The sequence below is a fragment of the Entelurus aequoreus genome, linkage group LG20 (assembly GCF_033978785.1).
Source record: "Entelurus aequoreus isolate RoL-2023_Sb linkage group LG20, RoL_Eaeq_v1.1, whole genome shotgun sequence".
Lineage (NCBI taxonomy): Eukaryota > Metazoa > Chordata > Actinopteri > Syngnathiformes > Syngnathidae > Entelurus > Entelurus aequoreus.
In genome coordinates, this window is record NC_084750.1 from 258684 (window position 1) to 324837 (window position 66154).

General features: G+C 38.7%; 5 protein-coding genes across 6 annotated transcripts in view; 2 read left to right on the plus strand and 3 right to left on the minus strand.

The window, feature by feature from the left end:
* Positions 1-1168, plus strand: part of LOC133635767 (zinc finger protein 391-like) — a 5525-nt gene extending 4357 nt beyond the window's left edge. The window contains exon 3 of the mRNA XM_062029044.1: positions 1-1168. This exon is cut by the window's left edge and continues 733 nt beyond it. Coding sequence (XP_061885028.1) covers positions 1-553 — 553 coding nt within the window. The 3' untranslated portion in view covers positions 554-1168.
* Positions 1169-10932: 9764 nt separating this feature from the next.
* On the minus strand, positions 10933-23626 carry LOC133635789 (gastrula zinc finger protein XlCGF8.2DB-like). Of its 2 annotated transcripts, XM_062029072.1 has the most exons (4): positions 23513-23558; positions 23099-23291; positions 19959-20079; positions 10933-14644 (listed from the first exon to the last, which is right to left on the minus strand). In XM_062029072.1, the coding sequence occupies exon 4, from the start codon at positions 14592-14594 to the stop codon at positions 13557-13559; it is 1038 nt and encodes a 345-aa protein (XP_061885056.1). In that variant the 5' UTR covers positions 14595-14644; positions 19959-20079; positions 23099-23291; positions 23513-23558; the 3' UTR covers positions 10933-13556. The 2 variants fall into 2 exon arrangements, with proteins under 2 accessions (XP_061885056.1, XP_061885055.1); XM_062029071.1 differs by having other exon boundaries at positions 23099-23626.
* A 3614-nt stretch (positions 23627-27240) lies between these two features.
* Positions 27241-37173, minus strand: LOC133635777 (zinc finger protein OZF-like). Its single transcript, XM_062029056.1, has 2 exons — positions 37023-37173; positions 27241-29128 (listed from the first exon to the last, which is right to left on the minus strand). Exon 2 carries the CDS (start codon positions 29079-29081, stop codon positions 27693-27695), a length of 1389 nt encoding a protein of 462 aa, XP_061885040.1. The 5' UTR covers positions 29082-29128; positions 37023-37173; the 3' UTR covers positions 27241-27692.
* Positions 37174-40439: 3266 nt separating this feature from the next.
* Positions 40440-48864, minus strand: LOC133635793 (zinc finger protein 239-like). Its single transcript, XM_062029079.1, has 2 exons — positions 48395-48864; positions 40440-42891 (listed from the first exon to the last, which is right to left on the minus strand). The coding sequence occupies exons 1-2, from the start codon at positions 48516-48518 to the stop codon at positions 42083-42085; spliced, it is 933 nt and encodes a 310-aa protein (XP_061885063.1). The 5' UTR covers positions 48519-48864; the 3' UTR covers positions 40440-42082.
* On the plus strand, positions 48830-57523 carry LOC133635771 (gastrula zinc finger protein 5-1-like). Its single transcript, XM_062029051.1, has 3 exons — positions 48830-49006; positions 51911-52154; positions 55785-57523. The coding sequence occupies exons 2-3, from the start codon at positions 51911-51913 to the stop codon at positions 57062-57064; spliced, it is 1524 nt and encodes a 507-aa protein (XP_061885035.1). The 5' UTR covers positions 48830-49006; the 3' UTR covers positions 57065-57523.
* The last annotated feature ends 8631 nt before the right edge of the window (positions 57524-66154 follow it).

Sequence of the window (66154 nt, forward strand, 5' to 3'; positions counted from 1 at the left end):
TCAAAGATTCTCTGGCAAAAGACATGTGAGGACACACATTGTAGAAAAAATGTTTAGTTGTTCAGTTTGTGGTAAAACTTTTGTCAGAAACATCGATTTGTCTAAGCACATGAGAACACACAGAGGGAAAAAACTATTCCGTTGTTCAATTTGTGGTAAAAGATTAGCTGACAAATGTAGCATGCATATGCACATGAGAACACACACGGGCGAAAAACCTTTCAGTTGTACAGTGTGTGGGAAAAGATTCCCTAACAGAAGTAACACTCAAAAACACATGAGAAGACACACGGGAGAACAACCTTTCAGCTGTTCAATTTGTGGTAAAAGATTCTCTGACAGAAGTAATATTCAAGCACACATGAGAACACACACAGGAGAAAAACCTTTCAGCTGTTCAGTGTGCGGTAAAAGATTCTCTGTCAATAGTAGCATGCAAATACACATGAGAACGCACTCAGGAGAAAAACCTTTCAGCTGTTCAGTTTGTGCTAAAAAATTCTCTGTCAAATGTAGCATGCAAAGACACATGACAATACACACAGGACAATAACTGTTCCTTTTTGGACCCAGTAGTTATTAAAGGTCTATTGCAGGGCTTCTCTAAAGTCCAGACTTCGGTCCAGATTAGCCAGTCAGGACTCAGCCAGCCCACCTTATGCCATGAATTACAAAACACTCAAGTTTCTGTGAAGCGCTTGTTCACAGTAAATCAATAGATGATTTTTCATTTTAAGTTAAATTGTTTTAAGATACAATTCACAGTGATTTGTAACTTGCCTAAAGTAAAATATTTCAAGTAAAAAATGTAGCAAGTCTACTGCCGGCTTGCTTATGTTACCATTAGTGGTTAAACATAACATTTTTAAATGTCCATACTTTTCACAATAACTTATTATATTGAATAAAAACCACAGTCCAACAGAAGTAGCTTACTATTTACAGTCATGTTGTTGTAATGATAGAATTTATAAACAATGATAGCACATTTTACATTGACCTGATGTTTTATTTTAGCAAGTGGCTCAGAATGCATCTTAAAGTCTGTTGAAAAAACACGTTTTCAATCTTTTGATCGACCATAATAATGTAATGAATGTAAATTTTTTAAAAATACCTCAAGTTAAGAGATAGACCGTTGAACAGGACTGGCTCATTACTTTGTGTTTTATTTAGTGTGCTGTTTAACTTTGTTCCTGCATAGCTTTACCAATGCCTCGGGTGCATTCCCCAGCTGCACTATAGCTTTTGCTTTGTTATTAAATATACAAGCCACACTCACCTGAGCCTGACATGCAAATGCAACAAGAGCGAGCAACAGCGGGACGTAAGTATGCTGACAGAAAACTTCCAATTCAACAGCAGTATACTGTATACTCGTCTGACAAATAGGTCAGAAGCCTGAAAAATGCATACAGAAACTCCACGCCCTCTTAGGCCTTTCCCCAACACAGCTTATTGCGGTCTTGCCCCTCATAATTGTGTTGGCGTGAGGCTAAAGCAAGACCAGTTGTACCGGAGGGGGGTAGCTGGAGGAACACAGTTGCAGCGATTATCTTTTCATTTTGTTTCCATCTATGGAGGCTGAAAAAACCAAATCTCATCTTTCTCTTAATGAAAATGGGCATGGTTGTTGTTTAACGTCGTTGTCGTTTTTGTAGCTTCTCATGTCAGATATGATGTTGTCCTATCTGGCGGTGGAGTGGCATTGCTACTCGGCCTTTTGGCTAAGGCCCTGTCTACATTACTCCTTAAACGAATAATTATTTAGCCTAAGCCCCGCGTCAGCCACACTAACCCATCGTTTAAGGTCCCCCGTCTTGGATAATTTTTTCCACGGGCAAAAACGCTATGTATTTCTTGAATGTCCGGCACTTAGCTTTGTATGGACTCATCGATCGTTTACAAACTGAGTTCGGAGAGGAAGTGACGCCAGAAAGACCGCACCCCACACAGGACGTGACGTCAGAAAGAACGCGCCACAGCCAGCTTCATAACAAGCGGTATCGTAACTCGGAGGTAACCACTGAACAGATGGAGGCGAGTCATCCAGACACGCCCGTGTTTCTCCTTCTTGTACATGTACAGACGCTTGTGGAAATCACACATGAATGCCCCAAGAGAAGGAAACTCAGACGGCAACATAGCAGTTGAACGGCAGCTTGGTGGGATATGTTTGTCAACGAGTGTGTTGTGCCACAGAAACGGCAAGAGAACTTTCAAATGTCCAGGTCAGCTGTGACTACTTAGCGAAAAACTTGGTCCATTTCTTGAAGGGGAGACAACGAGAAATGTACTAATATACAGTATATATTAGTACAGGCCAAAAGTTTGGACACACCTTATATGTATACTGTATATTAGGGGTGTGGGAAAAAATCGAATTCAATTCGAATCGTGATTCTCACGTTGTGCGATTCAGAATCGATTCTCTTCTTTTTTTTTTCAATCGAATTTTTATTTATTATTTATAACAAACATTTTAGAATTGTTTATTTTTATTTTTTATTTTTATTAATCAATCCAACAAAACAACCTCTGGGAGGTTGGTTTGTGACCGCACATCACAATATATAATGTGTGTATATATATATATATATATATATATGTATGTATTGTCAAGAAAAATAGAAACCCTCACCTAAATTAGATTAACTATAGACCTAAGATAGGCTATATTTCCCCCCTAGTAATTGCGAACAGCACGGCAGAGACACAAGGCCTAGAACGAACCCGTATAATCAATAGAATGTAAATTATATTTAATCAATGTATTTAATCAATGTATTTAATCAAGAAGGAAGTTTGTCAATGATCATGTGAACTAAAGCAGTAATGGTGTCAGGGAAAAGGTTTAAGACAAATGGAGATAAGATTAGGGAAAGTCAGAAGAGAGACATATAGGCCCATGAGTAGAAACTCACACATAGCCACCCCTGGACCCATAGAAGTTCCCTAGCAAACAGGGCTGTCAAGGCAGAATGGAGGGACAGGGCTAGCAGTCGAAGTAAAAGTTGAAGATAAGTTCGAGATAAATGAGAGGGCGAGTAGAATGCTATAGCAAGCAATACATTCCTAGTTCAAAATAACCCTCACGACAGTACTAATTAGCCGGGTGGGGACGGAGTGATATACTGGCACTTAATTGTACAGTTGGAAGAAGGGAGGAACGGGGAGAAGGGTCATCCAGGTGAATCTGGAATAGACTGGTTGGTGCGTAGCTAATAAGTATACGGTAGCCAAAAAGGGGAGAGTCGAGAATGAACTAAGAATCGACCGATGAATTGTAGAATATAGTATGACTCAGTATAGCCCCATAGGAGTAAGAGGTGGATTGGTTGGAGAGAAAACCACCCCCCATAACCGAGGGTATATAGGAGTGTAAAGAACATTATTTCAGGGGATTCCTTACGTGCGCGTAGCATCGAATGGGCAATCGAGAGGTCTCTTTGCAACTTGGACTGGAACAAAGAACTTTGCCCAAAAACTCTCCAAGAAGAACACGATTCGACAAAGCGAGAGACGTCGCTCCATTCCGATCTCCCCCTGTGACCAAACGAGAGGACCAGGACCTCCTGTCCTACCAGAGGAACCAGGGTGTTGGCCCCGCGAGCCCCCAAGGCTCGCACAGGACCGACTCCACTGCTCCTGCTGGCCTCCCTCTCCGGCCGGCACAGCAGAAGCCCGACGACGGATCACTCGGCCGGGTGACACGTCAAGGTTTGCCCTAATTCAAGAGACTCTTTTCAGCCACTTTCGACCCAACCCCGGCCCCCCTCCAGGGGGACCTCTCAAAGTAAGACCCAATTCGAACTTTCATTTGAACTGAATTAGACACCCTTTGATGATTTATTTGTTACTTTTTATATCTTTTTATATTTCAACTTCTCATGATTTTTGTGAAAGGATTCATTAACGCTGTGCAATGCTTGCGCCATTGAACCCGCATTAAGGGGCATTATATCAAGATTCATGAAGAACCTGCATTAAAAAACATTATACCAAGAAGCCAAATTTGCATCCTTTCAACCTTTCACCTACCGACACGTCCTCGACGATAAACCATAGGATCACAGTGTGTACAACACCTAGCTCTCAAGGGTCACTCTAATGGAGTCCACTAACGATTATGTCCTGTAGGCTGTTCATTTCCAACGCCCTCAAATCCAAACCTAGTCAGTAACAAAAGCCAAGATTCATAGAGGCAAGCTACCATTAAAGCAGCGGGAATTGTGTGTATTAACCTCGACCTTGGAAAGAGAGGCTTCTCTACCGAGTGTACCACAAGGGGAAGCGGGACAGACGCTGAATCAACACAGGGTAGTAGAACTAGGCGCATTGCCTCGCCATCCAGCAGAGTGGCGCCTACGTCGGTGGAGCAGCGCGGAGGACCCCGTCTGCACCGAGAAGGACAGGACCCGTGGTACGGAGTGCTGGAGTTAGACGACTCGCAGGAAGGAGCTTGTAAGTCAAATAACGGGAATCTAACAGTATGTATGTATGTGTGTATATATATATATATATATATATGTTTATATATATGTATGTATGTATATATATATATATATATATGTATTTATTTATATATATGTATGTATATATATAAATATATGTTTATATTTATATATATATATATATATATATATATATATATATATATATATATATATATATATATATATATATATATATATATATATATATATATATATATATATATATATATATATATGTATATATATATATATATATACATATATATATATATATATATATATATATATATATATATATATATATATATATATATATATGTATATAATTTATTTATATTTATACATCAGGGCTGTCAAACGATTAAAATAATTTTCCGCGATCAGTTAACTCAAAGTGAATCGCAGATGGGTATAATTTTTCATCATTAATAAGTGTACCGAAGACAGATCATTCGTGACAATGTTTTAACCTTCTCTATTAAATAATAAAATGTAATATTGAGCCTGCTAATCATTCTGAAATTGACAACTCGACCAGAACATATTATAAAAATAATTTACAGATTATTTCAGCCAGCTGGAACGCTACAATACATTATATTACATTATTTTGTTAGGTTTGGTGGCTAACAGGAAGCTGTACATTAAGGAGAAACCCTAAATGTAGTTTAACTAGATGTAAAGCTTAGCGCTTCTATTTTGAAGTGTGCGATTGGTTTGAGAAAGTGTCATGACAAGCTTTAATGTTGGATCAACTATTATTTATTAGCCTTTATTTAACCAGGTAAAATCCCATTGAGATCAAAGATCTCTTTTCCAAGGGAGACCTGGCCAAGAGGGCAGCAGCAAGGTTACATTAAAAACAGTAAACAAATACATAAAACATCACATTTACGACATTAAAACTTGCTCACATAACACATGTGCATACAGACAAGGTAGACTGCAGTCCTTTCACAGAAGCTTTAAGCTCATTCAACGTAACAAGGGTTTAAAGTTTAATATTCGATTGTAGGTTATTCCAAGCCTTGGCTGCTGAAAACCTAAATGCTTTCTTGCCGAGTTCAGTTCTTACTTTGGGTACGACAAATTGCAGAACATTCATTGAACGAAGATTGTGACTTCCTTGTTTCTTTGTTAAAAGACAAGACAGATAAGATGGAGTGATACCCAGAATGGTTTTGTAGATGAAAACATACCAATGATTGAGGCGTCGAGCACTTAAAGATGTCCAGTTAACCATTGAGTATAATACGCAATGGTGAGTAAGGGGAGCGCAGTTGGTGATAAATCTCAGTGCACCGTGGTACACACTATCCAGCTTGTGGAGACAACCAGCAGTAGCATTCATGTACAACACATCTCCATAGTCAATAACAGGTAAGAAGGTTGTTTCCACCAATTTCTGTTTCACAGTAAAAGAAAAACAAGACTTGTTTCTATAATAAAATCAAAGTAAAAGTTTCAGTTTTTTTACAACATACTGAATGTGCTCCTTAAAACTCAAGTGGTCATCAATTAAAAATCCTAAATATTTAAAAGCACATACTAACATAATTTGTTGCCCATTTCTTGTTAAAATGTTCTCACACAGTGCTGATCTTACAGTTTTTGATGTGGTAAAGAACATACACTTTGTTTTCTCTGCATTTAAAACCAGTTGAAGATAGCAAAGTTGTTCTTGTACTCTGTCAAATGCATGTTGTAGATATTTAAAGGCCTCAGCAGGAGTGGGTGCTGTACAGTATATGACAGTATCATCAGCATAGAAATGGAAAGTTGAGTTCGGAATATTCTGTCCAAGATTATTTATGTAAATAGTGAATAATAATGGGCCCAACACAGAACCTTGAGGGACACCCTTTTTCACTTGCAGTACATCCGAGGAGGAACCTTCTATCTGAACAGCCTGAGTTCTACTTGTGAGGTAATTTGCAAACCATCCAACTGCTTGCTGAGAAAAACCAATAGCTGAAAGACGTTTGATTAAAATGACATGATCAACAGTATCAAATGCCTTTGAAAAGTCAATAAAGAGGGACAGACAGCACTGCTTCTTGTCAAGAGCTTCAGTTACATCATTTATAAACTTCATAGCAGCAGTAACAGTACTGTGATTTCTGCGAAAACCTGACTGAAATGGTGACAGAATAAAGTTGGTGTCCAAAAAGTCTTTTATCTGTTCACTGATAAGGGATTCAAGCACTTTTGCCAGAACAGAGAGTTTAGAGATCGGTCTGTAATTATTTAGATTACTAGGGTCACCTCCTTTTAATAGGGGGATTACAAGGGCAGATTTCCAATTCAAAGGGATTTCATTTGAAATTAGTGTAAGGTTAAAAATGTGAGTCAGTGGTTCAGCTATAATTTCAGCTGCCAACTTGAAAAAGAGCGGCTCCAACTTATGAGCCAGCTGGCTTTCTAGGTTTAAGTTGCTTTAGAGCCCTCATGACCTCTGTTGTGGTAAAGGGCGTAAAGTTAAAAACCCGGGTATTTTCAACGGTTCTTTCCGGAGTTAGCGGAACTTCAGTAGAGTTGGCAGAATTGTAGAGAAAACCAGAGGAAATAAAATGATTATTAAAATGACTACCCATTTCTCTTCTGTCACTTACTCTGACACCATCAACAAGTATACTAGGTGGGAGATTGACTGAATTACAGCAGCCGGACAAAGATTTGATGATTTTCCATTGTTTGAGGTTTGCTGTTGTTGTGGAGAAATAAAATTCTGATTTGACTTTCCTTTCTGTTTGCAATAAAAAAAAAAAGTCTTCTTTCGACATCCTGCCGACTGTCTTTCATTTCTGTTGAACTTTTATGTCATCGTACTTACTAAATCAGTCACAGTAACAATCTACTATAAATGTTATGTTATCACTGCAACTTAACTGCAAACCTGAACACTGAAGTGAAGCACCACCCACATCGAGAATGACGCGCTCAGCAGATGTTTGCTGCAGGGATGTCACCTCTTCTCACGGCGAAAAATAGTTGGATCTTTGTTTTTGTATCACCTCAATCGTAGGTTACTAGTTTACTAGTTCACCATTACATCAGTGAAGAAAACCCAGGATAGAACAGTGGTTAAGACTGCTGCCTCTGAGTCTGTAGTACTGAGTTCAAAACCTTGACTTTTAAAGTTGAGGAATTTGTTTTACCTCTATCATATATCACTGATTGCATTTGTAAATAAACAAATCATGAATCAACAAGATTCTGGATAGTTTAATAGTCAACCCTGTGGGCTCCCCAGAATCCCAACTCAGCAAGACCCATGATAGCATAGTGGTTAAGACTGCTGCATCTCAGTCAGTAGTGGTGGGTTCAAATCTCTTACTTTGAAAGTTTAGTTGCTTTGTTTTACCTCTAGAATAGTTCACTGATTGCATTTGTATATGAACAAAAATGAAGACATAACAAGACCCTGGATAGCATGGTGGTTAAGACTGCTACCTCTCAGTCACTCGGATGAGGTTCAAATCCATGACTAGGAAAAGCTATGTTTTTGTTTCACCTCTATCATAGTCCACTAAATGCATTTGTATATGAGCGAAAATCAGCTTATGACGGGACCCAGAATAGCTCAATGGTCAACACTGTGGGCTCCCAATACAGGGGTACTTGGTTCAAACCCCAGACAAGTAATCATTAATTTGGCTGAATGTCGTCAAAACGACATAAATCGAGTAATGTTATGTGCTCGTTGCTTGAATAACATAGAGTTAAAAAATTAAGTCAATGCTAAAGATAATAATAATTGTCAAATAGTCATTGAATACACCTCAGGGGTTACCTGTGTGTGTGTGTGTGTGTGTGTGTGTGTGTGTGTGTGTGCGTGTGTGTATGAGTGTGAGCGTGTGAGTGTAATTCCTGAGGTGGGGGGAATAGCAGTAAAACTTAATAATAGAGAGCGTTGACCAATGAGCTCTCCTGGGTACGATTAAAAAAAAAAAAAAGTTAATTGGAACAGTTAAAAAAATAATTAAATTAATTAATATGTTTTCATTACATGTGGAGGTGAAATATATCTTCTGACACCTCCAATCAAAGTAGTTGCAAGTCAATTTACTGGATTTGAACCAAACACCCTTTATTCCAAGTCAACAGTCTTGCCCACTGCGCTATCCTGGGATTGGGAAATCTTGTATCCGGCTTGTATAGAAAGCTAATCAGAGACTTGTTGCTGGGTAAACTACACTTTGAACCAGTGGAATAAAACTCTGTCAACCCGACTGGTATTGAACCCAGGACTGTTTAATCCTATTCAAGAGTCTTAACCACTGGGCCATCCTGACACTGGTAAGCCATTCTTTCCGGCTCATATAAAAAGCTAATCAGAGACTTAAGGTGGAACAAAATACTACTAACTTACCTGGGATTGAACCCAACACCCTTAATTCCAAGTCAACAGTCTTACCCACTGTGCTAACCTGGGTTGTGAGAAAGTTTGTATCCGGCTTGTATAAAAAGGCTAATCAGGGACTCTTTCCTGGGTAAATTACACAAGAAGTGGACCAAAATTCTGTTAACCCGACTGGTATCGAACTCAGGACTGTTTATTGCATGTCAAGAATCTTAACCACTGGGCCATCCTGGGTCTTGTGAAGATTTTTTTCTGGCTCATATAGAAAGGTAATCGAGACTTGTTGCTGGGTAAACTACACTATAAACCAGTGGTATAAAATGCTGTCAAACCGTCTGGTATTGAACACAGGACTCTTTAATCCTAATCAAGATTCTTAACCACCGGGCCATCCTAGCACTGGTAAACCATTCTTTCCCGCTCATATAAAAAGCAAATCAGAGACTTAAGGTGGAACAAAAGACTACCAATTTACCTGGGATTGAACCCAGCACCCTTCATTCCAAGGCAACAGTCTTACCCACTGAGCTATCCTGGGTCATGTGAAATCTTGTATCCGGCTTGTATAGAAGGCTAATCAGGGACTCGTTGACAACTCGACCAGAACATATTATAAAATAGTTTACAGATTATTTCAGCCAGCCGGAACGCTACAATACATTATATTACATTATTTTGTTACGTTTGGTGGCTAACAGGAAGTCGTACATTAAGGGGAAACCCTAAATGTAGTTTAACTAGATGTAAAGCCTAGCGCTTCCATTTTGAAGTGTGCGATTGGTTTGAGAAAGTGTCATGACAAGTTTTAATGTTGGATCAACTGTTTGCAATAAAAAAAAAGTCTCCTTTCGACATCCTGCCGACTGTCTTTCATTTCTGTTGAACTTTTATATCATCTTACTTACTAAATCAGTCACAGTAACAATCTACTATAAATGTTATGTTATCACTGCAACTTAACTGCAAACCTGAACACTGAAGTGAAGCACCACACACATCGAGAATGACGCGCTCAGCAGATGTTTGCTGCAGGCATGTCACCTCTTCTCACGGCGAAAAATAGTTGGATCTTTGTTTTTGTATCACCTCAATCGTAGGTTACTAGTTTACTAGTTCACCATTACATCAGTGAAGAAACCCCAGGATAGAACAGTGGTTAAGACTGCTGTCTCTGAGTCCGTAGTACTGAGTTCAAATCCTTGACTTTTAAAGTTGAAGATCTTGTTTTACCTCTATCATATATCACTGATTGCATTTGTAAATAAACAAAAATCATGAATCAACAAGATTCTGTGGGCTCCCCAGAATCCCAACTCAGCAAGACTCATGATAGCATAGTGGTTAAGACTGTTGGGTAAATAAGTAAATAATTACAAACACACTGAAATTATTTGTTTTCTCATGTGCGTTGTGTTAAAATTGTGTAGCTAAACAACTAATAAAAACATGGAAAATACTTTCTTTTGTTTCTGACACTAAAATCACTTGAGACTCAGGCCAGTGAGTAAAAAATAGGGCTTGGAAAATTAGCAAAGCCCCTGTACGGACAAGCCAGCAGTGATTAAAATATTCCTAAAAGACAAATTAGAACTTTATGAACCTCTGATGTAAAGTGAGTAACATTTTTTTGTATACATGTCGTCCTATCACAACTAAGCCTTATGTCTAACCTTAAAGGGGAATTGCACTTTTTTTTGTCAGAGTCGGAGTGAAGTTGGTAGAGTGGCTGTGCCAGCAATCGGAGTGTTGCTGGTTACTGGGGTTCAATTCCCACCTTCTACCTTCCTAGTCATGTCCGTTGTGTCCTTGGGCAAGACACTTCACCCTTTGCCTCTGATGGCTGCTGGTTAGCGCCTTGCATGTCAGCTCCCGCCATCAGTGTGTGAATGTGTGTGTGAATGGGTAAATGTGGAAATACTGTCAAAGCGCTTTGAGTACCTTGAAGGTAGAAAAGCGCTATACAAGTACAACCCATTTATTATTTGTTGTCTTATCCTCATTTCACGTGTTATTACACCTCTGAATGCAAATACATTTTCAATGAGCCACTCAACAAATAGGTATTGTGGGTAGTTTATTGTATTTAACAATCAAGCACTGATATGTAAAAAACAAAGTGTCCTGGCTCAAAGTAGTCCACAGGTAAATATGTTGCATTTAAGTTAAATGTGCAAGTAAAACAAAGAGCACAGGCAATATGTTGTTATAAAAGAAATATGAAAAACAAGAAAAAGCTAAAATAATCTCAATTAAAGTTTAATTTGGCTTGTTTGTTCACTAAAGGTCTCATCAGAAAGCCCAACGTCTGCCTTTTTTTTTTTTTTTTTTTTAGCAAATTTGCTGATGAGGTCTCCCTTTTCCCACTTGACCCCCACTCATGGACAACAACCACATTCACCAAGAATAGCTCTGATCTTTGCATTGCTGCACTCTCGTCACCATCTCCATGTAATGCTCCATTGTTAATCTGTTAAATGCTTACACTCGGTTATTTATGGGGATTTTGGGGTTTAGGAACATGCGGCACTTTACATCAATGTATGAAGTGTTAATGCTCTTAACTTGACAATGACAATAAATTGAATTGAAAGTCCAATTGTCGGTTTAGCTGACTCGCAATTGTATGTCTTGCAAGGCTTTCCCTTTCTGCACCTGCAACAGTCACAGGTAAAACTATCCCAAATTTTAAAGTCTTTTTTACTTTGTTGTTGTCAGCTATTACGGTCTCATATTTATACTGCTATGAAAACAAACAACACATATTTGAGTAATTTACTTTTTGTGTTTCAATCATTCAAATGTCCCACTATGACCACATTGAACACATCATGATGACATAACCGGCCTTAGTAATCTGACGAAGGTCATTATTAGAACTTAAATGCATCATAATACAAGTCAATGCAGCCGCCGAATGGGTGCACACTGGAGCACAGTACGACAGTGATTTGTGTGAAACAAAAAGTCACACCGTTGCTTTACAATAAACTACAGACTTGTTTTTTTAATTTTTTTAAGAAGTGGCGACTTGTCCTGAGTGTAGCGCGGCCAGATGACACCTAACGCCTGTCAAAGGTAATGTTACAGACATATTAAATGAATGAGCAAGTTGTTTCAACCCTCGGTAGTTGTGCTGCCAACAAAAAGCTTTAATGTTCTGTCCTGCTCTTACACATTAAATGTTTATTGTATGTAACATGCATATTTTGTACTGTTTACTCTCACCTTTTCAGTCAAAATTGTGGCAATTTTTAAATAAAAGTCCACAATGTTGCAGTGTTTCCCACACATTCATTTATTTGTGGCGGCCCGCCACGAAAGAATTACGTCCGCCACAAATTTAAAAAAATATATATATATTTTTTTGTCCTGTCCAGCTTCTCAGGCAAATCATATAGTTGATGTAGATGCCCATATAGGCTGTTCAGATATACTTTACAAAAGAGAAGTGTAGGATACTTCGCTTGTTGCCTTATTTGTATTTGACCACTACTGTTTTCAGTTTATTTGTTACTGACTGTGGCAGGACACCTCTGCCTCTGTTTCACTTTATGTTGCTGGTAAATAATATGGTTGTAGTAGTAGGCTAAAGTTACATTATTTAGTATGCACTAATTAAAGGGGCAGAGCTTTAAGAGACATTTTAGCTTTTATATTTTATAAGATATATTTTTTGTAAGAACCACAATTAATATATTTCAGTGAATAACTTATTGTTCAAATCTGTATATAAATATGTACATAAAGTGTTGTAATTATATTGTAAAATGGATGGATGAAAGAATGGATGGACGTTTAAAACAAAACTGTTATTATTAATTAGTAAGTATACATTTTTTGAGCCTTTTTAGAGAAAATCATATCATTGTAGTAAATTATGCAAATTACTCGATTATGTCTGTCGTAGTCTCACCCACCATTGTCAACTGTATATGAAGTCAGACTTATCTTCATTGAGTGCACGCAGATACGCACATTGGCTGACTTTAATTTATAAGGCTCTTTTAGGTTTAATACCTCCATACTTGTGTACTCTGTTACAAAGAAAAAGCAGCTCTTACGCATTACGTTCTAACAATTTGTATGTTTTAACTGTTCCTCATGTACGGACTGAATTTGGCAAAAGAGCTTTTGGCATTGCTGCCCCTATGGCATGGAATGAATTGCAGACGAAACTGAAACTTACAGAACTACTTCCATTTGGAGCCTTCCGTTCTGTCCTGAGGGACAAACAGCGAGAGACGTTTGCACAGTGCCTGTGTTTTTAAAGATGTAAATCTCTGTTGTTTTACACTTCTCTTATGTATTTTAAAATGTATGTCTTAATGTATTTATTTTGAAACTGCTCTGTGACATGTGCTGTTGACCTCTTGGCCAGGTCACCCTTGTGAAAGAGATCTTGATCTCAATGGGTTTTCTTATCTGGTTAAATAAAGGTTCTAATGTCATGTGACCACGCCCATAGCCACGCCCCCACCGCCACAGGTATCTTTGCAGTTTATGGGAAACACTGTGTTGTATATTAATGCATGTACTTGACTGAAAAAGCACTATACTTAATGCATCTAAACATGTAAGAAGCATATTTACAAGATTGTGTTACACACAACAATAATGTCACACATGTTATATGTGCTAATGTTGCTAGAATGTAAAAGTTATAAAAGTTCTGGCAGTTGATTTAAAACCCTGCAGCTTCATTTGCTGCTGCTGTTCTCACCAGCACACTTGTGTTTCTTACACTGGTACTTATAAGAGAATCTTTCATCACACACACTGCAACTCAACACTTTCTCACCTGTGTGTGTTCTCATGTGTACTTTTAAATTCTGTCTTTCTACAAACGTTTTACCGCAGATTGAACAGGTAAATGATTTTTCTCCAGCGTGTATTTTCAGGTGTATTTTAAAATACTGTCGTCGCAAAAAATCTTTACCGCAGAATGAACAAGAAAATGATTTTTCTCCATTGTGCGTTTGCATGTGTTGTTTCAAACCACTTTTTAGTGCGAAACCTTTACCGCATTCTGAGCAGGAAAAAGGTTTTTCTCCAGTGTGTATTCTCATGTGTTGTTTCATACAACTTTTTCGTGCAAAACTTTTACCGCATTCGGAGCAGGAAAAAGGTTTTTCTCCAGTGTGTATTCTCTGGTGTATTTTCAAATGATGGCTGTGAGTAAAATTTTTACCGCAGATTGAGCAGGAAAAAGGTTTTTCTCCAGTGTGTGTTCTCATGTGTTTTTTCAGATGACAACGGTAATCATAAGTTTTGTCACAGTGAGAACATTTAAAGCGTGTGTTGTCAGTGTGACATGTCTTATCAGCTTTAGAGTCGTCATCATCAGTGTCAGGAGAGTGTGACGTTGTGTCGTCACTATCTGATAGTGGAGCTAAGAGCTTGTCTGCTTGTGATCCTCCACAGTGGTCTCCATCAGCTTCTGTTGTCATGTGTTGAGTTGAGCTGCTGCTTGGAGACTCCACCTCTCTCTTGTCCTCACTTTCACCTTTGACCTCATCATCTTCACTCTTCACAATCACACCAGTCAATGGCATCTTGGTGACAGCAACCTCCTCCAGTCCTTCAAGATGCTCTCCCTCCTGACTGATGCCGTGTGCCTCATCTTCCTCTTTAAAGTAGAGGTTCAATGGGTCCCCCACTTCCTTTTTAAGGTGAGGGGTCTGCGGGGCCTGGTCTTCCTCTTTGAAGTGGTATGGTTGTGGCTCTTCCTGCTCCATCCTAAAGCTCCACTCCTGTTGCTCAGGTAGAAGATGTTCTTCACAGACGTCTGCAGGCCACAAGAAGACAAACACATGTTTTAGAACAGTCAGATTTGCTCAGTTTGCCCTGCACCAGCGTAGGTTGTGATAATGTCTCTAAATGATCTCATCAGTCACCGCGTTGATATTCAAGATGTCATAACCATACTATACATGAGGGAATAACAGAAGCAAGGTGTTATTTACTTGACGTCACATCCGGCTCGTTAACTATGCAAGCCTCGTAGTGTTGGGCCAGCGAGCCTCCTGTCATTGGCTGTATTTTGCCTTTCTTGGAGAAAAATGCCTTATGCTTGTGTTGTTTTAGGCTGTTGGATCCGTTCAAAACACAAAAGAGATAAACATTTCTTCAGAGTTCCTTGAGAGGTAACCAAGAAGGGTGAAAGAGTGCAATATTTGATGAAAAGACGAGAAAAGCGGCACGCACTCCAATCGAAGAAGGCAGAGCCAAAGAATGCACGAGTTTGCAGTGATCACTTTATTAAAGTTTTTTTTTTTTATATATATACAGTTGTGCTTATACCTTTCCATACCTTGGGAGAATGTAAAAAATGTATACCTTTGGGAAAAATGTAAACCTACTGTCAGGTTCAAACATCGATGACATCTATTAAACAAGACAAGAAGCAAGGAAATAAACAGAGACAGAATTACATTTACCTCAATTTGAGGAGAGATGCGTACACCTGTACCCTTGTACAGTCTCATCACGGCCTAACGGAAAAAGGTTCACGTCTCCTCTTTAATTGGATATTCCCTGTTTACTAAGGGTGTAACGGTACATGTATTTGTATTGAACCATTTCGGTACGGGGGTTTCGGTTCGGTTCGGAGGTGTACCGAACAAGTTTCCACACGGACATATTAAGTAACGTACCGCACATTGTGTAAACAATGCACACCGAGGCACAACACACGGCATGCTAGCAGCGACCGGGCTAGGACAACATGCAAAAGCCAGAGCTGGAAGACCATCCTGCCTTGTTAAGATCTCCCGTTTGGGAACACTTTGGCTGTGCGGTGCGATACAACAATGGAGGACGAGAGGTGGACAAAACGAAAGCGGTTTGCCGACATTGTTCGCGTCGCTTCAACGAAGATAAATACGTGCGTCGTGCATACACCGCATTCAAGCAGCCTCTCCTCGGCGAGTCAGACAGGGCTAAAGCAATAACAAATGCCGTTGGTGTAATTATAGCAGCAGATTCAAGATCAAGATTCAAGATGCTTTATTATTGTCCATTCTTTAACATGTACAAGACATAAGAACTGACATTTCATTTTCGGCACAGTCCCACTAAGAGCAGACATACGTTACAGGGGGACAAGACGGGACCGCCAACGGATCGCCACTTACAGCGCTCCTTAAAAAAGGTGGGAAAAAGGTGATATTTGGAAAGGGGGGAAGAGTACAAAAAATATCAGTCTAAGGCTGGAACCTCGGGAGGGGTCCAGACTGAGTCCAAGGAAAAAACCTCACATAGCATAGCACACATAAACATGATACATATAATCACAACAACTCACAACAGAGGGGGGGGGGGGGGGGGGGATTTTTGCGGGGCCCTGGAGGCCGGCCTGCTGCTATAAAGCGCTACTCAGTCGTCCATTACCCCGAAGAGGAATTAAGCAGAATTTAAGACCATATTGCATAAAAAACTAGATTTTGACCTACTTCTATGGTGGAAGAACAATGAGCCCACATATCCTCTTACTGCCAAGTTAGCCAGGCACTACCTCGCCACACCTGCTAGCTCCGTGCCCAGCGAAAGGGTATTTTCCACAGCTGTTGACATTGTAACTGCAAGCAGGTCTGCTCTTTCTGCAGACAATGTGGATAAACTGATTTTTCTGGCAAAAAACATGAAGATTGAATGAAAGTCACCAGAGTTAAAGGCTGGGGGGGGGGTGGAGTTAATCTGAGGCTGAGTTGACTTGAAACTGTTTAATGTTGCACTTTTTATATGTAGAAGAAAAGTTTTGTCATTTTATTTAATTTAAGCAACAACTGGAGGCAGTTTAATGTTGCACTTTATATGTAGGAAGGTTTTGTTAAGAAACCATTCTGAGCCTTACCTTATTTAGTTTTTCATTTTATATATGTTGACCACATTAACCCTGGCAGTCGACCCTGTGTGTTATATGTATGTTATTGTTATGCTTAGCATTCATGACTGCCTGCTGTTGCACTGATCAGCCTAGTGGTGGCTCACATCTATCTCATCCAGAGCTATTTTAAAGCAATGTAAAAAGGATAAAGCCATTGTTTACAAATTTGGTAAATAAATAACCAAAAAATGTATATACATATATTTTTTTTACTGTACCGAAAATAAACCAAACCGTGACCTCGAACCAAATTTTTTGTGTACCGTTACACCCTTACTGTTTACATAACAACATCTGTTTCTAAAGGAATGGGGGGGGGGGGGGGGGGGTATGTAAACAGCCATTGTTTTCGGTCACATTAATACAAAAGAAAAAGATGCCTCAGGCTTGGGCTGGTCCTGGATTGAGCTTGGGCAAGTCTTGGATCACAATAGATAACCCCCGTCTCCTCCCATTGTACAAAGCGGAATTTTCCAAGCCTTTGGCCTGGTTCAACAAAGACAACCTCTTGTCTGTTCATTGGGAACTTTGAGAACGGAAAGTTTTTTGATAATTTACATAAACATTTACAGACACCTACTTTTCAAAATCCAGAATCCTGGCTAGCATATGTTTGTAATAGTGACATAAGTTTGACTAATGGTAGTAACTTATGAAAATGACTCAGCAGGCAGTTTCTGGTTTTGTTTTCTCAATCTTTTCTTCTCTGCATGTTTGCTTCCCTCGCAATGCTGTTTCTATGATTATCAACCTTTGCCACCATAGTTGGTCAGTTTCTGCAAAGTGCAAAATTAATTCTAAAAGCAGGGGTCCTTTGACTTATTTTTCTTATCACAACTAATTCTAAAAATGACGTATTGCTGCAACCAATCGAGACACGAGCTATGTGGACATGGACACAATCGGATTAAAAGTCTAACCAAAATAAAAATGCTTCATGTAAACAGGCCATTCAGAATATTCTGACCCAATCACACACGTTCGGATCAACATTTTTTTCCAATCGAGACGGGTGGTTTATGCGGATAGTCATTCGGATTGTAGCGCATGAAAACACATCTTCCGAAGTTCAGGTTGAAATGATCCTTAGTGCGCATGTCTTTGAAGTCAGAATTACATTGGTGGTGGAGCGGGGACTACATTTAATAGTCTTGGAATGAAGCGATTGTCTTGCTGCTGTCTCTCCACATTCAACATGTGCAGAAGTAGCGTTATAAACTGTTGAGTTTGTTGATCTAAAACGAGACTAGCAAAACCAAAAGTATGTTCCGGATTGTCATGTGTCGATGTAACAAATAAAGAAGGGATCCAGTTGTCGTCTTAACCAGCTCTTTTATTCACTACATTACAGCTACTCCGAGTGAGACTGCTTGCCTCAGACACATACACAGAATTTTGTAACAAGAGACGCGCAGCAACTTTTACATAACACAACATGGAGGGCACAGAACAGCTTCATTTCAAAAAGAGAGGTAAAACAAAAGTAGTGAACAGAAGGAAAACAAAATAAATACTGTGATAATGTCGGACAAGCAGAAATGTTTGTTTACAGCAGAAGTATGCTTCTTCTTCAGCCGCACCTGCAGTGTGCAAACTCGTCCAAAGGATGGCGCCACAGCCCAATCGACGCCATTCCGTGTACAGTATGTGCTGCGCATGTTTAAGTATTCTAATTTAAGGTGTGATGCATTAAAAGGCACGTCATCATCGGATAATGTTTTTCAAGGTCCATGTAGACATTCTAATCCTAATTATGATCAGATTAAATAAACTTTGCCTATGTACACGTGGCTAGTGTTTCACTCTCTCTCGTATGGGGGATCAATATCTTTCTTCCACAAATTTTTTTTTTTTTTTAAATTGTGAGCTTGTTAGAGCAAGCAGTTCCACGAATCACGTATGTCAGACTAGATACCTATATACATACATATACAAATACATAATACTATACTATATCTTCTGCCTGGAGCCGCTGTGACATAGATTACCGCAATACCTCGTATATCACTCAAAAGCGCAAATTCCAACCATTGAAATACTTTGTATAGTTCAAGACTTACTGTCATTTGAAAACAGCATTGCACATAATAATGGCGGCAACAGTTTCAATGTTAGAGGGCCCAAACAATTATTTGGAAACGTCGGGCGGGTCTGACGTATGTGTTATGTCAAAACAAAATCAAAACATGATATTTACCAAGTCTGCACTCTTTATTAACACATTAAAAACGCAAGTACCTAGATTTTTTCAGCAACAGTGCAGCTGCCGTTTTTTTTTTGTCGTTTTATAGCGCGCAGTCTCTCTGTATTTCACTTTGGAGTGTTCCCGAACGTCAACGGAGCGCCCGACACGGACCAAAATATACGAAAGCAACCCGACTCCATTAACACACATTCTTTTAGCGGTTTTATACAGCATGATAGTACATGTAATATGTAATTATATTGATGTTAAATATAATGTACACATGATAGTACATGTAATATGCCATTTTATTGATGTTAAATATAAAGTACACATTATTGTACATGTAATATATCACCATATTGATGTTAAATACAAAGTACAGATGGTACATGTAATATATCACTATATTGATAAAAGATGCGTTATGATGACACCAAGTCAGCTTTTCTGCTTGGACACAATGTGAATGATACCAGTGAATGTTTTTATGTGAACAAAGATTGTTTTTAAACTACACTTGTGTGTCTCTCTATGCCCCCAACTGAATGTGTCATATTTAGTTTTGATAAATTGAATTTGCCTTATTTTTATTTTGCTAAATCCAAATTCATGCACATTTGTTGTTGTTTTTTAAATGCACATCTTTGTGTATTTGTGGCTGCTTTTCTTTTTTCAAAATACACATACTCCTTCAAAATGCACATTTTGTATATTGTGTATATCTGTATTTTAACTTTATTTTATCCTTTATATTTTTAATATAACTTTAAAAAAATCTGTTTTACAGTTAGCTTACACCATGGTTCAGAGAGGAACATTTTTATTTCCCTGCATGTCCAGCACATGTTGAAAATGGACAATAAAGATGACTGACTCAAACTAGAGTAAATATTGGAGTTTCTTTTGAGCAGCGAGAGATGTTGAAGAAGGAAAGGATTTAAAAACGGATGTTATGTGCACTTCATGTGGGTTAGTTCTTCATGTGTTGCCTACTTGTACTACTAGTAGTTACAGAACTTTACAAACCTTTACTTCTGACATGCGCTTGGAGAGTCTTTATGGCAAGCTGTGTCCCAACTGAGCAGGTCTTTGGTGATTGTGTCTGGCAGCCTGTGTCAGTAAAAGTCTGCTGGCTGGTTGTATCTCTCTGTGGAAACACATTCAACAATGCACTTAGTGAGCAATACTGCACTCCAATATCATTCACACACAAGCATTACTGCAACTGTTAGCTAACTAAATCAATGGCAAATAGAACGGAACGCTGACATTTTGTAGCTAATCACTGAGCAGAAAGGTGTAAATGCACATTAGGCCTATGCCGTTATTCAATAAGTCAATTAGCCAACAATAAATGAAATTGAAGACGCTAAGTTTCCCACGTGCATGCGTGTTAATGGGCTTCGAAAGAAGGATTTAGGATTCAGCAGCTGCGCGCGTTTGTGCCATAGTGCGGGGGTCAGCAACCCGTGGCTCTAGAGCCACATGTGGCTCTTTAGCGGCGCCCTGGTGGCTCCATGGAGCTTTTAAAAAAATGTATGGAAATGGAAAAGAAATGGGGTGAAAAATATGTTTTTTGTTGTAATATGGTTTGTGAAGGAGGACAAAAACGACACACACTTTCTTAATTGTTAGAAATCCCACTGTTTATATTAAACATGCTTCACTGATGAGAGTATTTGGTGAGTGCCATTTTGTCCTACTAATTTCAGCGGTCCTTGAACTCACCGTTGTGTGAACTGTGACTCAACAATTTGTTTACATGTACCACTTTTTTCCCGCCGCCGCCACAGAAAGACGTGTTTTATGCCACTCCTTTGTCTCATTTTGTCCACCAAACGTTTTATGCTGTGTGTGAATGCACAAAGGTGAGCTTAATTGATGTAGTAATTGACTTGTTGGAGTGGTAATCAGGCATATTTGGTCAGTGCGTGACTGCAAGCTAATCGATGCTAACATGCTATTTAGGCTAGCTGTATGTACATATTGCATCATTATGCCTCGTTTGTAGGTATATTTGAGCTCATTCAATTTCCTTTACTTATGTCCTCTGTGTATTTAATTTGCATGACACATTATCTGTATGTAATATTGGCTACATTTCAGATAGTTTGTGTGCCATGTTGTTCCAGATGACAGCAAACATTACCTAGCGTGCTAAATATTGTAATAAATCTATTAAAAGAAGACAGCCTGCCGTGTCCTTTAACTTGGACACACACACATCTATACCTTTGGCCATTAAAAGCCAGTAATTTCCAGGAGTTATCTCACTTTGCCTCTGATTTACTAATGGTTTCTAATGTTGTAAAAATGTGTGTGTGGGATGTTTATTATGAGCACGCTGTGAAATAAACTTTAAGAACTCAGCCAACACGCCTTGTCTGCATCTTCTATGATTAGACAAGACAACACATATATTTGGAAGGCCATTTTGAAGAAGGATATTTAAAGACAAATTCCATCTTGTGAGACGATGTCGGCCATCCCCGGAAGCTCGGATGGCAGTGTTTCCCACACATTTATTTATTTGTGGCGGCCCGCCACGAAAGAATTACGTCCGCCACAAATTTTAAATTTTTTTTTAAAAACATGTTGTTGTTTTTTTGTCCTGTCCAGTTTCTCAGGCAAATCATATAGTTGATATAGTTGATGTGGATGCCCATATAGGCTGTTCAGATTTACTTTACAAAATAGAAGTGTAGGATACTTCTCTTGTTGCCTTATTTGTATTTGACCACTACTGTTTTCTGTTTATTTGTTACTGACTGTGGCAGGACACCTCTGCCTCTGTTTCACTTTATGTTGCTGGTAAATAATATGGTTGTAGTAGTAGGCTAAAGTTAAATTATTTAGTATGCACGAATTAAAGGGGCAGAGCTTTAAGAGACATTTTAGCTTTTATATTTTATAAGATATATTTTTTGTAAGAACCACAATTAATAAATATATTTCAGTGAATAACTTATTGTTCAAATCTGTATATAAATATGTACATAAAGTGTTGTAATTATATTGTAAAATGGATGGATGGACGTTTAAAACAAAACTGTTATTATTAATTAGTAAGTATACATTTTTTGAGCCTTTTTAGAGAAAATCATATCATTGTAGTAAATTATGCAAATTACTCGATGATGTCATGTTGGCCACGCCCATAGCCACGCCCCCACCGCCACAGGTATCTTGACAGTTTATGGGAAACACTGAATGGGTTCTACTAATTGTGAGTTCAGATATTGTATTTATTTTTTCAGCTTTAATTTTGACAGTACTACATAAGATATGTTTTAATTGCTGATACGGGTTTAGTGATTTTTAAATGCGCCAGAAAATAACCCGTTTTGTACACTGTTGGTGGTGATTCAATGCCCAGTAGTGCGTAAATGGGTTCCTGTAAAGTATTTCTCCAGCAATGGTCATGTGGTGACATTGATTATGGTATTTTGAGAGGTAACCATTGAAGTGGGACATCACTGAAGGGCTAGGTGGGAAACGTACGGCCCGCCACTGACAGAACCAAATACAACCGCATTAGTGTGGGAAAATATTTCAGTTTAAACCTTTGGAACAAGGTGATACTATCAACACCGAGGAGCCAGTTTGCAGACACTATGAAATTCTCTTTACAATGAGATAAAAGACTGTAAAAATATATAAAGACAGAACAATAAGATCATATGGACAGCCTTAATGTTTACATTTTGCTTTATATTTATTATTTAACTTGTTTTTTGCCTGGTTTTGTATCATTCCGTGAGGTGTATATTACTTTTTTTTGTTCGGTTTGTACTTCATGAAGTTTTGCTCTTGTTGTGTTTTTTGTTTGTTTTCATTATATTTGGATGTATTTGTTTGGTTTCTATGCTATCCATTAAGTAAGACTACGTATTATGTTGAAGGGGGCAGGAAAATATAAGATTTTCCTCATCCTGTTCCTTCTCAGGCATTGGTGTGTAAATGTGTGTTTAGTTGCTGAGGTTTAATTGTCTATTGATCATAGATGCACATCAATGAAGGAGATAAATAAAAAATGAATGAATGAATGAGACAAACCAACACGCCTACAAGGTGAGTGCAAACAAAACAGCGCTAATTACACTACAAATCGCGCTAACATTGTTAAGATATAATTCACACATTTCTAACCTACTAGTATTACTTACCGTTTCATTGTCTCCTCCATTACCATCGGAAAATCCATCTTTATATTGGTGCAGGTTGGAGAAGCAGGAGTCTTCGAAGTGGTTTGCACACAGGAGGGGATACTTCTTCACAGTTGAAAGCACATTGCCACAAAAGCTAGCCAGGCACTTCTTACTTTTTCAGATGAGGCCGAAAGTTGTGTCGTGACTTGTTCTGGTTAAAAGAGCAGACAACTGAACATTTTTGCCCATTTCGGTTTCATCGTCGACATCACAGAGCTAGCAAGCTAAGCTAACTAGCAAAGGAAGCTAGCCCGGGAAAGCTTCAAAGTTCCCTTAGACAACCGAGCGTAGATTTTCACACGATATAATCATTATTACTAACGTGAAAATGAAGGCATTAACGCCGATTAAAATATCACACTGCCGTCTTACGTCCCTGGTATGTCCAAACTACTCTGCAGCTGACTTCTTCTTCTTCTTCTTTTTCTTCTTCTTCTTCTTCTTCTTCTTCTTCTTCTTCTTCTTCTTCTTCTTCTTCTTGTTTTACGGCGGTTGGCATCCACTTTAAAGGTGCATTACCGACACCTGCTGGTCCGGAGTGTGAGTCAGACAGTTGTTCTCAATCTAAATCCCCATTTCACAAAAAAAACTTGAAACAAACAAAAAATACATTACAATAATATTGATTATAAATAAAAAATATTAATAATAAAATAAATACCTATTTAACCTTTTATTCAAAAGGCAACTGTTGTGTTCCATTCCGTAGAACATCCTTTGCCCAGACTGCCTTTTCAATAAAAGGACCACAACTATGGAACTCTTTACCGGACACTTTGAAAAGTATACATGCACTTGTCACTTTCAAAAAACAAACAAAATTATGGCTAGTTGAGCAACAATCATGTTCCCATGTTTAGTTTTTACTCATTTTTACTAATTATTTTTTTATCTAGTCTGCACTTTGTCTGTGTTATTATTAGGGTCCGCATGTACCCTGTAAAAAGGACTCCCACAGGGAGTCCTTTGTACAGGGACAAAGGACCCTATTGAAATTGTAAGGTTTTATTATTATTATTATTATTCTTATTTTTCCGCAGCTTTGCACACTACTTTGCCCCCCTTAACATGCTTCAAAACTCACCAAATTTTTTACACAAGTCACAGGTGGATAAAATCCTCAGTGCTGAGCTCTGTAGAACTTGCACCTGGCTCGCTGACAACAAGCTATCCATACACTTGGGTAAAACAGAATCCATCCTGTTTGGGTCCCACATCAAACTTAAGAAAGTCAATGACTTCACCATAAAAGTAGGTGACATTGTTATCACCAGGAAAGATGAGGTCACCTACCTAGGTTCCATTCTAGAGGCTAACCTTTCCTGTGATAAAATGGCAACCAAGGTCATCAAAAAGGTTAACCAACGAACAAGATTTCTCTACAGAATTTCCTCTCTGGTCAACAAAAGCACCTTGAGGATTCTGGCGGGAACTCTCGTTCAACCCTTTTTCGATTACACATGCACCTCCTGGTACCCTAGCACCTCCAAAACCCTCAAATCTAAACTCCAAACATCTCAGAACAAGCTAGTCAGGTTACTTCTAGACCTCCACCCCAGATCCCACCTCACTCCTACCCACTTCTCTAAAGTGGGCTGGCTCAAGGTGGAGGACAGAGTTAAACAACTTGCACTGAGCCTAGTCTATAAAATCCGCTACACCTCCCTGATACCGAAGTACATGTCAAACTACTTCCTTAACGTAAATGACCGCCATAACCACAACACCAGGGGGTGCTCCACTAACCACGTTAAACCCAGATTCCGAACTAACAAAGGTCTTAACTCATTCTCTTTCTATGCCACATCAATGTGGAATGCGCTCCCAACAGGTATAAAAGAAAGGGCATCTCTATCCTCCTTCAAAACCGCAATAAAAGTTCACCTCCAGGCAGCTACAACCCTAAACTAACACCCTCCCCGGATTGCTAATAATCAAATGTAAACAATCAAATGCAGATACTTTTTCTTTTTCTTATGCCTTCTGATCTCTCTCTCCCTCTCTCTCTCTATGTCCACTACTTGATGTCCATATCCTCCCCCCCCACCCCCCTCCACACCCCTGATTGTAAATAATGTAAATAATTCAATGTGATTATCTTATGTGATGACTGTATTATGATGATAGTATATATGATAGTATATATCTGTATCATGAATCAATTTAAGTGGACCCCGACTTAAACAAGTTGAAAAACTTATTCGGGTGTTACCATTTAGTGGTCAATTGTACGGAATATGTACTTCACTGTGCAACCTACTAATAAAAGTCTCAATCAATCAATACACACATACAAACACGGGTACAGCACACTTTAGTCAAAAAAACCAAACCCCAAAAATCAAAATTGCGCTCTAGCGCCCCCTAGGAAAAACAACAACAAACTGCCTGTGGCTAGGAAGGTCGTAGAGACATGAAACAAAAACCTTTATGTAGGTCTCACTTAGACCTACAATTCATAATTTCACATCCTCGGGCAAAAACCAACAGGAAGTTGGCAATTTCCCATTTTAGACAAAAATGTACTAAAAACACTGCTTTTTACGTCTTTGACCTCTAATTTGACCCCCTTAAAATACTTCAAAACTCACCAAAATTCTCACACACATCAGGACTGGTGGAAATTGCGATCTAAAAAAAAAAAACGAACCCCAAAACTCAAAATTGTGCTCTACATAATTTTTTGAATTAAACAGAGAAAAAAACTGCTCCTCAGAGGAAAACTCAGACAAAACTGCTTGTAACTTCCTGTAGGAACGTCTTAGAGACATGAAACAAACACCTCTATGTAGGTCTTGCCTAGACTTACATTTCATAGATTGACATCCTTCAGCAAAAATCAACAGGAAGTTTGCTATTCCTCCTTCAAAACAACATTTTTGTTACAACCGGTCACCAAACATCAAACGTTATCTCCTCCGAGGGCGTTTGTCGTTTCGGCTTCAAACTGCTACAGGAGAGAGATTGAACCCTTCTGATTAAAAGTTGTGGACGGCGTTTTGATACGTGCTACCGTTTTGATTTTACGAGCCTTCAAAGACCCGCAGCACTAAAGTTGCTCCGCTGCTGTGATTTTACGCGCCTTCAAAGAAAACAACCACCGTGCCGCAACACCTAGGGCAAAGACACAGACACAACTTCCTCTAACTCCCAGTACGAATATCGTACAGACACGAAACAAAAACCTCTATGTAGGTCTCACTCAGGACTACCACTGGACAAAAGTATTGGGACACCTAGGACTAGCACCTGCCATAATGCGGACCCGACCAACGCTGCTTGCAGCTTTAATTATTATTGGCTTTTATCTAGTTTGCACTTTGTCTGTATTATTACTATTATCATTATTATCGACTCATTGTATTTTTTATTTTCCTATTTTAATGATGTTGGATCTGTGTTGTTGTTGTTGTTGTTAGGGACAAGTGTTGTAAATTAGCTTTGGCTACAAACACTATGATGCATACATTGGATAACTGTTTCAGATGTCTATGTTTTTGTATCTGTCCCTATTTCAAATAAACCTCTATAATAATAATACAAATTCTTCATCTTCATTACTGCTTGATTTAGCGCTCATCTTATTTTATCAACAGAGAACTTGATGGCTGGACATCAATAAACTGACACTAAACTTCAATAAAACAATACATCATTATTGAATGTTGTAAAATGTAAAACCCAAATGAAAAATACTATTGAAACAAATAAAGGTAATTACAATTTGAGGAGCTATTATAGACGATAAACTAAACCGAAAACTATATATAAATTTATAAGAAAATGTAAAAAAAAGACAGAATAGAATACATTCTCATCAAATATTAACTGCATTTATTGTACGCAAATTTTGTTCAAGCATACATTGCTTATTGCATAAAGGTGTGGGGACATATATATATAAAACAGTCACAAAACAATATTCATATTGCAAAAGAGAGTAATAAAGATAATATAATCGATTATCTAAACCTAACAAATGATTCATAAAGCCACACACATTAAAAGTAAATTATCTTGTATAAAACACAACTACTCAAATGACGTGGCCCAGAAGATGTGTCAGATGTGAACCAGTAAAAATGAACTAAGAGGGATTTATATGTACTCAAAAGCAAAGGTATGAACAAATGTAAAACAAATATGTATACCATGTAAAGGAGTTCATTTACAGTTAGAAATGAAAAATAGAACACACACAATACATTTAAGAACACTATTATGAATAATTATAAAAGTGAATTATGAATATATATATACCCATATTTGTTTTGTGCTATTTACTCTGTTTCGAATTGTTCTGTTCATTTAAAACAAAAGTACACAATGTTGTACTTTTAGCTGAACATAATCAATCATCTGAAATATGAATGGAACAAGCATATTAAGAAGTTTGTGTTACACACACACACACACACACACACACACACACACACACACACACACACACACACACACACACACACACACACACACACACACACACACACAAATGATGACACACATGTTATGTGCTGATGTTAAAAATGTCAAAAAGTTAAAGTTTGACAGTTTATTTGCTGCTGCTGTTCTCACCAGCACACTTGTGTTTCTTACACTGGTACTCATAAGAGAATCTTTCATCACACACACTGCAACTAAACACTTTCTCTCCTGTGTGTGTTCTCATGTGTGCTTTCAAATACTGACTTTGTATAAAACCTTTACCACAGGTTGAACAAGAAAAAGGTTTTTCTCCGGTGTGTGTATTCATGTGTTCTTTCAACGCAATTTTTTGTGCAAAACCTCTAGCGCATACTGAGCAGGAAAAAGGTTTTTCTCCGGTGTGTGTTCTCATGTGTATTTTTAAATAATGCCTTCGTACAAAATATTTACCGCAGGTCGAACAAGAAAAAGGTTTTTCTCCACTGTGTATTTTCATGTGTTCATTTAGCACATTTTTTTGGCCAAAAACTCTACCACATACTGAGCAGGAAAAAGGCTTTTCTCCAGTGTGTATTCTCATGTGTTGTTTCAAACTACTTTTTCGTGCCGAACCTTTACCACACACTGAGCACAAAAAAGGTTCCTCTCCAGTGTGGATTCTCATGTGTTCTTTTAAATTCTGTCTTTGTACATACTCCTTACCGCAGACTGAACAGGAAAAAGGTTTTTCTCCAGTGTGTATTCTCATGTGTACTTTCAAATTGTGACTCTGTACAAAACATTTACCACATACTGAGCAGGAAAAAGGTTTTTCTCCTGTGTGTATCTTCATGTGTTCTTTCAGCACATTTTTTTGGCCAAAACCTTTACCACATTTTGAGCAGGAAAACGGTTTTTCTCCAGTGTGTATTCTCATGTGTCTTTTCAAACTACCTCTGTGATTAAAAGTTTTGTCACAGTGAGAACATTTAAAGCGTGTGTTGTCAGTGTGACATGTCTTATCATCTTTAGAGTCTTCATCATCAGTGTCAGGAGAGTGTGACGTTGTGTCGTCACTATCTGATAGTGGAGCTAAGAGCTTGTCTGCTTGTGATCCTCCACAGTGGTCTCCATCAGCTTCTGTTGTCATGTGTTGAGTTGAGCTGCTGCTTGGAGACTGCGCCTCTTTCTTCTCCTCACTTTCACCTTTGACCTCATCATCTTCACTCTTCACAATCACACCAGTCAATGGCATCTTGGTGACATCAACCTCCTCCAGTCCTTCAATATGCTCTCCCTCCTGACTGATGCTGTGTTCCTCCTCTTCCTCTTTAATGTGAGCAAATGTATGACTCCTCTTCCTCTGTGATGGAAGGGAAAGCTGTGACTCATTTTCTTCCTTAATGTCAGGGGTCTGTGACTCCTCCTCCATATTGTAAGAAGTATGTGGCTCCTCCTCTTTAATGTGGGGTTGCTTTGGATCCTGCTCTTCCCCTTTAATGTGGGTGTACTGCAGCTCCTCCTCTTCCTGCTCCATCCTTGAGGTCCACTTGTGCTGCTCAGGAAGATGTTCTTCAAGGATGTCTACAGAACACAAAAAGACAGAAACATTCGTTAGAAAAGTTACATGAGACATTGTCCTGTACTAGCATATCTTCTGATAATGACTCCGACAAGAGTTGACATTCAAGATGCCATAACCATCAGGGAATAACAGTAGCAATAGAACAGGTCATGAAAAAACACAAAATAATGGCAACAGTGATAAAACATTACATACAAACAAGACAGCTACTCGTACACCCGGTGGAGAACAGAATAGGACAAAAAAAATTAAATCGACTTTTCAAAATCCTGAAGCCTGGCAAGCATATATTTGTAATAATGGCTCAAGTAGCAGTAGCGTGTAAAAACAAGTTTACTTTATATGTTTATTTGTGTTTCATTGTATCCATTAAACTATATTCAATTGTACTTACAATCTTACAGTCTAAATGTCACAAATTCAAGCAGTTATTTTGAATACTCCGCTCCGAATACCTTCAGTAATTTCCGGAGATTGAGATCACAATGGGAACGCTTCTGCACTCTGACCATGTTATCAGATCAGTCATACTGAAAATATAGCAAAATTGGAAATAAATGTGGTGTTTGTCATTCACAATCCTTTTGGAAGTTAAGAACACATATTCGTGCTTTTTTATGCATTAAAAATCGTAAATAAATTTTCTGAGAATCCTGTACTTCAGCTGAAGCTATTTGTGTATTTTTTTTGCATTTTAAACCATTTTGCTGGCAGTTGTTGCTGAAATCTTTGCTGGTCTACGTGACCATGGTTTTCCCTCATTTTCCGCTTTTTAGTAAACATTTCAACACTACTGATTGGTATTCTCAATTCCTTGGATATCTGTTGTCTTCCCCTTTCCTGTTTTATGCAGTTCAATTACCTTATCTCACAGATCCTTTGACAACTATTTTGCTTTCCCCATGACTCAGAATCCAAAGATGTTTGTGCAGCTCTGGATGTAATGCAATGGTCTGTCAGAAGCCCAGTAACTTACTGACCTATTATACACACACTAATTACAGACAAACTGGTCACAGGTTAATGGGAACCTTGATTAGTCATACAAACCTCTTTGTGTCGACTGTTGTGCATGTTATCAGGTCAAAGTCAATGGGGTACCAAAACATTTGTTTCGGGTCATTTGGGTACTTTTTTGTCATTTTGATTTAAAAAAAAAAGTAAACACAGTTGGTTGCCAATAAATAGTTTCACCCAACCATGAACCTTGAAGTGGAATAAAGGCTTTTGTGTTATCATTCATATTCTCTGAAGAATGGCTAATAAATCATCAATGTTCCCAGGGTATGTAAACCTTTGAGCACAACTGTGTATATATATGTATATATATATACATAACTTATTTTTCCACTCTACTTGTACTTTAAGGAAACATATTTAATAAATAAATGTTTATTTTTGCTACATTTGAACTTATGTTTTACTTTTGTAGCTGTATGTACAAATGGGCCGAATAAAGTTGGAGGTGTTTGCATCAGCTCTGTGCTACGTTAAAAAGAAAACTGCACCTTTTTTAATTTATTTTGCCTATCATTCACAATCCTGATGAGAGACAAGAACACATATGTACAGTGGTATGTGTTATGACGTGCAGTAGGGCTGGGCGGTATACCGGTAGTATAGTTAATACCGGTATATTTTAGAAAGCGGTATATATTTGATGTTACGGCCGCCTCTGCACCTGACGGTCGAAGCACGGGGCGTCCTTTATGGCTCAACCCCGGCCCTTGCGTGTTTACGGAGGCTTCTCTGATACACAATGTCGCAGCAAACCAAATTAAAAATTTTTTTTTTTTAAACATGGCGGAGCCGTGCCGACTTCTCGACTCCCGAGTGATGCAATGTTTTGATCAGCAACTGCATTTGGCGATTGGTGAGTGACTACAGTTTTATTTACACATACACCAATTTGCTTCAGAACATATGTGTCTCCTTAGCCACTTTATCACTTATCTCATCTGTTTTATGTTGGCTACTTCTGTTAGCGACTTAGCACAAAATAGATACTCTCTGCTGCTTGCTCGGTGTGTCAAATTTGTAGCTGCAACTCGGTTTAAAAGTGCCTCTCCCCACAGCCCTTGCAGACTAAGCTACTGTCATGTAGCGGCAGGGTGGCTGAAAAGTACTTTTAAATTTCACCGCAGTGAGCGAGTAGAAGCTCCATCTATCCTCACGCACAAGCGTGAAGCTATAAATCTAACATTGATGAACAAAATGAAGGAAAACTGCTTCAACATAGTAACGGCTAAGTAATTACTTTATAAGAATAAACAACTGTTACGTTACTACTTACAACAACAAAAAAATCAGTAATACTCTCAACACAGGTTATCTTGCTGTAAAACACTTAGGCAACCTTAAAAGTTAACTGGACTTACTTTGGAATGTTGCCTATTGTTCACAATCATTATGAAAGACATGACGATGGATGGATTTTTTTTAATGCATTCTAATTATAAAATAAATCCGATCAAAAGTGCCCCAACTTGTTGGCTTACCCACTCAGATGTCTCATGTCCAGGTGAGATGCATGATTTATGATATACAATAAACATATACATGGAGCAGGGAAGTAATGAAACCGCAGACCACTCAAAGAAGTAAACATAGGGACAAACAGATGTGATCACGTGGCCACTACATATATTTTGTCTGCGTTAGCGCTTCTAATATCACTAATATTTGTTTAATATTCAAGTCACAAAATGTAAATAGAGTATTGATGGCACTTTTTGAATGGTTATTTATCAGATTTTATGGGCGGAATAATGGAGCTCCCATTTGCTCTGCTGTAAGCGGACTTTTATTTACATTTAATAATCAGAATGCATTTTAAAAAATCCATCCGTCATGTCTTTCATAAAGATTGTGAACGATGGGCAAAATTCCTAAAAAATGTGCAGTTCCCCTTTAAGCACGTTTTTAAGATACCGGTATAAACCGTATACCGCCATTCAGACTAAATATACTGCGGTATCAGCTTTGATCTGTATCGCCCAGCCCTGGAATAAATAAAGTCTATCCTATTCTCAAACACTTCCACACGCTGTCCTCCATGTAAGTGTGCTGTCATTTTAAATATAATGTACATATGATTGTACATGTAATATATCACTATATTGAGGTTAAATATACATTACACATGATTGTATAGTGTTATATATCACTGTATTGATGTTAAATATAAAGTACACATGATTGACCTACTTAGTGGTTAGGGTGTACGCCCTAAAATCGGTAGGTTGTGAGTTCAAACCCCGGCCGAGTCATACCAAAGACTATAAAAATGGGACCCATTACCTCCCTGCTTGGCATTCAGCATCAAGGGTTGGAATTGGGGGTTAAATCACCAAAAATGATTCCCGGGCGCGGCCACCGCTGCTGCTCACTACTTTCCTCACCTCCCAGGGGGTGATCAAGGGTGAGGGGTCAAATGCAGAGAATAATTTCGCCACACCTCGTGTGTGTGACATCATTGGTACTTTAACTTTTTAACTTTAAAGGCCTACTGAAACCCACTACTACCGACCACGCAGTCTGATAGTTTATATATCAATGATGAAATCTTAACATTGCAACACATGCCGATACGGCCGGGTTAACTTATAAAGTGACATTTTAAATCTCCCGGGAAATATCCGGCTGAAACGTCGCGGTGTGATGACGTATGCGCGTGATATAGTCAGTTTAACGGAAGTTATGGTACCCCGTAGAATCCTATACAAAAAGCTCTGTTTTCATTTTATAATTCCACAGTATTCTGGACATCTTTTGCAATTTGTTTAATGAACAATGAAGGCTGCAAAGAAGAAAGTTGTAGGTGGGATCGGTGTATTAGCAGCGGACTACAGCAACACAACCAGGAGGACTTTGTTGGAGAGCAGACGCGCTAGCCGCGACCTCACCTTGACTTCCTACGTCTCCGGGCCGCCAAACGCATCGGGTGAAGTCCCTCGTCCTTCCGTCGATCGCTGGAACGCAGGTGAGCATGGGTGTTGATGAGCAGATGAGGGCTGGCTGGCGTAGGTGGTGAGCTAATGTTTTTAGCATAGCTCTGTAAGGTCCGGTTGCTAAGTTAGCTTCAATGGCGTCTTTAGCACAGCATTGTTAACCTTCGCCAGCCTGGAAAGCATTAACCGTGTAGTTACATGTCCACGGTTTAATAGTATTGTTGATTTTGTATCTATCCTTCCAGTCAGGGGTTTATTTTTTTTGTTTCTATATGCAGTTAAAGCATGATGCTATCACGTTAGCTCGTAGCTAAAGCGTTTCGCCGATGTATTGTCGTGGAGATAAAAGGCACTGAATGTCCATTTCGCGTACTCGACTATCATTTTCAAGAGGATATAGTATCCGAGGTGGTTTAAAATACAAATCCGTGATCCACAATAGAAAAAGGAGAGAGTGTGTAATCCAATGAGTCAGCTTGTACCTAAGTTACGGTCAGAGCGAAAAAAAATATGTATTTCACTGCATTCTAGTCCGTCACTCTAACGTTCCTCATCCACGAATCTTTCATCCTCGCTCAAATTAATGGGGTAATGGTCCGAATAGCTCTAGCTGCGTTGAAAACAATAGGAACATATGAGGGAGTGAACAACTGACAACGTCACGCTACTTCCGGTAGGGGCAAGGTTTTTTTAATCAGAGACCAAAAGTTGCGAACTTTATCGACGTTGTTCTCTACTAAATCCTTTCAGCAAAAATATGGCAATATCGCAAAATGATCAAGTATGACACATAGAATAGATCTGCTATTCCCGTTTAAATTAAAAAAAATCATTTCAGTAGGCCTTTAACTTTATTGTACATGTAATATATCACTATATTGATGTTAAATATAAAGTACACTTGACTGTAGATGTAATATATCATTATACTGATGTTAAATGTAAAATCATGTGTACTTTATATTTAATATCATTATAGTTATATATTTCATCTACAATAATGTGTACTTTATATGTAATATACCACTATATTGATGTTAAACATAAAGTAAACATGATTGTACAATTAGTATATCACTATATTGATGTTATACAATACACATGATTGTACATGTAATATATCACTACCGGTATATTGATTTTAAATTGAATTTGTCGACAATAGTCGTGATGTCATCACTCATGTTTTTCCGGGTGGAAGCTGCCACTCGCAAAAACATAGCACACAACCTTTGCCGCATCACTACTACGCAGGGTTAGACTTTTTTAGGCCTATGTCACGCTACTCAAGAAGATTTAGAGGGGGAAGATAGAGTTCGACTTAATGCAGCAGCAGAAACAAGTTGTAGATAAAATGGAGCAAAAGTACAGAACCATGGAACTATGTACCTAGTAAAAGAGAGACATGGAAGAAAAGATGTGTTACAACTTGAACTACTATGGGGGAATAATGAACAACAATCCAATGAAGCGATAATCATGACATCCCACAGTTGCTTGTATTTCTGACACTTGACTTCTTCCCGGAAGTGAAAAGCAGTGGTGGTCAACCAAGCTAAGATGGCTGTTGTACATAAAACAGTGCACAAACTATCTGAGTATGCAAGGGGCCTAGATCTTCCTGCAAAAAGAAGATATGAGGAAAAAATCAAACTATGCAATGGAATAGATCCCTATACTTTATCAACAAAAGATTTGTCAAGTGGTATTAAGGATTTTACGTCTGTCACATCCCCAGGCAAATGGAACTATTGTGCTCCAAAAGTCATTCTACACGACAGTTGGAGGTCTACAACTTCTTTGTGTGTGGCTGGGTCAAGGACATTGGTATCAAGACTCTCCTGGATATGTATCCATTGTTTTTGCTCGAGTAAGGTTGCATTTCATGATTTGATTTCACGTCTACTGCCATGTTTGTTGTTGTTGTTGCATGTACCATTTACAAGTAGCGTGTTTTTATCAAAATATAACTATAAATGTCAACATTGTGTATGTGCTGAAAGATTCATTTAGGATTGTTTATCAAAATATAACTATAGATGTCAACATTGTGTATGTGCTGAACGATTCATTTATGATTGTTTATCAAAATATAACTATAGATGTCAACATTGTGTATGTACTAAAAGATTCATTTATGATTGTTTATCAAAATATAACTATAGATGTCAACATTGTGTATGTGCTGAAAGATTAATTCAGGATTGTTTATCAACATATAACAATAGATTGATTGATTGATTGATTGAATAAATGTCAACATTGTGTATGTGCTGAAAGTATAATTTATGATTGTTTATCAAAATATAACTGTAGATGTCAGCACTGTATGTGCTAAAAGATTCATTTAGGATTGTTGTATTTTAGGTTTTTCTCACATATTTTTTTCTTTTATTAAGACTCGCCAAGTTGGTGGTTTTCGAAACACTCATAGCAAACATGTGTTTAAGAAATACAAAATAATATCAAGATAATACTTAAATGGGAAATAATAAACGTTTTCAGTATATCAAACAACGAAATGATCACTGCAAACTCATGCATTCTTCCACTGTGCTCCCTCGGACAGGAGTGTGAGCTGCATGGTGTTTCAAAAAATGTTGCACTCTTCCGCCCTTTTTGATTACCTCTCTAGCAACTGTGAAAAAAAAACATTTATCCTTTCGCTATTTGAACAATTCGTACAGCCGAATACAACAAGCAGAGGGCTTTTTTTTTTTTTTTTAAAAAGGCGGAATGGCGCCTTGTACCCATTGAGACCAGGCGTTGGCTTGACCGCCAAGCATATAAATGGGAGAGGCGTAAGTCGGACATGATGTCATTAAAATCCAAGCAATACCCAGTTTGTGGTCAAGGAGAGATACAGCCACCAAAGCACAAATCACTATATTACCTATGATTACTATTAATGTATTCCATCCCATCCATCCATTTCCTACCGCTTGTCCCTTTCGGGGTGGCGGGGGGTGCTGGAGCCTATCTCAGCTGCATTCGGGTGAAAGGAGGGGTACACCCTGGACAAGTCGCCACCTCATCGGAGGGCCAACACAGATAGACAGACGACATTCACACACCAGGGCCAATTTAGTGTTGCCAATCAACCTATCCCCAGGTGCATGTTTTTGGAGGTGGAAGGAAGCCGGAGTACCCGGAGGGAACCCACGCAGTCACGGAGATAACATGCAAACTCCACACAGAAAGATCCCGAGCCCGGGATTGAACTCAGGACCTTCGTATTGTGAAGCACATGCTGCCCCTGATTTATTGTTCAAAGTAATCTACCTAACACTGGTGACCCCGAAGGGACAAGCGGTAGAAAATGGATAGATGGATGGATAGTGACAACACAAAAGATCATAAAACAAAAATCCAGCATAGCTGGATCTTGACTAATTGTCAGGTGTGGGTCGTTACCCAGTAGGGAAAATATAGGGAGGAAAAGAGTAACATAACATGCAAAATACAGGGGAATAGAACAAGACAGGAACGTAACGTGACAATATGTTAAAGTAAACTGTTTATGTAGCATTAACTTCAATATAATCATTAAATACAGAAGGTTCTGTAGCTCCAAGTGGGTTTTAATTGAAACGGGCCCAAATGGCTCTTTTGATGCACAGGGTTACCGACCCCTGCTCTAAACTATCCTCAAGTAAGACTGTCAAATTTAAAGTCACATAAATAAAAGGTTCGTACATGTAGGTCAGAGCCAAAGAAAACGTAATCATTATTTCTATGCTGTGTGTGTTTACAAAATAATATGTTTTGCGAACGTCCGCGGCCACTTTAAACAGAGCCACGGCCTCGCAAACAAAGGACTTGTCAAACAAAGTTATTAACTGGACATTTCACATCTACACACAGCACATAGCTCGTCAAACTTGTCATAAAATGTTCCGTTTCGTAAAAATAAACATTTGTGTGATTTTCAACGTGTACCAACCTGAAAAGCAGGTAAATATTAACACAGGAATGATGCACCGTAGCTGTTCTTTCTTCGTTCAGCATCAGTCTTGCTAGGAGGCGGAAGTGTCCTCCAACAAAAGAGTCCGGCGCGGGCAGCGGTTGCTAATACTTTGTTCCCGTAATAATCTCTGAAAAATAAAATACTCCACTGTTTAAATAAATGACCATCAGTTATCAAAAGTCATACATTCTCAAAATTGAAATGGTGGTTTAGTTTTGAGCGTACCATATTAACGTATCATTCACACATACTGACCGAACCTGCCATTAAAAGTAATTGTTCGGAAAATCCATCTTTTTATTGCCGCAGGTTGGAGAAACAGGAATCTTCCAAGTGGTTCGAGAAGGTAATTCTTCACAGTTGATGGCACATTGCCATAAAACAAAAAAAGTTAGCCAGGCACTTCTTACCTTTTCAGATGAGATTGAACGTTGTGTACTGACTTGTTCTGGTTAAAGCAGGGGTGTCCAAAGTGCGGCCCGGGGGCCAGTTTCGGCCCACCGATTGTTTTCTATTGGCCCTCGACCAAAAATGTAATGAGTTCATTATTATCGAGACGTTATTAGTAATGCTGTCAAACCATACACTTTTAAAATCAGATTAATCACACTTTTAAAATTGGATTAATCATAACTACTTAATCACAACTACTCGCTTGCATGATTTCATTTAACTTCAAATTGAAATTCAATTAAAAAGGCCTCAATACTTGGTCACAAATGTAATTTAATTGTTAGAGTCTGTTTACGGTAAAGGAGCAAAATAAACTGTGTGATTAATCAGCGTATTTACATGATTAATGCAATGTTTTTTGTGATCGATCGCATGAGTTAACTCGTTATTTTTGACAGGCCTCGTTAGACGACACTTATTTTCTTTGTCACCTACAACACAAAGCTGACAGGGATGTTTTGTTCAGCTAGCTTAGCATATATTTACATACACTGGTTGGCTTTTAGCATCTTTAGCGAACAAAATGTGTCAAAAATGGCCCCCGCAGCCTTCCATTGTACTGAATGCGGCCCTCGCCGGTAAAAGTTTGGACACCCCTGGGTTAAAACAAAGTTTCATACATTGAGTTTCATATTCAAACATGTTGTCTTTCGGACTGCGAGCTAGCAAACTAAAATAACAAGCATACTAAGCAAAATCCCTCAGATTGTTTTAGGTAAAACCACTTTTTGTATCTATTAATATTGATTTATTTTCATTTACTTTATTTATTTTGTCTTATATATTTGTCACTTACCTTACTGTCTTTAACGTTTTTGTTTAAATATAAATATTGATTGCCCAACCTTGTGAATATTTGGAATAATGTAAAGCAGGGGTGTCAAAGTCAAGGCCCGCGGGCCAGATCCAGCCCGCGAATGAATTATCTATGGCCTCCAGGTTGATATTTGATTAGTATTAGAACCGGCCCGCAGGCCACAACCGCCTGCTGCTGTTTTGCATGCGCCAATACTCCATCAGTGTTGGCGCTAGCAATTTTCAAAATGGGGTCCCAGGGACCCATCAAGTCATTAAAATTGGGTCCCACAGTAAATTTTGGGGGTCCCACTTTTTTGTAACTGTTTTGAAAACAAATGATAAATGTATGCATTATCCTGTTATATCTCACAATCTATATTGTGTTTTGGAAAAAGGTTGTCATAAACGTTAATTAATTCATTAAAAAAAATTATACAAAAGAAAATAAATTTTTATGCATATGTAAATGTATTCAGTTATAAACATTCATTCACTTTCTTCTTTCCTTCATGGAACTAAACTTTACCGCTGACGGTATTCTTTTCTATATTTTTATTGTAATATTTTCAGAATGGGTTTGTTCTATTTTTGGCCAAAGTAAGACAAATAAAGCAATCTGAAGTTGTCTTTATTTTTAATGCCATGATTTTAATAGTCCGGCCCGCGTGTGCACAGATTTTCCTCCATGCGGCTCCTGATGTAAATAATTGGATGTGCCTTTATTTGTTTGTATATTGTTACATATAAATGTGTTCAATTGTTCAATTAAAAAAGCTTTGAGTATGACTGAGACAACCTTTATCCTGGCACGAACAATAAATAAATATGTTCACACGATATAAGAATTAGTACTAACGTAAAAATGAAGAAATTAACGCAGACAGAACTAGGAATAGCCATTTTTTCAACACCATTACTCACTGCTATGGACATTGGTAACACTCTCCCAGTTTAATTGACCAGCCTTCCCTTTTCAGTAGGTCGACTCATTGTCCATGTTGAATCTAAAGAGATGCCAATCAGACTAAACCAACAAAGATTTTGAAGTCCTCTTGAGTCTGCTGGAAGTGTTAAATGCTGGCTGTTGCTGTTGCATAAACGTTCAGGTTTTTAGGCCACAACCGTTAGGGGGCCACATGATCAGGGCCTGGGCTTTTGGATAGATTTAAAAATGTTTTTCTTTCTTCCTTTTAAATCCATTTTCTGACTTTTTCCAAAGTTCAGAAAATATCTATTTTGCTGTCAAAGTTCAATAACAATGTTGTTGGAGTCAAATTAGGAATGTGTAACGCAAAAAACATATTGTACTACACACCTTGCAAAAATACAAAATGGTGCATTTAGGCAAACCTATGAAACACTTAACTGTTCACTCAACACAGACGTCATACCAACATCAAAGCTCCATACAATCACATGTGGTGTCCCTCACGGATCTATTTTAGGTCCTCTTCTTTTCAATATGTATACGTTCCACTTGGCAGTGTCATCAGGAAAAAAATGTCTCCAACTTGTGTCCTGTTCTTCTTACTTTATCAGAGTCAACCAAGTGCTGAATGTTGTGAGTTTTTTTAAACTGTAAAATTAGTTGTTTCTGTTCTTTCCTGCCTGATGACACTCCTCCGTTTACCATGGTACTAATTTTTTATAGACTTTGATTGGTATTGACCCATCTGCTGCCCCATAAATCACTACTGTCATTTGCTTATTACCATAATGTAATCCCATAATAACATTAGTCACAGTTTCTGCTGCAATCAAACATTTTTCAAGTTTGCTTTACCAAAAAGCCACTTTGATACTTTTTCATTTGACCTCACATGATGCTTTCCCCCACTGAACATAACATGATGATCACTGCCCACTAAAATTTCTTCAGCCAATCAATTACACACTAATTAGTATCCAAAACGGAATCATTTCCTGTGACACATTATTGTTCCTGTACTCAAACAAATTACCTTTCATTCATCAATTATTCAATAATACCTTAATTTGAATCATAAAGGTAACCAATTTATGAGGAGTCATAGATTTATTAATACATTACATATAAATCATATAAAGAACATATCACAATTATTTGCAACATTAAAAATAAAATACTTACTCAAATACTAATTTGTAATGTTTTTATTTTGATTATAAATGAAAAAATGTAGGCAAAAGAGACTGAGGCTTCAGCTAACACTTTTTACAGGAAATGGTTTTAAATATATGTACCGGTACACAATGTTGTATATTAATACACATACTTGACTAAAATAACCCTACTACTTGAAAAAAACTAATCAATAAAAGGTAGAAGCATATTAACAAGTATGCGTGACACACACAACAATGATGTCACACACGTTATATGTACTGATGTTGTTAGAGAGTCAAAGTGATCAAAGTTTTGACAGTTGATTTCAAATCCTGCAGCTTCATTTGCTGCTGCTGTTCTCACCAGCACAATTGTGTTTCTTACACTGGTACTTATAAGAGGATCTTTCACCACTAGGGATGGGAATCGAAAAACGTGTTCTTGTTCAGAACCGATTCCCGGTGTATCAATTCCATGGAATCGCTTGCCAGTTTGTCTAGTGATTCTCTTAACGGTTCATCTGGGTGGGGATGTCATTACGCAACGTGCGTAGTGCTGTGCCCGGGCGGAAAAAGTTTTGCCGATATTTTACTAAAAAAGACAGCAACAGCGCTACTTGTAATAATTATAAGGCTGCTAGTTAATCAGGAGGAGAACATACGAGCAATATGCTGAAACATTTGAACACACAGCATGCAATGAATGTCGCGTTTCTGACATAAATACAACAGGTACTAATACCGCCGATAATGTTAGCGCTGTAACCTGTTAAATTGAAATGAATGCCTTATTCATAATTGAAACATATTCCAACTGGGTTGGAGGCGGGCAGTAATGGCTCGGGTTCACGTCTGCCGCTGGCTTTCACTGCGGCAGGGAAGAGTACCACTCGGCTAGGAACGACCAATGTCACAGAGAAGTGACTAAGTTTGTGGTCAAAAGCTTGCAGGCATGTTCCACATAGATGCTGCTCCTTTGGTAGGTGAATGTTCAATTGTCGTCGAAGAAAAGTTGCCTGTTTTCCTCCCACCACATTTTCATCATAGAGGTGGAACTTATGAAATTAGAATATGGTGTATAAGTCCATTCATGTCAGCAATTAACTTCAAATGTGAAACTAACATGTGATATTAACTCATTACATGCAAAGTGACATGTGCCAAGTGTTTGTTTAATATAAAATTGACAATCATGGCTAAAAGTTTTAAAAAAAACACCACATTTTCTGAGATTTTTAAATTCAAAGTTTTCATAAACTGTGAGCAATAAACAACATATCAAAAGGTTTGACTTACCTCATGCTGCATGTCATGTGTCATATTAGTTTCACATTGTAAGTCTAAACAAACCTTTGCACAGTATATTTTCTAGGTAGATTACAAAAGATTCTTGAAATTATTTTTTTATTTTTTATAACACGTTACATTCTTGTGTATTTCCACATATTTTTAAAATTGTATTTTTAAAAGTTTAGTTTTTCTATGCTACGTACCTACTCAGACCTCACTGTTGGCTTTCTAAGGTGATGTTAGCTCTAAACTAAACACATTTGATGCTAATCCATCCATTTGTTATCCTTTTTCTAAAAAAAAAAAATTGATAGGAGAACCGAATCGTTAAGCAGAATCGAAAGCGGAATCGGAAAAATCTTATCGATTCCCAACCTTTTTCACCACACACACTGCAACGCTATAGTTTCTCACTTGTGTGTCTTTGTGTGTCGTTTCAAGTGTTGACTTTGTGTAAAACCTTTAAAGCATATTGAACAGATATAGGGTTTTTCACCAGTGTGTATTCTTGTGTGCATTATCAAATTTGCCTTCTGAGAAAATTCCTTACAACAAAATAAGCACATGAATGGTTTGTCTCCGGTGTGTATTCTCATGTGCACTTCCAAATCGGTATTTTGTATAAAACCTTTGCCACAGCTTGAACATGAAAAGGGTTTATCTCCCGTGTGTATTCTCATGTGCACTTTCAAACGTCCATTCTGTGTAAAACATACCCCGCAGATTGAACAAGAAAAAGGTTTTTCTCCAGTGTGCGTTCTCATGTGTATTTCCAAACTACTACGGTGATTAAAAGTTTTGTCACAGTGAGGACAAGTCCAGCGTGTGTTGTCAGTGTGACACGTCTTATCAGCTTTAGAGTCTTCATCATCAGTGTCAGGGGAGTGTGACGTTAATAGTGGAGCAAAGATCTCGTCTGCTTGTGATCCTCCACAGTGGTCTCCATCAGCTTCTGTTGCCATGTGTCGGATTGAGCTGCTGCTTTCACCTTTGAGCTTATCATCTTCACTCTTCACAATCACACCAATCGCTGGGAACTCCTCCAACCATTCAAGATGCTCTCCCTCCTGACTGATGCTGTGTTCCTCCTCTTCCTCTTTAATGTGAGGGGAATATGACTCCCCCTTTTCCTCTTCAACATGAGGGGAATGTGGCTCCTCCTGCTCCATCCTGGCGGACCACTCCTGCTGTTCAGGGAGAAGATGTTCTTCACAGACGTCTGCAGGACACGAGAAGACAAACATGCTTTAGAAAAGTCCACCTTTGCTCAGTCACATGAGACATTGTCCTGCACCAGCACATGTTCTGATATTGTCTCTGAGGATGTCATCAGTCACTACGTTGACATTCAATATGCCATCAGGGAATAACAGAAGAAATAAAACGAATCATGAAAAAAAACAATATTATCACAGCAGTAAAATCTTACATACAAATAACATAGCTGCTCGTACACCGGAACAAAAACATGTAAACCTAATTTACAAAAACCATGCAAATCATGTAAAAAAAATATAATGAAATAAATCAACCACAGAACGACTCACAAGAAAACAAAAACAATAAGCAAATCAGAAAACATTAAACAGGGACATATCTTATATACCGGTATGTAACATTAGAAACTTCTCCTAAACAGTGTTTAAAAGGTTCTCCATTATGTGGATGTGTAATATCATAAGGTTTTAACTAGTGGTGTGACCAGTGACATGCGGTCAGGGTAGACTGGTGAGGCAGAGACAAACTTGTTTCGATAAACAAAAAAAAAAAAAAGATCAAACAAATTAATGATTTTTCATTAAACTGTGTTATAGTTTCTGAAAGTTTACAATCGTTCTTTAACATTTCCTTCAGTAAAAATCTAAATTTTTTATGTTACCTAATCGTAAAGAGTGCAGGAAGCTGATATTGGGCTAAATCCAGTGGCGGGCCGTGCGGTTCCCACCTAGGCCTTCAGTGACATCCGACTTCAATGATTACCTCTCAAAATACCATAATTTATGTCACCACATGACCATTGCTGGAGAAATATTATACAGGAACACATTTACGTACTAATGGGCATTGAATCACCACCAACTGTGTACAAAACGGGTTATTTTCTGGCGCATTTAAAAATCACTAAACCCGCATCAGCAGTTAAAACATATCTTATGTAGTACTGTCAAAATTAAAACTGAAAAAAACATATTAAATGTGAAAAAATAAATAAAATATCTGAACTCACAATTAGTAGAACCCATTCGAGCTCCCGGGGTTGGCCGACATCGTCTCACAAAATGGAGTTACTCTTTAAATAGCCTTCCTGAAAATGACCTTGCAAATATATGTGTTGTCTTGTGTCATCATAAAAGATGCAGACGAGGCGTGTTGGCTGAGTTCTTAAGGTTTACTCCACAGCGTGCTCATCAAAAACATCCACCTGCCGGCATGGCTACATTCAACCTAAACGGGGCTACTGCGCATGCTCTTCACTACTGTGGCATGCTGGGTAATGAGTCCTTATGTTACCTAGCTCATAACATCACAATATATATCTGCCTTAGGCCATCTAGAAAGCCTTACTGACAACAACGTGTGATCTGATTGGCTATCGCAACTGTCTCTCAAATGTTTGTGTTCGTTCACTTACAGTGCACGGACGCCAGCATTGTTGATTTTGAAGGCTTTGGGCAGATTTGGTACAGCATGGCAACATAAACTAGCTGAATTCTGATTGGATAGAAACTCTATAACCTAAAAACAAAAGCACTGGAAGGACCATAATATGAAACGAAGAGAATATGATTTAGGGAAAGTAAATTTAAAAATACTTTTATCTTTAATTATGATCATGATTTCTGGTTATGTTAGGCCAGCAGATAAGGCCTTGCTGGCCCTAATGGCACCCTTATCCTTCCTTCCTTAGGCCTTAGTATTCCCTGAGGAACATAGGCCGTCGACGAAAGCCTTCCATTCATTCCGGTCTTGTGCCCTTCGGTCGAGTTGTTACCACGACAGCCCCTCAGCCCTCATCTCCTGTTCCGTGCTTCTTCTCCAGGTTGTTCTTGGTCTCTCTCTGTTTCTTTTTCCCTGTGGGTTCCATGTTAGTGCCTGTTTGGTGATTGATTTATTGGGTTTTCTGAGTGTGTGGCCTATCCAGCTCCACTTCCTTCTCCTGATTTGCAGTTCCACTGGTTCTTGTTTGGTGAGTTCCCACAGGTTGGCATTGGTGATGGTGTCTGGCCAGTAGACTCCTAGGACCCGACGGAGGCACCGGTTTATGAATGTCTGTAATTTAGTGCAGTGTTTTTCAACCACTGTGCACACTAGTGTGCCGTGAGATACGGTCTGGTGTGCCGTGGGAGATTATGTAATTTCACCTATTTGGGTTAAAATAATTTTTTTGCAAACCAGTAATTATAGTATGCAAATTATGTGTTGTTGTTTAGCTCGGCAGAGTAACCGTGTAATACTCTTCCATATCAGTAGGTGGCAGCCGGTAGCTAATTGCTTTGTAGATGTTGCAAACAGCTGGAGGCAGCGTGCAGGTAAAAATGTGTCTAATGCTTAAACCAAATATAAACAAAAGGTGAGTGCCTCTAAGAAAAGGCATTGAAGCTTAGGGAAGGCTATGCAGAACGAAACTACAACTGAACTGGCTACAAAGTAAACAAAAACAGAATGCTGGACGACAGCAAAGACTTACTGCGGAGCAGAGACGGCGTCCACAATGTACATCCGAACATGACATGACAATCTACAATGTCCCCACGAAGAAGGATAAAAACAACTGAAATATTCTTGATTGCTAAAACAAAGTAGATGCGGGGAAATATCGCTCAAAGGAAGACATGAAACTGCTACAGGAAAATACCAAAAAAAAGAGAAAAAGACACCAAAATAGGAGCACAAGACAAGAACTAAAACACTACACACAGGAAAACAGCAAAAAAGTCAAAATAAGTCAGGGGGTGATGTGACAGGTGGCGACAGTACACCTACTTTGAGACAAGAGCTATAGTGATGCATGCTTGGTTATGGTTTAAAGTCATATCCAACAATTGCGTCAACGACTTTTTACTGTCAACTGAGTTTCCTTTTTTAATGATTTCTGTTGGTGGTGTGCCTCTGGATTTTTGTCAACGCAAAAATTGTGCATTGGCTCAAAAAAGGTTGAAAAACACTGATTTAGTGAGTATGCTATTGGTGGTTTTCCATGTTTCTGATCCGTACAGCAGGACCGATTTGACATTTGAGTTAAAGATTTTCAGTTTGGTTTTGAGAGAAATGTTTTTTGTTCTCCAGATTTTGTTTAGTATGTTGAATGATGTTCTTGCTTTCCCTATTCTGGATTTGACATCTTCATCTGCCCCTCCATCTACTGATTATGCTCCCCAAGTATGTAAAACTGACGGCACACCACTGGCTAAATCCCTTATTGACAGCCACATGAGCGAATGAAGCAGAAGCCCACCAAATTATTTTTGCAATTGTTTGGTGACTTTTTTTAATTAAAAATGTAAAATTATAAATTTACCGTCTTTTTTCTGGTGTCATTGGAGACTGTACTCGTGTTTGGAGCCTCTTAGCGTCTGTCGCTGTGCACTGCAGTGTACCTGATGAGCAGGAGTGAGTGCTGCTGCGAGCCTCCAGCACACGCAAAACACTCACAGACGCTCACACAAACACTAACTGACGTCACACAAACACCACCATCCGAGTCACGGCCGTTGTGTCCTTGGGCAAGACAGTTCACCCTTCCTCCTAAAGGGTCGTGGTTAGGGCCTTGCATGGCAGCTCCCGCCATCAGTGTGTGAATGTGGAAATCGTGTCAAAGCTCTTTGAGTACCTTGAAGGTAGAAAAGCGCTATACAAGTATAACCCATTTACCATTTACTAACTGAGGTCACACAAACACTAATTGGGGATATTGGAGCGCTCGATTTGTTCACCGTAACCCACCTAAAGCACAGTATGGGTGATCTCTCCTCATTAAAGTGTTATTTTCTTCATTTGAGCTATTTATTAATGCTATCAGATTTACCTGTGTGACGTCACACTTCTTAATACACCCCGATAACACCCCTCCTGTGAACGTTTGTACATATAATATGTATTTTATTTGACTTGTTTATTCTTGCTGCTGGGGTTAGGGGGAGGTGACGATAAGGGTCTACTTAACCCAGTGCTTTTTATAGTGCATAATATTGTTATTTTTGTGAACAAAAACAAAATCTATTTGATTTCCATAGCCAACTATTTTACTTTCACAATTTGCCGATGCTCCTCTACTCAGTAAAGTAATTACAAGTGTTCTTTCATGTTAATAATCAAATATAAAGTTAGTAAATTAACTTTTGTACATATAATATGTATTTTATTTTACTTAAGATTAAAGATTAAAGTACCAATGATTGTCACACACACACTAGATGTGGTGAAATTTGTCCTCTGCATTTGTCCCATCCCCTCGGGGAGCTTGTTTATTCTTGCTGCTGGGGTTAGGGGGAGGTGACGATAAGGGTTTAACTTTAGGGTCTACTTAACCCAGTGCTTTTTATAGTGCATATTATTGTTGTTATTTTTGTGAACAAATACAAAATCTACTTAATTTCCATAGCCAACTATTTTACTTTCACAATTTGACGACGCTCCTCCATTCAGTAAAGTAATTACAAGTGTTCTTCATGTTAATAATCAAATATAAAGTTAGTAAATGAACGTTTGTACATATAATATGTATTTTATTTGACTTGTTTATTCTTGCTTCTGGGGTTAGGGGGAGATGACGATACGGGTTTAACTTTAGGGCAGTGGTTCTTAACCTGGGTTCGATCGAACCCTAGGGGTTCGGTGAGTCGGGCTCAGGGGTTCGGCGGAGGTCAAGACACACCCGACTCATTGTGTAAATACAAACTTCTCCCTATCGGCGTATTACGGATACGACAACAGCAGAAGTCAGACTGATTTGCAGGAGTGTAATTTGTTGTGAGTTTATGCACTGTGTTGGTTTTGTTCTTTAAACAAGGTGATGTTCATGCACGGTTCATTTTGTGCACCAGTAAAAAACATGGTAACACTTTAGTATGGGGAACATATTCACCATTAATTAGTTGCTTATTAACAGGCAAATTAGTAACATATTGGCTCTTAACTAGTCATTATTAAGTATTTATTAATGCCTAATTCGGCATGGCCTTATTATAACCCTAACCCTGACCCTAACCCTCTAACCCTAACCAAATAACTCTAAATTAAGTCGTTGTTACTTAGAATATGTTCCCCTAGTGTCCAAATAACTCTAAATTAAGTCTTTATTACTTAGAATATGTTCCTCTAGTGTCCAAATAACTCTAAATTAAGTCTTCGTTACTTAGAATATGTTCACCATACTAAAGTGTTACCAAAAACATATAACTTTGTCTTGAATTTGCAAAAAAAAACATTTTATTTTTCACTAAAGAAGGGTTCGGTGAATGCGCATAAGAAACTGGTGGGGTTCGGTACCTCCAACAAGGTTAAGAACCACTGCTTTAGGGTCTACTTAACCCAGTGTTTTTTATAGTGCATAATATTGTTGTTATTTTTGTAAACAAAATCTATTTGATTTCCATAGCCAACTATTTTACTCTCACAATTTGACGATGCTCCTCCACTTAGTAAAGCCATTACAAGAGATCTTTCATGTCAATAATCAAATGTAAAGTTAGTAAACATGTTAGAGTAAGAAGTAAACAAACCTCTTCTGTGAAACACAACTTGATGTTTCTTGAAAACAGCGTCCAGTAGTAGATGTTGTCGCTCCTTCTCCTCTTTTGTGGGACAAAGTTCCTCCTCGTACTCTGCGATCGTCCTTTCGCACATTTTCACACAATCACAACACTTTACACTCACACTTGATCTCTGCTTCGCGATGTGTCGATAACGTCCACGTCTCTTTGTTAGCAGCTAACAAGCTAAGCTAACTAGCAAGCTAAGCTAGCCCGAGGAGCTTCAAAGTGCACTTAGACTAATGTATCCGAATATAAACAATTATTAACGACGTGTACTCTATTAAACGACATATATGTGTACATGTACATACAGATTAAGATCAAGTAACGTTAATAACCACAATAACGTCTTCTCCATCAAACGCCATCTTGTTTTTTTTCTCCCTCCTGTTTTGACGTCTTCGAGGGGCTCTCAAACCTGGAACAATTGTTCGCCAGCGTGTGTTTCGCTGGGACATTAATGATTGGTGCACAGCTACTTTGCCAAGCCACATAACAAAAAGTCACATTTAGGAGTTGCTTGTTGTAAAATTAAAAATATATATATTTGACTCCTCTCTACTAAAAGCGTCTAATGAGGTAATTTAAATTATATATTTTTACATTATTTCTGTTATTTAACTGAGATGTTGTTCGAAGCTGACGTGCTATCGTTAGCACGCTAGCAGGCCTATGTAGAAAATGCAAGCGTTATTTTAACAGTTCTGTATGATTATATTGCGTTATTTAACAATTTAAAACTATGTTCTCTTTATTGTACAGTCATGCATAATATTATTAGATATCTGCTGCTAGAAAGGAATATTTTCGTTTCGTAATTTTAGACTGAAGTAGTAACATTGTGTTACACATACATTGTAGTAGTCTACTTTGGTTACTAATCAGTGTTTTTCAACCACTGTGCCGCGGCACACTAATGTGCCGTGAGATACAGTCTGGTGTGCCGTGGGAGATTATGTAATTTCACCTATTTGGGTTAAAATTATTTTTTTGCAAACCAGTAATTATAGTCTGCAAATTATGTGTTGTTGTTGAGCTCGGCAGAGTAACCGTGTAATACTCTTCCATATCAGTAGGTGGCGGCCGGTAGCTAATTGCTTTGTAGATGTTGCAAACAGCTGGAGGCAGCGTGCAGGTAAAAATGTGTCTAATGCTTAAACCAAATATAAACAAAAGGTGAGTGCCTCTAAGAAAAGGCATTGAAGCTTAGGGAAGGCTATGCAGAACGAAACTACAACTGAACTGGCTACAAAGTAAACAAAAACAGAATGCTGGACGACAGCAAAGACTTACTGCGGAGCAGAGATGGCGTCCACAATGTACATCCGAACATGACATGACAATCTACAATGTCCCCACGAAGAAGGATACAAACAACTGAAATATTCTTGATTGCTAAAACAAAGTAAATACGGGGAATATCGCTCAAAGGAAGACATGAAACTGCTACAGGAAAATACCAAAAAAAAGAGAAAAAGCCACCAAAATAGGAGCGCAAGACAAGAACTAAAATACTACACACAGGGAAACAGCAAAAAAGTCCAAATAAGTCAGGGGGTGATGTGACAGGTGGTGACAGTGCACCTACTTTGAGACAATAGCTATATTGATGCATGCTTGGTTATGGTTTAAAGTCATATCCAACAATTGCGACAACGACTTTTTACTGTCAACTGAGTTTCCTTTTTTAATGATTTCTGCTAACTGAGTTTCCTTTTTTAATGATTTCTGCTGGCGGTGTGCCTCCGGATCTTTGTCAATGCAAAAATTGTGCCTTGGCTCAAAAAAGGTTGAAAAACACTAGGTTACTTCATTAACATTGAAAATAAATTATGCGATTCCTAATAGGCCAACTTTACATTATACCTTTCTCACAATAAACTATGAATAAATAGGAACTATTTCGTTTTTTATTACACTTTACATAAAATGTTAAATGGCTAAAAATGGCGTTATTTGCCTTGGCCTGCTTCCAAAATATACAGTATTAATCATATATTTGGTTTAGCGCTGCATCAACAGTAAAAACACAAAGACTTCGTTATGTTTCAGCATTAGTCCGCCTCCTTGTTGTGGCTTCCTTTGCAGAACTGTGAGATTGTTTTTAACTCTGAAGTGGAGGAAATGTGAATTTCTTAGAAGTTTTAACATTTCCTACAGTCTGTAGTTAGGATGAGCAGAAAGGCTGGGTTTTTTTAAACGTTATATTGATTGCTGTATTGCACACATTTGGTTATTTTCCCCCAAAATGTGTATCAACTTTAAGACACATTTTTTTATTAATTCAATATACTTATTACTTATGGTTATATACTAAAAAGTAACGGTCATGTTTGCACCTTTTCATTACTTAGATCACATATATATACATATAAACTCAAACTCATATAATGGAGATTTGATGGTGAGACAAAAATTGTAATTAAATAAATGTTAAATATGAAAAAGTGCTTCAATATACTGAACACAAATTGAACATGCATCAATAATTGTTCCATCCATCCATTTTCTACCGCTTATTCCCTTCGGGGTCGCGGGGGGTGCTGGAGCCTATCTCAGCTACAATCGGGCGGAAGGCGGGGTACACCTTGGACAAGTCGCCACCTCATCGCAGGGCCAACACAGATAGACAGACAATATTCACACACTAGGGCCAATTTAGTGTTGCCAATCAACCTATCCCCAGGTGCATGTCTTTGGAGGTGGGAGGAAGCCGGAGTACCCGGAGGGAACCCACGCAGTCACGGCGAGAACATGCAAACTCCACACAGAAAGATCCCGAGCCCGGGATTGAACCCAAGACTACTCAGACCTTCGTATTGTCCCTCTGCCACCGTGATGCCCATCGATTTTGTAATAAAATCATGAGGTGCCCAAAGATTCTTAGCACAGCACATTTCTTCATGTGTGAGTGAGGTTTAACCAACATACTATCGCACAGCCACACTAGCTGTGACACTGCTCACGCTGCACTTCTGTTTGTTTTCTGTTGATTTAAAAATGTTGCTTTTGGAAACAGGAACGGAAAAGCCAATTGATCTCAGCTGTGCAGTCCTTGCCACCGTTGACGCTAGGTTAGAGTTTTTTTTAGAGGTTCTCATCAAACTCGGCTGGAAGGTTGGGAGTGGGAGAAGCGAGCTGGTGTCACTTCCACTGACGCTGCAGCACAATGCAACTTCTATATGTGCAGACTGACTTAATGGAGTCATGAAGATATTAAAATCCCAGCAGGAAGTTTTCTATATGTTGTAAAAATATGATCTGTGCGGCCACTGCTCATCTTGTATCAATAATTACTATAGTTGTAGAAAACAAGATCAATTACACAATCCATAATAATGACTAAATGATGTTAATTCCATGTGTAGAAGAGCATTATAACTTCTGTCAGTTCATTTGTAAAATATTATATTTGATGGACTAAATAATATTTGACATGCCTGAGCTAAAGTTTGTTTGTGTTGTCTTGCAAATGTCTAACAGATGAACGGTTGTCAAAAAGAAGGTCCCCTTCAACAGAGAGGAGGCTCTTCTTTGAAGCAGAAGGAGTCACAGCCCCCTCATGTTAAGGAGGAAGAGGAGGAAGTGTGGATCAGTCAGGAGGGAGAGTGTCTTCTGGGGCAGGAGGAGGCTGATCTCACCAAGTTTCCACTGACTGTTGTCTCTGTGAAGACTGAAGACCATGAAGACAAACCACCGGAGTCCTCACATCTTCATCACAGTCCAAGTAAGAACAACATCCACATATCATCTAATACAATGTTTCTTGACCACTCCTATGGAGGACCGCCAAAAAATATATGTGTGTCGAACTCAGTTGTAATAGAATTTTCCACCACTTGTGGCAGTAATGACAATATCAATCGAACAGAGGAAGTCTGGCGCCCAAGCGCAAAAATTATGACTAAAGTGGTGGAGCTGTATTTTCATTTGCATCTACATTTTATTGACAGTTTATTCAAAAAACCATATATTGTTATTTAGTCAGAATGTATTTTAGTACTACATAATTGTATGTACATGTATTTTTCATCAGTTTGTATGAGTCTCTTCTTTTGCAGTAAATGTGATTATATTTGTTTTAGTAATCAGCCTGGCCTAAGCCTTGAAAATACTCATTGTGATGAACACATGCTTTTATATAATATATCTTGTTTAACTGTAAGTAGTTATAATTATTAAATATAATTAAAATCGGGTAAGATGACTAATTCGGTGGTAATATTTGAGTGGGCTGCGGGACCCTGTGTAGTGGAAAAGTTGACCCTGAAGTAAAAAATGTTAAGAAACCCTGATGTAGATAAAATGTTTGTAATACATTTTAATCAAGGGTTTAACATTCTCTCTCAGGATGAAGATGGATACATGCTTTTCCCCCCAAAATATAAATTATTTATTAAAAAGGAACTGCACTTTTTTTTAAATTGTTTTGCCCATTCTTTACAATTTTTATGTAAGACAAGAACACGTCTTTCTCTTTTATGTGCATTCTAAATAGTAAAAAAACTGCCTGTAGAAGACAGCTAACATTATAGGTAATAGGAGTCCTCTATTGCATCCACAAAGCCCTCTAAAAAACATCCCAAAAGCACCAATAATACTTGGTAAGAGTTTGTGCTGGATTATAAATACAGAGCCCGTATGTGGGCTCTGTACCGAGGATGTCGTTGTGGCTTGTACAGCCCTTTGAGACACTTGTGATTTAGGGCTATATAAATAAACATTGATTGATTGATTGATTGATTGATTGACTTGTATAGTAAAAGTTTGTGGCCATAAACCGACACGTTTGGCAAATTCAATTTAAACCCAAAGACATCGCGAGAAAGAAATGGCAAGATGCTCATTTCATCCCAGCATTTTTTTTTACTGAAGGAGTGAAAATTAAACTGAATTAACCATATAAACTGAGTTTTGTGCTGAAGGGGGAGAGGTGCAATGTCACTTCATGGTAAAAAAAAATGTAGGAGTGTGGCTAAAATCTAGAATCAGCCATGCCTCTAAAACTCCTGTGTTTTGGTCGTGACATTAAAACTAGTGACATTATTTTTTTAGCATCGTTTTTTGAATTTCAAACTTAAACCCACAATACATTTGTCTTTCAACCTCTGTTCGAACTTAATCATAACGATCTTTTGAAGCAAATCTATAAAGTGATTCAAGTGGTATTTTCATAAATTGAAATTTAGGGGTCAGGATTGGGGACAGCTACGTCGCAATAGAAAGTAGTCTATAAAATATGATTTAGTATTTATTTATCTTATCACTATCTCAGTTAATGCCCTGGGTTTAAACAAATCATAACATGATCTCAGTAAAATCCATGTCTGAATTCTTAGTTGTTTTGCTAAACCATTTTCTTTTTAGTAATGGGTTAGCACTTGGAATTAATTAGACAGAATGCTCCATGTACATACAGCGTGTAATTTGTATACTGTATAAAATCTTAATGGAGGTGTTTGGATGTTTTTTTAAGCGCTTTATAGAACGACTCTCATAGGCTCCATTGTAAGCGGACTTTTGTTTACTAGTTAGAATGCATAAGCAAGAAATACATATGTGTGCTTGTCTTACATAAGGATTGTGAATAATGGGCAAAAATCCCCCAAAAAGTGCAGTTTCCCTTTAAGTAGCTTCTTACGAGTTCAAGACCAACCCTCCGATTCCATACTGTTCTAATTTATTGATGTCAAAAGCTTTTGTTAGATCAATAAACACTGCAGCTGCACATGGTTTACCATCTATTGCAATGATGAATGCAATTGATGTTGAAATGTTGGCTCTGTAACTATTGGTTGTCCGCAAGTGTTCCACTTTTATGAATGAATATGTCTAATCTGTTGTCTAACAATTTTTCAACAATTTCCGAAAATTGTTGAAGTAAAGAAATTGGTACAGGTATAAATAGGTACAACTTTTGCTATTTTAATTTTGTTTGGGAATTTGCCTGTTTTAAAAGATAGGTTGCTGATATATAGACTATATTGCCAAAAGTATTTGGCCACCCATCCAAATGATGAGAATCAGGTGTCCTAACCACTTGTGTATAAAATCAAGCACTTAGGCATGGAGACTGTTTCTACAAACATTTTTGAAAGAATGGGCCACTCTCAGTGATTTCCAGCGTGGAACTGTCATAGGATGCCACCTGTGCAACAAATCCAGTCGTGTAATTTCCTCGCTCCTAAATATTCCAAAGTCAACTTTATTATAAGAAAAATGAAGAGTTTGGGAAAAACAGCAAGTCAGCCACCAAATGGGAGGCCACGTAAACTGACAGAGAGGGGTCAGCGGATGCTGAAGCGCATAGTGCAAAGCCTTTCTGCACAGTCAGTTGCTACAGAGCTCCAAACTTCATGTGACCTTCCAATTAGCCCACGTACAGTACGCAGAGAGCTTCATGGAATGGGTTTCCATGGCCAAGCAGCTGCATCTAAGCCATTTATCACCAAGTCCAATGCAAAGCGTCGGATGCAGTGGTGTAAAGCACGTCGCCACTGGACTCTAGAGCAGTGGAGACGCCTTCTCTGGACTGATGAATCACGCTTTTCCATCTGGCCATCTGATGGACCAATCTGGGTTTGGAGGTTGCCAGGAGAACGCTACATTTCGGACTGCATTGTACCAAGTGTGAAATTTGGTGGAGGAGGAATTATGGTGTGGGGTTGCTTTTTCAGGAGATGGTCTTGGCACCTTAGTTCCAGTGAAAGGAGCTTTGAATGCTCCAGGATACTAAAACATTTTGGACCATTCAATGGGATGGCACTTCGAGTTCATATCTGAGTAAAGGCAGGTGGCCAAATACTTCTGGCAATATAGTGTATGTCAGAGGTTCTGAAATGTCTTCAATAACCGTTTTAATTGTTTCCATATCAAATCCGTTACCATCAGTTGAGTTCTTAGAAAAAGTCTACATTTGATTTAATTTACAGCAACATAAGCACTGTCTAGTGTTTCGGAGGCACACAGCGTACGGCCAACAATTTAATTAGAGCATAGTTCATCCTAAAAAAGGACTTCAAAATGGAAGATACTTTTTTATTTGTGGGATCCAACTAAGTTAGTGCATGCAAACATAGTGTTTGTCTCAGAACAAAGCCTTGACACCTTGAACTCACCAAATACTCGCTCATGGTACTCAGACCACCCTCTGCATGGAAGTTATTTTATTCACACTCAGTGAATGTGTTAAAATACAAGAATGAAAGCCTGCAAACATTTTTTTAAAAATGTGTGGGACCTACAAAATTACATGATTTATACATTTTACTATTACGCTGTCCCCTGTTTATATTACATGCACTATATAATATTTGACATGTCAGAGTTAAAATGTGTTTGTTTTGTTTGTGTTCAGACATCCAACAGCTGATTGGACGTCAGGAAGAACGTGTCCCTCAACCGCAGAAGGAGAGCTTCACTTTAAAGCAGAAGGAGCCACAGCTTCTCCATTTTAAAGAGGAAGAGCCACAACTCCCTCATATTAAAGAGGATAACAGCAAACAGCCCCCTCGTTTAAAAGGGGGGGAGCCAAAGCCTCCTCATGTTAAAAAGGAAGAGTTGGAGCCAAAGCCCCCACATGTTAAAAAGGAAGAGTTGGAGCCAAAACCCCCACATGTTAAAGAGGAAGAGGAGGAAGTGTGGATCAGTCAGGAGGAAGAGTGTCTTCTAGGGCAGGAGGAGGCTGATCTCACCAAGTTTCCACTGACTGTTGTCTCTGTGAAGACTGAAGACCATGAAGACAAACCACCTGAGTCCTCACAGCTTCATCACAGTCCAAGTGATGAGAACATGGAACCTCCAAGCAGCATCTCACCAAAACACATGACAACAGAAGCTGATGGAGACCACTGTGGAGGATCACAAGCAGACACGATCTTAGCTCCACTATCAGATAGTGACGACACAACGTCACACTCTAATGTAAATATGGAATCACACCTGAGAACACACACAGAAGAAATACCTTTCCATTGTTCATTTTGCGGTAAAGGATTCATGTACAAAGGTCATATGCAAGCACACATGAGAACACACACAGGAGAAAAACCTTTCAGTTGTTCAGTTTGTGCAAAAGGCTTTGTTGTAAAATCTAATTTGACTCGACATATGAAAATACACACAGGAGAAAAACCTTTCAGTTGTTCAGTTTGCTGTAAAACATTCTCTCTCAAAGGTCATATGCAAACACACATGAGTACACACACAGGAGAAAATTATTTCAGTTGTTCAGTGTGTGGTAAAAAATTTGTTTACAAATCTAATATGCTAATACACGCAAGTAAACACGCAGGAGAAAAACCTTTCGCATGTTCAGTGTGCGGTAAAAGATTCTTTACCAAACATCATATGGAAAGACACAAGACAACACACACCGGTGAAAAACCTTTCAGTTGTTCAGAGTGTGGTAAAAGATTCTCTCACAGAAGTAATATTCAAAGACACAAGAGAAAACACACAGAGGAACAAGCTTTTAGTTGTCCAGTGTGCGCCAAAAGATTCTCTCACAAAAGTAGCATGCAAAGACACATGGGAACACACACAGGAGAAAAACGTTTCAATTGCTCAGTGTGTGCTAAACGATTCTCTCACAAAAGTAGCATGCAAAGACACATGGGAACACACACAGGAGAATAACTGTTCCTTTTTGAAAGTCATCCGTGAATGGACCTAATAGTCACTGAATGTCTGTTTTGGTCCAGAATTGCCAATCCGCACCCAGCCAGCCCACCTGTTCAAACTATGTGTATTGTCACAGTGACCAGAAATATTAAATATGTGTGTTAAATAAAACATTTGCCTTGTTTTTAAGTACATATATTAAGGCCTACTGTAGGCTACTGTAATTTAATGTTGGTCATTATGGGGTCCCCACATCTGCGGTCCCCTCCAAGGCTTCTCATTGTATCCCATTGGGTTGAGTTTTTTCTTGCCCTGATGTGGGATCTGAGCCGAGGATGTCGTTGTGGCTTGTGCAGCCCTTTGAGACACTCGTGATTTAGGGCTATATAAATAAACGTTGATTGGTTGATTTAATGTTAACTAGTGTTGTGTGATTTGAAAAAATGTCAAGAAAAGTGTGTGAAATTACAAATTCTACGTGGTGTAAGACTGGAAGGTGTGCTAATTGAATCCCTGTTGCATATATATATATATATATATATATATATATATATATATATATATATATATATATATATATATATATATATATATATATATATATATATATATACATATTTATATTTATTTTATTTTAATTTAAATGTTGTGTAAACAAATGTGGTTTAGCGCACAAGTCACAATTGCACGTCTTAAATAGATGAATGTTTTTTTCTGACATGGGAGAGTCAACTGGACTAAAGTACATCTTCAAGTAGTGGCAGTAATGCACCCTAAGGCAGGCGCTCTTTTACCATGAATTGATCGTGGACCCCGAATTAAACAAGTTGAAAAACTTATTCGGGTGTTACCATTTAGTGGTCAATTGTACGGAATATGTACTGTACTGTGCAATCTACTAATACAAGTCTCAATCAATCAATCAAAATTGGTTTGCCAACCGCCAATAAAACACAAAAAACAAGAATGCAAATAAAGATCTGGGAAAAAAATGGACAGGAAGTGTTCTTGCGCATGCGCGAAGCGTGTGTCTGCCAGCACCAATCGTGTTGTGAAACGCAACATAGCGTTTTCTTTAAGTCTACGTCGATTCCTTCATTTTTACTTTTTTACTTATTCGGGAAAAAAACCTGAACTTTATTAATTGTTCGTGTCAGGCCTAGCTCAACTCGTCTCCGTGCACTTTGAAGCTTCTCAGGCTTACCGGCTAGCTAGTTTAGCTCGCTATAGCTATCGTAGCTTGCTAGCTGGTAACAAAGAGACGCGGAAGTTATCAACACATCGCTAAGCAGAGATAAAGTGTGAGTATAAAGTGTTGTGATTGTGTGAAAATGTGCGAAATAGCAATGATGAGAGTGTTGGTGAATGAGCGAGAAGGGCCTAGCTGCAGCCGCAAACACTCCCAAGTTGCGCCCACGAGTGTGACGACAGTTAAGCTGGAGAGACAATATGTAATTCGGAAAACAGAAAAAAATATTGCTTAAAAGAAGTTAAAATTGCGGTGAGGTTTGGGTTAGTGTGCATATAATAAGCCGTAAAAGCAACACATTCAACAACCGAAATAACAACAACGTTGCATTAGCCATTGATTGATTGATTGATTGAAACTTTTATTAGTATATTGCACAGTACAGTACATATTCCGTACAATTGACCACTAAATGGTAACACCCGAATACGTTGTTCTACTTGTTTAAGTCTGGGTCCACGTTAATCAATTCTTGGATGTTGTTACAAACCAAGTGTTCACTCTCGCCTTGTCATGTCTTTTTTTTTTTACTCAACATACAAACAAGACATATTGAACATCTACAGACACATTGAGGCACTTCAATGTATTACAATATTTCAAACAAAAAGGTTAAACAATTGCACTGTGGCCATGTCCCCCCCCCCCCCTCCCAAAAAAAACGTTATTTCAATAACAATATAATACAAACATTTAAAAATTAAAAGAACAATGATCAAGTATTTTGTACATTAAAGGAGCAGTATGTAAAAATATGGCCAGAAATGGTACTGCAATCACGGTCAAAATTCTGTAGTCCCCTGTCCCTGACGGAGGTTGCCAGATACGCAGCCGAATCCAGCTCGATCGACCGGGCTACTCCAAGGAACTTTAAACTTCCACTGCCTCTTACTAGGGTTGATGTTCTGGGACCATAATAGCTGAATAGGCAAGCGTTTTGTCAATAACAAATCTGTAACCAACACATTTTACAAAGAAATTAGGCTATTTTCAGGAAGAGGTACATCATGCCTGTGTACAATATCACAACAAATGGCAATCGTATGGTTATTGTCAGTACTATCAGAAAACAAAGACTATAACGAACTACAACCAACACTAGCAATGGTTTTACTGGTGAAAATAAGTAGAGCATGCTTAGCAGTCTAATGTACGCTCAAATCTAAAGAGGAGACATTTTACCAAGGTATGCCTATAGGCGACTGCTTGAAAAGTTTCATATTGCCATATAACTTGGTACATGTAGTCCACAATATGCAAACACGAATGAGGAATTATTGTATCATGTGATTTGGCTGTCTCCATATGTCTCACATTGCCATGATGACTGCCGTGCAAATGTTGGAACCCATTTCCTCAGCGTATCAGCATATTTAAAACAAAATAGGCACTGACACTACCCATATCCACATAGGTTTTATTTGTCGAAAATATTGTTTGTCCTGTCAGTTCGAATACACATCGACATATGGGCGATTAGCCTATATGTCGATGTTTCATTGACCGGGCTAGCATGCTAAGCATTACACTAGGAGCTAAGCACCATCACAGTAAGCATCCGTTGCACGAACTAGCTTTGTTAGACAAAATCATAGACTGTATTGGACAATATAGTTTACATACGAAATGTCCATTTCTATTTATTGCAAGTAATAAGGAAACGTAAATGCCTAACTTACCTATCAAGGAGGAAATTAGCAAATTTGGCGTCAGATTAAAAAATCTTCTCCGATTTCAATCGTCTCCATCTTTCAAAGGCATCCCCGATACAAACCCTAGTTTTCTTCCTGGCTTTGTCATGAATAAGTTGAGAATCGTAACGACGCATTTTAGGTTTACTAAGGTCTGACATGTTTAGGAACTTTACCAGTGGCGGTAGTTAGGCGAAGATGGCAGTGCGTAACTGGCAACATCTATGTGACACACTCACAGACTTTCTAATTGGTCAAACAGTAGAGGGCGGGACATCGAAATAAAAGCAATGACAATATTTCGGGGCTATAAATCTAATTTTGAAATGAGCATATCCCGGCTGAACTACTGTTTTCAGTTATGGAGGTATTCGAAAAGAACATGATTTATTAATGCCTTTTGATGACTTGACATGAAATTATTACATATGGCTCTTTTAACAGGAAGTTGTGACACACAAACATAAAGGAGAAACAAATAACAGAAAAAAACCCCTGAACAAAACAAAACAAGAAACAATCATGTGCGAGGAATAGCACTACAATAAAATACAAGCAAATAAAAGTATCTGGCTAGCCTTCTCCTCAGTAGCGCTGACTGTCACTACCACAGACATCATATATATATATACTGTATATATAGTGTGGTGTGTTTGTCCCCCACATAGATTTCAAGCCAGCTCATACAATAACTTGGTTTTCTTTAGTGCATTCAAATGCATTGAATTTCTCATGTGACTTAGCAAAATTGGACTTTACTAAAACATGTGTTTGTCTTCTTGTGTCCGCAGACGTCAGTGAAGAACATCTTCTCCCTGAGCAGCACGATTGGAGCTTCAGGATGGAGCAAGAGGAGCCAAAAACCTTCCATGTTAAAGAGGAAGAGGAGGAACCACAGCCCTGCAATATTAAAGTGGAAGAGGAGGATCACAACATCGGTCAGGAGGAGTTTGAAGGACTAGAGGATAACCAAGTAATCCGTGTTGTCGTGAAGAGTGAAGATGATGAGGTCCAAGGTGAAAGTGAGGAGAAGAGAGAGGTGGAACCTCCAAGCATCAGCTCAACACAACACATGACAACAGAAGCTGATGGAGACCACTGTGGAGGATCACAAGCAGACAAGCTCTTAGCCCCACTGTTAGATAGTGACAATGTAAATATGGGCTCACACTTGAGAACACACACAGGAGAAAAAACCTTTGCTTGTTCAGTTTGTGCAAAAGTGTTTCTTAAAAGCTCTCATTTGAATCGACACATGAGGACGCACACAGGAGAAAAACCTTTCAGTTGTTCAGTTTGTTGTCAAAGATTCTCCAACAAAAGTAACATGCAATCACACATGAGAACGCACACAGGAGAAAAACCTTTCTGTTGCGCAAACTGTGGCAAAATGTTTTCCCAAAGTGGAGCGATGCTGTCACACATGAGACGACACACAGGAGAAAAACCCTTCAGTTGTTCAGTCTGCGATAAAACATTCTCTGACAGAAGTAATATGCAAACACACATGAGAACACACACAGGAGAAAGACATTTCAATTGTTCAGTTTGTGCAAAAGGATTTGTTAGAAACTGTGATTTGACTCAACACATGCGGACGCACACAGGAGAAAAACCTTTTATTTGCTCAAACTGTGGCAAAAGATTCTCCCGCAAATGTCATATGCAAACACACATGAGAACACACACAAGAAAGTAACCTTGCAGATGTTCAGTTTGTGGTAAAAAAATAAAAATAACTCAACATAGGTCTTATGGAAACATGAAAATACACTGATGGAAGAAACATTTCAGTTGATCGGTTTGTGCAAAAAGCTTTGTTAGAAATTGTAATTTGACTTTACACTTGGGTTGCCTAAAGACGCAGCGACAAATAATGGGCCTCAATTAATTTCCAGGGAATTTGAGACGTAAAGATGAAAGCTATCAAGCAAAAAAAAACTTGTAATTTATCATCCTGTGTCCAATAGTCTGGCTGAAAGATTAATCCAGAACTTCCAAAAGTTCCTGCAGTGGGTGGCATGATTTTACAAATTTCAGGTTTAATCACTGAACCATGCCACACGCGACTACCAAGAAGACTTCAACAGAGTTGTTTTTGACAAAGACCGGCCTGTGGTAAAGCCGCTGAACACTTCACTTGTCCAACCAAATAGTTGGCCAACTAGTCACAAACCAGAAAAAAATATCAGATTTTTCAGGACTGGTCAGTCAATGCTGATTAAAAAAAACTACAGGGGAGGAGAGAAGTGTTTAAATTATGTCCTGTAACATATCCTTCCATCTGTCATCTTCCGCTTATCAGGGGTCGTGTCGCGGGGGCAGCAGCCTGAGCATAGAAGCTAAGACTTCCCTCTACCCAGCTACTTTGTCCAAGTATTTAAGGCGTAGTCACTCTGTGTCCTGGGTGACCTCCTACCGGTTGGACGTGCCCTGAATACCTCCCCATGAAGGCGTCCGGGGGGCATTCTGACGATATGCCCAACCCACCGTATCTGGCTCCTCTTGATGTGGAGGAGCAGCGACTTTACTCCAAGCTCCTCCCACACGACGGAGCTTCTCACCCTATCTCTAAGGGAGAGCCCCGTCACCCGACGGAGGAACCTCATTTCGGTCGCTTGTACTCGTGGTCTTGTCCTTGTGGTCATAACCCAAAGCGTATTACAATAGGAGAGGATAGGAACGTAGATCAACCGGTAAATTAATAGCTTTGCCTTCTGGCTCAGCTTCTCCCTCGCCAAGACTGATCGATACAGGGTCCGCATCACTGCAGACGCCGCACCGAGCCACCTGTCGATCTCACGATCTACTCTTCCCTCATTCGTGAACAAGACCTCAAGGTACTTCAACTCCTCCCCTTGGGGCAGGATCTTGTGCCCAACCCTTTTCTGGGAAAGAACCATGGACTCGGACTTGGAAGTGCTGATTTTGATAAGCCGGACAAAATCTTCTGGATGAGGAAAAGAGGTACGTGGAAACCTGGTTGCGCTGACGGAACGTTCGCTGCTGGGTACGTGAGGAACTCGTGGGAGGAATGGAGAGTCGTGCGCCTCTCAGTGCTTTCCGTTGAGGACATAGACGACTTCTATCTATTTGGAACTGTGTTCGCAGGGCATCTGCTGATTAGGCTGGGCATTGCTTTGGTGTATCGTCAAATACGCTTGAACCCTTTCAGGGCGATGAACGGCTGAGCAGTACTTTAGACAACAGCAGTCTGCCACCGTAGACCCCCAACCCCCGTTGCAAGTTTTGTGGATTCTGTGTAACATGTTTATGTGTGCTTATGGCTACCAAGTTTTTTTCTTGGCCTCAGTCTGCGCCCTCTCCCCAAGTGCCCAGTCTAAAACCAACTTTTTTTTACTCAACCATTCGACTGTCTCCCTTTGGATGTCCTGTGGTTAGTGCTTAGAGAGTCTGGGGTACCTGACTGCCTGATTGTAGCGGTCTGTTTCATATATGATCATTGTCAGAGCTTGGGTCCGCATTGCCGGAAGTAAGTCAGGAAGTCTTGCGGGGAGTGCTCTGGGAACATAAAGTATGGACCGTCTGATTGTGGCGGCGTTCTCCCTGTATGTTCGGTGTCAGTTCTTAGACTGTAGGTCGGACCCATTTCCAGTGAGGGTTGGACTCTTGTCAGGGCTGGCCTTTGTCACAGATACTGTAACATATCTTGTGTCATAAGGAACATGAATAAAAACTGTTTAACTTCAGAGCAAACTGATACCAACACCGAAGGAAGCTGGGACTATAATGATGTTCCAGAAGAGGAAGTGAATTACAGACTGCAGGTGATTCTCACAGCTCAGAGGAGACAAATCGAGCTTTGGAAAGCGTTTCATGTTGAGGATGCATAAGAAATGTGCGCCCGTTTCAACGTTTGGACTCATAACACTGAAATGATGGTGACGTAGTTTGAGATCACATGTGTAAGAATGTAACTATGTTGCCTGAAAGTGTTTTATTTGATTTATCATTGTTTGTTTACAAATGACTGAAATGGTGTTAAGTTGACTTTATGAGAAAAGTAAGAATTAAACGTTTGCAGTTTAATGTTTCAGAAGTGGAAATGTGGTGTTTAATAAGTAAACAAGTATTAATGCTTTAAATATTATGATATCATCATCGCTGCCATAAGGAACCGATATGTTGGTTTATTTCTTCCGGGCTGTGGATTTTACACGTTAATGCCAATAGAGGGCCAAAGGCCAGGGGGAAAGTTGTTCTAGAAGCCAGTGAGAGCAGAAACGGAAAATAAAAGCTGAACTTTGTCAGCATCTTTTTCCTTGTCGTTTTTAACTTGGGATTACTTAAACATAATAGAGAGGGTGGATGCAAAAATGTTTAAAGTGCTTCTAGAATACAAGGATGGACAAGTTGTTAGAAAAGTAGAGCTGACTGATGTCTTCCTGAATGTAAAGATGACGTAATGATGTAAAAGTGAGGGTCAAAGAGAACGGGCGCTAAAACTCACAAACACGTACGAACAAAGTTTTAGATGTCATCTTTGTGCCTCTCCACTTTTGTCGTGTTTCAAGTGGATTTTCATTCAGTAACTGAGATTCAGAAAGGCGCAAGAGTTGGTTCAGTTAGTGACAGGAAGGAAGTGCAAAAGAAAGTTAATTTGAGGCAAGAAACATGTTTTTTCCATGTGGCTAATATATTTATGCAAATGCAGTAATATTTACCTTCTTTCTTTTCTTAATTCGGCTCGCGGTAGTAGGAATGAGTCATTGAACGAGTTACTGAGAGAACATGTGAGTCCCGAGTCAGCAAAGAAGGTTGTTTCGTTCATGACTCGCCCATCACTAGAGCACTGCACACACAGTGCAGTGGGAGACGAAGCGAGGAGAGCCCACAGTTTTTGAAAATAAGAATAGTTATGAAATAATATTTTGCTGAACAGCTCCAAGGACCAGGTCTTTAGTCAGGGTTCACAGACGTTTGTCCTACAAGGTCACATGTCAAAGTTGCAGCGCTGCTCTCAATTTGCAAGTACAAACAAGGTCAATATTACAAACATGATATTGAGATACGTTCAGCTCATAAACTCTCAGAAGAAGAGAAGCACACATTTCTTACATTTTCAAGTTAAAGTAGCCAAATGGATGATAAGACGTTCAATGTTTACGATTGTGACAATTGACCGTTTGGAACAAAGTATCGTGACTAATTCCCTCTTAACCCACCTCAGACCTCAGGACAATCTTGTAAGACATAAAATAATCCATTGTTTTCTGTCTTTGGTCAGAAGGGAAAATGGTGACAAAAACGACCCAATTGTCTTTGTGTGTGTATGTAACCACTTTAGACAAGCAGGCTCCAGACAAGGGGAGTTACACTGTCCAACCTCTTGTGACTGCAGAAGATGGTAAAACACACTCATTACGTTTCCATGCACTAAATTAGTTTGATTTCTCAAATAGTTCGTTTTTTTGTATTTTCACACCGACATGTTGAGTCCCAGTATCCATCCATTCTCTCTACGACTGGATGGATACTGGTTTATTTCTGGGGGGGCGCTTATTTTCTTTTAGCGCGGATGAATGTATTTATTTTCCGGGCGACCTATGATGTCACACTAGGATTTGCAGATCCTTGCAAGTCAACAGTCTTGCTCTGCTGGACGTGAAGTCCGCTGTAATATTGACACAGATGACAAGTATTATGTCTCTAATAGCTATGCTGATGTTAAATAGCAGACGGCATCAAGAAATTATCTTGGATTGAGCTACAAACATGACACTACTATCAAGGCAGGAAAAGACCGTTCGTGCCCGGACTGATACTGTTCTAGATGAAGGTTGCTATAGTTCTGGACTATCTTGGCCGTTGTCTGGAATACAGAGTTATTGTTCATCAGTTTGGAGTGCACAAAGGCAACGTGAAGAGGTTTGTTACGCTTTATTATTCGCCTTTAACATACTTGCTTTATTATCTTTCATCTCATTCGTATTTCGTTCGGGAGTCCGAATTAAGCCGGCATTTTATATTTCCTTAGCTATACCTTCTTAAATAATATCTGTTTCTTTTTTTGTACCATCGATGCACTTCAAAATGATTGATTGATTTAATTTGCAAGGCCAATAAATAGTCTGAAAAAAACTCAACCCAATGGGAACAACGAGAAACCTTGGAAGGGACCGCAGATGTGGGGACCCCACACGC

Coding starts and splice junctions, on each gene's coding strand:
- LOC133635789 (XM_062029071.1), bottom strand. CDS start 14,594: ATGGAGCAGGAAGAGCCACAACCATACCACTTCAAAGAGGAAGACCAG.
- LOC133635777 (XM_062029056.1), bottom strand. CDS start 29,081: ATGGAGCAGGAAGAGGAGGAGCTGCAGTACACCCACATTAAAGGGGAA.
- LOC133635793 (XM_062029079.1), bottom strand. CDS start 48,518: ATGTGCGAAAGGACGATCGCAGAGTACGAGGAGGAACTTTGTCCCACA. Junction 42,892..48,394: donor AGTTGTGTTTCACAGAAGAG/GTTTGTTTACTT, acceptor CGTGTCCTGCAG/ACGTCTGTGAAGAACATCTT.
- LOC133635771 (XM_062029051.1), top strand. CDS start 51,911: ATGAACGGTTGTCAAAAAGAAGGTCCCCTTCAACAGAGAGGAGGCTCT. Junction 52,155..55,784: donor ACATCTTCATCACAGTCCAA/GTAAGAACAACA, acceptor GTTTGTGTTCAG/ACATCCAACAGCTGATTGGA.